This window comes from Bidens hawaiensis, unplaced genomic scaffold (genome assembly GCF_021521415.1).
Source record: "Bidens hawaiensis isolate Kalapana, Puna unplaced genomic scaffold, B.hawaiensis_p1.1 tig00009937_1, whole genome shotgun sequence".
In the NCBI taxonomy this organism is placed as follows: domain Eukaryota; kingdom Viridiplantae; phylum Streptophyta; class Magnoliopsida; order Asterales; family Asteraceae; genus Bidens; species Bidens hawaiensis.
In genome coordinates, this window is record NW_027491752.1 from 487,071 (window position 1) to 559,159 (window position 72,089).

The window sequence follows — 72,089 nt, forward strand, 5'->3', positions numbered from 1 at the left end:
CGGTGGATCATACCTTGAGGGGGTGATTGAAGACGCTTCGGCTTTGTCGGGTTGATTCGTGAAGATGCGAGACATGGCTTAACAAAGTTTTTGATATCATAAGTCAAGGGGGTGATTGTAAGGCCAATTTTAGTGACTTTCGATATCAAATTACGAAACCCGTTAAATATATTATGGTCAAGTTGATAATTGAAGTGGCGCGAAATCCAGATACGAGATGAGAGCTTCGACACGAGTTTAGCTTCAACGGGTGAAAGATTTTAGAATGTTAGTTATTTGGCTATAAATATGGCCTTATGAATTTCATTTTAGTGTGTGTTGTATGATGTAAATCACCACCCAATGGGAGCTCACCTTGGGTGGGTCGGTTCTTCGTTTATTATATAAATCTTTTAACCGATTACGGATTCGTTCACTATACTTATTATCTTTATATTTTTGTTCGATCGTTTGATTTACCGCACCCGTCTCGAAATACGTATCAAGTGCAAAATCCGTTCGGTGGTCGTTATGGGACCTACACATTAAACAAAGACCGACATGCAGAAACGTGTATCAACACTTTTTCCAAAAAGCTTTTACCATAACGAATCGAACCGATATCAGCCAACTTCTTGACGTGTACCCGTCGCAAAACGTGATAGCTTTCGAACATGTAACATATTTAACCCGCTACGCCACAACGCGCATGATAGAAATACTTGTTCAAGTTTATAGTATATTGTATCCTTTGATGTTAGATTTAACTTGAAACTAATAACATAACAAAATACATTTAAATATTCGTTTTCGTATTATAGCTTTATAAATAAATTGTTATCGTTCGAGCTACTTAGTGGTTCTCTTGGTGTTGACACTGCAATTTTAGAAAATAAACATTATTATATAACATTTGAATGGTAAATAGAGAATATTAAAATAACTAACCGTTTGAATTACTCTTTTTATTGGAATAGGTTGATTGAACAAAATTACGCTTCTTTGATTATGAAGACATGTGTAATATATTATAACAAGGTTACCATATTTAAATGAGGAACACCATAAATGTTGACAGAAAAAAAAGCCATATATAGCATGTTGTCTAATTTTGTTGATCTAACGAAAGATTTTAATACACAAAACATAACAATTAGAAAAACGCGACAACAAATAGTATTAACTTTAGTCCCAATTGTGGCTTTTCTATTGGATGTTCATAATGTAATTGTAAAAACATGAAAATTATAAACATTACCCGGAAAACATAAATAACATAGATTGGTCTACTGGATACGAAGAATAGCGGTTAACTTCTAACGACATCGAGGTTTATAAAATCGTTAATGTAAAGGTGCCTAACCCACCAACATTGTGCGTTGAATGTATATGAACAAAATGTGTAGAGTTAAATAGTATTCAACTTTTCATATGTAAATTAGGAGTTACTATGTTATTTAGTATCACAATCATTAACATTAATATATAATTGAGTTGTTTATTTTGAATAATTTTATTTACTTTTGTATTATTAATAACCAAGAAAATTTGAGAAGCTTAGTATGTATGGAAACTATAGTGATGGATCAACATGTAAATGTCATTTGTCCAAAAATCTATTGCTTTAATAGTATAGGTAGTTTGTTCTTGTATTGAAATTCAATTTTGAAGGTGTAATTGGTTGTTTGTTACAAGGATTAATGGTAATTGCATTTCTTTTAGAATATACGCGATTTGTCAATCTTAGTGGGGTAAGAGATCTTGCCAAAATGATAGTGGAAAGAAGAACACACTTTAATTATCCGTTGGTCTATTGATTAATAAAGCTATAACTATATTTGCTAATTGTATTGGCTATAAGTGTTAAAAGATGTTTTTCTTCAACGAATCTAGTGAAAATAGAATTGTGTGATAGGATGTGTGAAGATATTTTTGTTTAATTTGTAAATACCATTTTTTATATTATGTGTTTTTTAATGTATAATGACAATGTTTTTTTTAGTATTGCATCATATTTTTATACTGTGATGAACCTTACGCGACCTAAATCGTCGAACCTACCAGAAATTTTAAATGTCCGACTCTATGATCGAAATCAAAACATCGTATAATAGTGAGCCCGCTTGAAAATTTTCCTTAAACCATCACTATTTCTTGGTACAGCGCTCCAGTATAAGATATGTTAGGTCACTACAATGTGGGACCTCCAACTAGTTATTGAACAAAAATAATCAGCAAAAGTGTAGACATTGTCAAATGTCGGTATTAACAACTTTTCTTCATCTAATGATATAATTAAGTAGTTCTAGAACCAAACAGTTCGCGGTAGGTTTTGAATTTTCCATGGCTGTAGACTTGTGGCCATTGGTTTATTAATTTCTCGGTAGGTTCCTCCATTAATCTTAATCACACTCATCGTTATAATTATAAATATAAACACCCCTTACACTTCCTACAATACCATCTTTCTTCTTTACAAAATATGAAGTTATCTCAAGCTTTCCATCTTCTCGTTTTCGTTTCGTTAACAGCAACATCAATTGCAATTCCAAACTACGCCAAGATAGGGTGCAATGATACGTGTGGGAATGTGAGGATTCCATACCCTTTTGGAATCGGTGCGAATTGTTCTGTCAACCAATGGTACACCGTTGATTGCAACTCCTCAACACCATATCTACCTTCACTCAACCATCTAGAAGTCTTGGGTGTAAACTTGGAAGATCAAACTCTCACTGTTAATATGCCAAACAATATCTATGATTGCCAGAACCTAGCTCGGAATAGTAGTCAGACCATGAGCATCGATCTTGGTAACACCCCGTTCTTGTATTCCAGATCACAAAATAAATTTGTTTTTATTGGGTGTGGTAATGGTGTTATGACTGATAATTATGGGAGTGTGGTTACTGGGTGTTCGACTGCTTGTCTGAATGACAGTAGTGTTAGAGAAAGAAACAAGTGTTACGGCTTTAGTTGTTGTCAAGCAACAATTCCTCATCATCTAAAGTCGTACAGCATGAACGTCACGGGTTCGGGTGGAGGTGGAGTTTGTAGGGCTGCCTTCTTGGTGGATGAAGATTCATACGCGAAAGGAAACTTTATAGTTGCTGCTAACAACGCTTTTGTTCCTGTTTCCCTCATGTGGACCCTTACATACAGTGACATATCACGCTGCTGTGGAGGATATATGCTTAGGAATCTGGAACTGAATATGTATAACGGTACCTCTGTGGAGTCAAAGAAGTGTTCACTTGATTCGCAAGACGAAGGAAACCCTTATCTACTTTATGGATGCCAAAGTACGTATTTGAATTATTAAGTTAAGGAAAATCTCTAAAATGTCCGTTTGACTCTCTTTACAAGAGAATCCGCCTCTAATTACAAATTCTTTCAACGTCCTTTACTAACCTGGCGGACCCAAACATCTTTTAAATGTCAACAGACCATGTTTAAACACTTCATTTTACTTTCATTTATTATTATGAAAAAAACGGTCGGGACTCGGGACTCACAAAATATATCGTCAGTCCTAGCCAAATTCAATATGTAATAACAAGTTTTGGTGGGATTTTTATAAACGAATCGTTTCAACCAAATTAATTTTTACAACTCGTACCATGTAATTAGTCCAGATTTGCGTACACATGACGCATTGTTACAGGATTAGCGGGAAAGCCTTCGTCTGACATGAATAAATGTTGGGTCCGGCATGCTAATTTGTAATGGAAATTTAGATTCACATTTCTTCTCCAAACCTAGAATTACATTAAAAATCATTACATTTTTCTCTCATTTTTTAATTAAATAATATTTTTTAATACTTTTATCATTACCTTTTTTCTCTCATTTAATCACAAGTCACGACAACTTTCAAAAAATATTAAAAAGTTTATATGATTCTACATAAACTTTTCAAATATACCGAAAACTCACTACATTTTCTCTCTTCTCCACTCATAACATCATAAAACACTCTCTAAATTACAAAAATCATAAGTCAAAGAAAATAATGGATTAGGATGTAAATGCTCTTAAAGAGTTATAGATTATGATGGACATTCTCTTGACAGCAGCAGTCAAATGGACATTATAGGGATTTTCTCTTTTATATATTAATGTATTTATTTTGTACCTTTTTTTAATCTTTTTTTAATCTTGACATAAACGTTCGTATGACTGTTTAGCAAGGGAAGAATGTGCAAGGTGCCGTGGCTATAACACCTACTGTGACTATGATACAATATATATTGACGATGGCTCAATAAGATTAACCAATTTCACTTGTGGACCTTACTCTTCTTCACTTTATTTTGGAAGCAAATCATCCACGGGTGTTATTCTAGGTAATATATTCTTAGCAAGCTTTTCAAATTCAAGTGTGTTTCATACTGGCAAGCTGGAGCCGGAGCAGGTGACTAGATAGGTTGTCAATTTGTCATATAGGCATATAACTATTAAGACTGAACCACAACCCATATGTTTTCACAACTACCCGAGCTTTTTTTTTCGAACTGCGAACTTCTATAAACAAGGCTGAAGCCATGGCACCCTCCACAACAGCCAAGAAAATCTAGGAGAAACAAGTGCATCAAAATTTACACCAATCTGACCAACTAATCGATTTGCATCTAGATCTATGTATAAACCAAAGGTAACATAAAGACCTAATGTCGCAAATAATATTTTCAATCTTCGTCTCCTTCCCTTCAAAAATCATAACGTTATGAGCCTTCCAAAATTGCCGACAAACAGTGATAGTAATACCTTGGAAAACTTCATTTTCTATGTACGTAAGCCCCACATGGTTATAGCTTTCAAGCATGTCTCTAACCGAAAAAGCAAACAAGGACGTGGTCTTGCACCAATAAATCAAAGTGTCCCAAACCTTCAAGGTTACCGGGCAACCGGTGAAAATATGATAAGAAGATTCATCTGTTGCGTTGCTAAACACACTAATGTGCTAAAATTAGTCAAATAATTAATAACTAAATTACACTAAACTAGACACTAAGTAATACTCTAGACTCCTTAAGTTCGACTAAACTACTAACCAGCAAGTGAAGCGATCGATTCTAGTATAAGCTAAGTAAGTCCAGATATTGAACCCACGAGACTCTTTTAATTACGTATATTAACTAATTAGACTCGACTAGCTGACACGACTATTTAAATATTATTATTAAAGGGGGTTTTAAATTAATTAATACTAAGCTACTAAAAATAACTAATTAAGTAAAGACAAGAATTAAAACACAAGACAATTTAGTTCAACTGATTCTGGTGGTAATGAAAAACCACCTAAGCTGGAATCCTCAAAGTTTCAATTATCAAATAGTTGAAAAATAGCAGTTATGGAACTGAGATCGTAAAATAGACACTTAAAAGATAACCCGAACAGGAGCCCTGACTTTTCTCAAGAAGACACCTATGGGTTTCTAATAAGTTTTAATACACACCAGTTTATAAATTAAACTCCCTTACAGTAATCTTATTAATTTATGAAAGAGTACCTTTATAGTGAAATCCTACCTTAAAACCCAGAAATCAAAGGTAATTTGACAAACTTAATTGACTCGTTAGACAATATTAATTAATCAAACCTAGACGAACTCCTTACAAAGAACTAAATCTAGCAATCTTAATCAACAACTATCTAACAATAACTTACCAGCTTACAACTTTCTAGGTTAGCAGTACATTTTTATTCGTTTGACTAATAATATTATTTCTATGATCTTATTTGAATTCAATCATAAACTAGTCAAAAACGCATAATAGATGACCTAACAAACTCTTATCATATGAAACAATCACCAAGGATTACGTGGAATAATAAAACTAGAACAAACAAAACCAAGTGCACATACGCATCAATCAAATAAAATCAATTAATAGTTTATTGAAACATAAAACCATAACGAAAAGAAACAATCCAACTAAAACTGAAACATCAACAATGGTTCATCATAAGCCTAGACAGTCTATAAAGTTTATCCTAGCATCTTCATATCAAACAAAATAATAGTAATAGAAAACATGGTAAAATAATGAAAACAAAAGATCAAATATGATAAAACCCGTAATCCTCAATCTTGAATGTATAGCTCTTCCCCGAATGCTTCCTTGCCTTCAAAACCGCCAACAATCTCGAATAATAGCTCCAATCATCTCTAAATTCGTCTGGTGGCTGTAGGGTATTTTTCAAGTTAAGGTTAAGGGTGTATTTATAGTGAACCAGGCCTTAAACTGACCAAAATCGAAAACATTCTGGAATTTGTAGATCTAGGCGTCGCGTGACCAGGTTTGACCTAGCCGCGCGACACGGCGTGGTCTAGTAGGAGGGCTGACCGGCCGGTCCGACCGGTTCTCCTTCCGGTTCCTTTCCTGGCGTGTTCCGGCTTCTCGTCTATGCTTGTTTTGATTCGTTTTTCGCCCTTCTCAACTACGATCATCTTCCTGAACCTACAAAACACAATTATGTTAGTAATATACAAATATTAACTAAAAGCGAACAAAAACTAATAAAATATTATATAAAATATAGTATTTTCACTATATCACACACACAAGGGATTAGGAATGTCAATATTTCTCCTTCTTATGGCCATCTTGGTGGGGATTTTGTCCATCTCCGATCTCTAAGCGTGAATATTGAATTTAGAGGGCACCCATTTACTCCCATTCATGACATTATTAAGACTATAATTCCTGCATGAAAGAATTGTTTGTCTTGAGGGGTCTACCAACCAAGACCAAGAGTCGGAGTAGGCATTTCTTTTGATGGCCGAGATACATTTGATGCATTCTTCCCACTCGGCCAGCTCATTATGAAAGGTCGGGTTCCTTATCCAATCCCATTTCCAAAAAAGTTGGCTCCCACTCCAATAGAATCTATCGCTTACTTTGCAACTTTTGTTCTTCTTTAGTTGAACCGATTCTCTTCTTCTGGAGATTCCTCAGGAATGCTCTTCCTATGGATGACAGGATCAGATACATGGGCTTTCAAATGCCTTATCAATTTCATTTATGCATTAGAAGTCAACAGGATTCTTTACTTCATTTGTTTTGTCAAGGTGAAACTGCCTCTCAGGTTTGGTCTTATTTGAAAGGTGTTCAACATGCTAGTTTTGTTCAAGATAGTCTGTCTGCTATAGAAGCTCTACAAAAAGCAGTTCTTATGAATTTATGGCACAGTTCTTTAAGCTGGGTAAAGGTAAAGTAAACAGTAAACAACAAAGACTCCCTATATCGAACCCCGTTTTGAGTCTAGGAAGAACCAACTTGAGAGGGGATCTCCCAGACCAAGGGTCCGTCCAAAAGAAAAGATCTTTATTGTTGCCAAGTTTGAATTCTATATTTTTCTTTAAAACATCTATTTTCCAACAACACTATATCCATTTTCAAACGTCATTTTATATGTCAAGATAGGAGTGCATTATATGCATTTGAATTTCAAATGCATGATAACCGCCTTATCCGACCTTAACCCTAAAAGCGCATTCTTGATCATATGTAACATCGCCTGGTTCATTATGCTCTCTCAAAATTCATACTCAATTTCTTGCTCAATCAATCTGAGTTGTTTTATCCGATCAAAGAATTTAGGAACCACAAATAGTTTTGGTCTGAAGGTGCCAACCACGACTCTCAGATTTCTGAAGACATACGATTTGCAGAATCCCCCAACACCATCTGGATTTAAATTATGACATTTTACCTTTAAACACGTCCATTATTTCCTCTTTTTAGATCCATAAATTTTCCATTCGCTTGGTAAGTTTGTCGATGGGTTTGGGCTACATTTGCTCTTTTTTCCCCTTTGCCGTTGACTTCTTTTGGCCAACTGGAAAAAGGCAATTCTTCAAATTCGTCATCGAGATTGATCTTGATGTCCTTAATAAAGTTCAAAGCATTATCACAGTTGATGTCGATGTCAGTTTTATGCACCTCGAAAGCTGATGTGTTATAGTCGCCAGATGGTTATGTCTTAGTCATCTTTGTTGATTCGATTCAAACTTAAACTATTTTGTATTTATTTTTACAATATTTCGCATACCCTCGTACTTAAAAACTGCTTTGACATCTTCCATGTACTTTGTTTTACTAACGGTCGTGACTTGCATTGATTGCGGTTGAAAAACTCAGTAAACTTATGAACGGGAGTTGATATCATGTGCCAGTGTGACTTTAAATTCTCGATGGATCGATGTGAAGAACTAATTTCATTGCATAAATATTTATGGACACGACCCCCATAATCATTGTCATTTTTGTTATTGTCGCTTTTCGAGTCGTTAGAGATGTGAATAAATGCACGAGCCACAATTTCTTCTTGGACTACAATCCGTCTATTTATTTATGACTTTAGGCTTAGAATATTACTTGACCGTGTGATTCCTTTCGTCTTTATAGTCAATGGAGCAACAAGGGATGGGACGATGTCCCTGTCAATTAAATGTCCACATAAACTAGCGAGATAAAATCCAAACTTTAAGGTAGGCGTAAAGTTTTTCGGTTTCATTGTATTCGTTATAGCAAACGAAAGAGAAAACCTAAAATGTAGTTATAGTATAAGAAAAGGGTATCATAACATGTTCGTTTCATTGTTTTTTATCTTATGTAACATCCAAACTCATACAATGTGGTGGGGACCGAACTAAATCAAACTCAAATTATGTAATGTGTTCGGTTAATTGGTTAGTTAAATTTTTTTTTTATTATAAGAAGAATAAAAAAATAAACAACAGAATAAATAAAATCTAAAAATTAAAAAGAAAAAAAAATGTGAGTAAATTGTCTTTTTAACCCCCTGACATTTGAATTAGTTGGTGGTTTTGTCCCTTTGGCTAACTTTGTCTATACTAGGTCAAAACCGTAATTAAATTTAAACGTCAACGGTTTATTCATCCAAAAGTTTCATCTTGAGCTGAAAAGGCTATGGGGGCATTGGGGGCGTTAACGACATGGCTAAAAAATACAATTTACTCTAAATGAAAAGAGATAAAGATAAAACAGTAGATCATACAAATTTAAACTCTGGTTTATATGGTAAAAAATCATGGGTGTGTTATAGCTAGGGATGAGCTTCATATTGGTACCGGTACCGTCCCGGTACTGATTTGATACCGTCGGTACAGAATCGGTACCAAATTTTTAGTTTTCGATACTGGTATTTCCCGAATTTTACACAGTTGTACCGGTACCGAACCTAAAATATCAGTACCGGTACCAAATATTTCAAATTTTCGGGATCATCCCTAGTTATAACATCAATGCTTTCATATTGTAACTTCTATATGGACTTATGAAATAAATACTTTTATTTAGGTGTTAGCATAAGTGTCGGTGTACTTTTACTTTCCGTGACCTGCTATGCATTGTACAAATGGATCAAGAAAACTACAGATCAAAGACAAAGAAAGAGGTTCTTTAAACGAAATGGCGGTTTACTTTTAAAACAACAAGAAGAAGCTGACTCGTCTTTAGTTGGTAAAACTATACTTTTCACGTCACGGGAGCTAGAGAAGGCCACAGACAACTTTAATGAGAATAGAATTTTGGGTCGAGGTGGCCAGGGTACAGTTTATAAAGGGATGTTAGTTGATGGAAGAATTGTAGCAATCAAGAAATCAAAAGTTGTTGATGAAAGCCGGTTAGAACAATTTATCAATGAGGTGGTTATTCTTTCTCAAGTAAATCATAGGAATGTGGCCAAGCTACTTGGATGTTGTTTAGAGACGGATGTCCCTCTGCTTGTTTCTGAATTCATTCCAAATGGTACCTTGTATGATCGTCTTCATGGTCAAACCAGCGAGTTCCCAAATTCCTTAAACATGAGATTACAAATAGCTACAGAGGTTGCAGGAGCACTTGCTTACTTGCATTCAGCAACTTCCATTCCAATATACCATAGAGACATTAAAACAACTAACATACTTTTAGATGACAAATATAGAGCCAAAGTTTCTGACTTTGGAACTTCAAGGTTTGTCTCAATAGAGCAAACTCATTTGACTACTTTAGTCAAAGGCACATTTGGCTACCTTGATCCTGAGTATTTCCAGTCTAGTCAGTTCACAGAAAAGAGTGATGTTTATAGTTTTGGGGTTGTTTTGGTTGAACTGTTAACGAGAGAAAAACCAATTTCCCTAACTAGATTTGGTGAACATAGAAGTTTGGCTACACACTTTATGTTGGCTATGGAAGAAGATCGAGTTTTGTCTATTTTTGATGCAGTGGTGATTAAAGAGGGTACTAGGGATGAGCTTATGTCATTAGCTAGTCTTGCAATGCGATGCTTGAATTTGAATGGTAAGTATAGGCCAACGATGAAAGAAGTAGCCATCGAGTTGGAAACCGTACGAGCCACTCACATTCCCTCTACAGTTCAAACCAATATTGGGCCCGTCATGTATGGGGAGGAAGTGTTGACGCTAACATATGGCGAATCATCACTGAGTTTCAGTGATAGAATAAGTTAATGATACAATAATATCAGTCTTTGCTCATTGTTTAATAAATTGCTGTCATACAAACATATATTTGCAGCGTGTGTAATAGAACCTTCCATATTATAAATGACACAGGTGCTATTTATGAATTATGAATATATTTTCATGTTCTCAAATAGTGTAGATACGTGTGAACTATTCGAATATTTGATGACAGTTTGGTTACTTCCCGCCATTCTTTTTCTATATTTGTAGGAAAACGAAACTTGTTGAATATTCCATGTTTTGCTTAATCACCTCTCTAATATTTGATTACTTGTCTCTAATATTTGATTACTTTTTCAAGAAAGTTAAAAACATTAACCATGACTATGGGATTTTAATACACTTACTTTGACCAGATTGATATACGTGGGTCCTTGGTGGTGTAATTTGCTATTTTGCACTTTATGGTTTACGATATGATAATGTAAGAATATATATATTTTATATATTTATTTATATGATCATCATTATTATTTATATAATAATAGGTTAAAATAATTAATTATATCTTATTATATATTAGCTTAGTAATTGTTGATGGGCCATATTACTCTTAATAGCTAATAAAGGGTTTCCTCTTGGGTGTATATATAGAGAGAATAAATTAACATTAAAACCTAATCACATACACATAAAAATATTGTGTGCCTCCTCTCTCCTAAATTGGGTTCCTCTCAAGAACCCTAACACCATCCTTAACTATACATCCTAAAGGGGAACTCAACAAAGCTGACAACCATGTCGTCTATATCATTCTTTGTTGTGATTACTACTCTCCATGCTGTAACAGGTTTATAGGTTTTATATTTATCATGTTTTCTATTGCTTACATGAAGAACTGATTTACATGTGGTATCAGAGCGATGTTGATTAATCAGTTCTTCATGTTTTCCCTAAATCTGGAATTAAACCGGAAGAAGTTGACTAAAATCTAATAAACCCGAATTATTATGTTTTTCATTATTATTATTATTATTATTATTATTATTATTATTATTATTTTGAACTTTAATCAATTCGGATAAAGAGAATTGCAACCTCAATAAAAATAATGTTTTTTTGAAACACTTTATTCATATTAAAGTCCATATAAATTTTTGACAAACATAATGATTATTTTTTTTAATCAATATTCTTCGTACGACAAATTTATGCATAATAAGTCTCAATTTTGTGTGCTGAAGTCAAAACATAAATTTATGCATGTTATTTTGGTTTAAAAATTGGATTAAGATATGTTTTATTTTATTCTAATTTTGGCTAAACTTTATCTTCATGTTATTTCAAAATCTGATTAATTAATAAAAGATATAATTTGAAAATAACTAAATCTTGGAGTTAAAGTTAACTCCTTAGAATTTTGGACTAAAATCTTATAGTATATAATAGTTTTTGGGTTTTTTTAATGTTCACCGAGAACTCATTATTTTTGAGATTTCATAAAATCGTGAACTAACAATACCGAAAACACAAAAATTGCCGGGAACTAATATTTTCTGAAAACCAAGTTTTCCGAAAACTCTTAAATCTCGTAAACAATTTACTAATTATATGTTTTGTAAATACTTAAAATGTATAATATTTTTTTTTACAAAACTAAAAAGGCTTAACTTGAATGAACTTTTATTGCATCACTTCTGCCCAAAGGTGATGAGTTACATTTACCATATCATTCAAGTCTAACTGAAAGCTTTTGTTAGTTTTGTCTAACATGATATAAATGTCTAAGTTCTGCCCAAAGGTGATGTGTTATATTTTTATCAAGCAAAACTAGCATGGGCATAATTAAAATAATTGTCTCACTTCTGCCCAATGGTGATGTGTCACAATTGTTTTGCACACGTACTTAAATAAAATCTAATTATGCCCAAAGGTGATTTATTTTTTGTTTAAGTATAACTTTTAATTATAGTCTATTAGTTTGATGTTAATTAATAGACATATCACATCTTCAATAAAATATAATGATCCTCGCATTAATGATCCTTCATTAATCTAATGATCATAAATTTTAATCTGTATTATTTTAATATCACATAATGTTACTCACTATAACATTCTTCAATAATTAACGATCTCATCCAAATCATCCACTCTAATCTCAAAACGCAACTGAATTTGTCTCATAAAGAGTTTCAATAATATTTAGCTCTTCTCAGTTTTAATTATCCATTAAGACATGATATGAATATCCTACTGCTCTTTCTAATAACAATCGTTCTATTAAAAACTGGAGCATAACAAATAAAATGAGTCAATATAATGTCTCTTAAGATAATGATAATCAAGAACTTATATAAATAAATGCTATCACTAGAGTTATTCTAGATTTTGTTTTTCCTAAGACTAATCAAAATAACTCCTAAGACTAATCAAAATAACTCCTAAGATTCATGCACTCCTTAAAAGTTCTAACTATAAGGTTAAATGACATTACTGAATACATCATAATGTACAATACCATGACCCATAAAGTTAGGGGCTCACACATGGAAATAAGTACACTTTTCTAATGCATTACATACTAAAATTTTCTATTAGTACAATTTGTTGCCTTAAGTATCAACTATAACACTCATAAGTAAAAAAGGAAAATGAGTATGTTGATTAGCAACACATGTAAAAAAAAAGAATATGGCAGTGAAACATAAGATGTTATTCAACTCACCACCATTAAAACCTTAAAGAAGATAATTCTAAGGTTCATAGACAAAATACGAGTATTACTTCCAGCTTTAAGTTCTCTAAGGAGAAGTCTCAGTGTAAAAATATGTCATTAAATTAGGCATAAGTAACAAGGCTAACCATAATTCAAAAGAATATCTGGCTAAAACAGTTTTCGTATATTAATGATATTTTAGTCTACTAATCCTAATATTTCAATTAACACATGATAGGTTGAGTCTAGTTCCATAAGTGTCTTTACTGATATCAACAAATAAATAACATGAGTGTTGGCGAAAAAATTTAAATGTTAAGGCTATTATAACCATGAAAAACTGTCATCTAATTACGTTTTATGATACCTTAAATATTCTGGAGATTAGTATCAATACTTAAGCTACATTATGACAGTTGTGAGGTTTGCATAGCCAACATAAAGTCACTCTTACCTTAAACTCTCATATTAATTTGTTATCAATATCTTGACTGAAACATTTATAAAATAGAATTAGATGATACTACATACTTTCACAACTTTTGTTATCATGCAAATAAGAACTTAACAAAAGACAAATGAGACTTATAAAATCCATCCATTAAAACCAAATTTCATAAGAAATCATGACATGGTTTATGAGGGTGATTTTTCATCTAATCTCATTCTTAGTAATTCATGTGTTAGATGCCCTAAACATTACTTGGCTTAATGAATAAGTATGGGTCCACCATAAGTTATATTTTATTGACATTCGTGGAACTTATTCAAAACGGAATATTTAGACATAATTCTTTTATCATTTAAAAGGCTATTTACTTGTGTCTAATATGACTTCTATGGTCCATGGTTTTAAAGAGATCCATTCATATATACCTAATACGATTTCTTCTAAATATGTCCCTAAGTTTATTATGACATCTGGACGTTAATGAAATCAAATCAAGCCTAACATATGTATGAGAAATTACCACATCACGTATATCATTGAAACTCCTTATGTAGTTTTTCTAGAGATATTAAAGATCAATGGGGGCCTTAAGTGTCTCAATCATAACTTACAAGATTTGCAAGAGGTGGGGGAGTGAAAACTTGATATTATCTCAATTACACCTCTTGTGCAAGACACTGCTCCATCACAACACTATTTCATCAAAACTTATATCTTTAGAATTTACTACTACTACTACTACTACTACTACTACTACTACTACTACTACTCTTGCAAAAGTTTCATTGTTGCTTAAAAATGGGCAAATTCAGATTTCTTACTAAACTAATCCTCACCAAGAGAAACTGCAACAACTTATATTATTAACTTGCTTCTCTGTTAGAATCTATTGGTCTTTAAATATTGACCATAGACATGTAAATTTCTTAAAGGCTTCTAAGGTTAGTTGGAGTAGTCTAAGTCCTTATAATGACTTGTTAGAAGTACAAGAGACGGGGGAAAGAGAGTCATTAAATTTTACTCCAAATTTAACTCTAATTACACCTCTTGTACACCATACTGCACCAACTCTTACACACTTAGAATCCTAAAAATGATAGCAGCCTAACCAAGAGCTAATCCATAAAACCGAGACTTTTAAAATTACCCAATAATCAACTCAGGAGGCCATCTAGGTTTAAAACCTACTAACATTGATGATTATGTAACCTCCCTAACTAAAGTTAAAATGGATGTTGGAAAGCTTACTGATCAGACCTTTTCTAATTAAACCATTAATATCAATCAATGTTCTAAATGGAATAAAGCTATTATTAGCAATTCACTCCATAAGTAACATTTGAGATTTTGTTGAAACACCTAAGGGTGTTCATAACTAATTTAAATCCTAACACAAACGTTAAGACACAAAGAAGTATGATTGATTGTTAAAGGTTATATGCAAAATGGAATAAATCATCAAAGAATCTTATAACCTATATTACAAAAGTTTTCTTTGAGGATCATCATTGTTCAAGTAGCTTATAATAGTTAAAGTGCTATGTTAAAAGAACATTAAAACAATTTTCCCTAACAACTGACTTACATATTTACATGTTCATAAAATAACCTGAAAGTTCCAAAATTGAAGGTCAAAGAACACTTAATATGCAAGTCAATAAAATCCATGTATGGGTTAATGCAGACATCATAATGTGATGAAATCTTTATACAATTATTTTTATCAAAAACCAAGTGGATTAATGTACATACCTCAAGATGAGTGGGAGCAACTAAAAACAAACTTGTCATTATATAGATGACATTCTTCTGACAAGTATATGTTACATAAGTCAAAACTTAGTTCGTACATACTTTGATATAATAGACCTCAGAGATATCTCTTACATAATAGATATCATAACATTCTGAGATAGACCCAAAGGGACGTTAGTTTTGTTCTATAAGTTTTACCTTAAATGGGTCCTTACACATGTAACAAACAATATTGCTCTACTTAGAAGATAATAGGATCATTGAGATTATTACCTTATGCTTCATTAAATAGAAGCCGTATGTAGGTTCAAGTTTATACTTGTTCAGATATTACTCAAAATTGCAACACACTAGATATGTCTAGATTAATGTGAAGCGTCTAAAAGAGTATTAAAATATCTTTAAAAGAAACGAAAGACTATAATTTAGAAGATGAAGTGAGAATTCAAACCGCTAGATTACTCTAAACTTTTTAATATTCAAAGATAACATAATGTAATTTTCGGGATATATTCTCATGTCAGTTGATAAATCTATCTCATGGAGGAGTCATAAAGAACTGATAACAACAATCTAAGCTATAATGACATAATATGTTGATTAATCACAATGCAATTAGCAATAAATGCCGTTGAAAATTTATCAGGGGACTCATAAGTTTATTAACTCCATAATTATTATATATTGAAGACTTACTGTGATAAAGTCAGCTACCATGTTTTCTCAAACATTAACAGTTCGAGAGGTGCTGCATTAAATTTCGTTATGAAACTAATTATTCGTTTATGAACGAATTGAGGAATCTAAATTTTCGTATCGAATACATTCATGTTATGCTTAAGGATCCTATAACTAAAGGTCTACCCGTAAGTATTATGAAAGCGCTTATAATCATGAGGGGTTTATTAATGACCATGTACAACTGCATATCGTACTATAAATGACTAACTATTAATATTTCCTCACTAGTTTTGATTTTGTATGTCTCTTAATATGTTCTGCATGCATAATGACATATAGACAAATTATTATACAAAATCAAACGTTCTGAAGGGCTTACTTGAAAATTTTGATCATAACAACTTAGGTTTCAAATAAGGACTGCAATATGATTAATGGGGGTCTTGAGCTGATGTTCAATTCAATAACTGTATTTCTCTGCTCCAGTTTAAGTTTAAAAGTAAAATGAGTGTTAACTCCTGATCAGGCTTATCTAATACTCATAATAAATGATTACTCGGCCAAGTGGGAGAATGTAAGAATATATATATTTTATATATTTATTTATATGGCCATCATTATTATTTATATAATAATAGGTCAAAATAATTATTTATACCTTATTATATATTAGCTTAGTAATTGTTGATGGGCCCATATTACTCTTAATAGCTAATAAAGGGTTTCCCCTTGGTTGTATATATAGAGAGAATAAATTAACATCAAAACCTAATCACACACACATAAAAATATTGTGTGCCTCCTCTCTCCTAAACTGGGTTCCTCTCAAGAACCCTGACACCATCCTTAACTATACATCATAAAGGGGAACTCGACCAAGCTGACAACCATGTCGTCTACATCATTCTCTCTTGTGATTACTACTCTCCATGTTGTAACAGGTTTATAGGTTTTATATTTATCATGTTTTCTATTGCTTACATGAAGAACTGATCAACAGATCGATGTCGAAAGGTCAATCAAAAATACTTATAAAATACCTTTACTAGCTAAGGCAAGTAAGGTGTCGAATCCAAAGGGAATCAGTGGAATGTGCAAGTGGAACTCAAGTTTTATTATAAAGATACGTAAAATGGACAAAGGATATCGCGGTTTAAACGAGTAGTATGTAAACAATGATATGAAAATAACCAAACTCCAGGGTTCGGGTTTTGCAACAAGTTAAGGAATTGATAAACTTCTTTGGACGGTTTCTTATAAAATATGTAAATCAAAAGATTTAACGATTGACTGTGTTGATCGTCAGAACTGAATCCGAACAATTTTCAAAGTTAAATGAAAATCTATTTGATAATCGTTTTTACTTGTTGAAACACAAAATCAATAATATGGTTAACGGTAAACGGGTCAATGATGAAAGAACTTATTCCTAATTGTTGATTACCACAAATCAATTAACTGACAAAAGATTAAGTAATCAATTAATTATAACCTTTTATGCACAAAAGCAAACACAAAGAATTGATTAATCGAATGATTAATCAATTACAAATCCAAATTCAAGGTATAGAATAAACAAAACCTAACAAGCAACTCAACCCTACACCCAGAGATGGTTATGAAGCCTTTAGCCTTGCATCTTGATCTTCATGTTCTTGATTATGATGTTGGAGAAGATGTTCATGGATCAATCTTGTGATTAGGATGTGTTATGGTGGTATAAGATAGCCTCCAAGTAGTCCCAAAACTGATTATGATTGAATAATATCGACCTTAGGGTTTTATGGCTTTATATATGGAAGAAAAATACCAAAAACCCATTTTTCGTACGGTCTGACCGTAAGCTATGGTCTGGCCACCGTAGCTTACGGTCAGACTGGCCAGACCGTAGCTTACGGTTCTTGAACTCTGCTTTAAGGTGCTACCATACTAAATATTGTTTTCTTCATAGAATCTTCATTTCAACTTCGTTTTCCTCCCCGTTTGCGGCCACGTCTTCATATTTCAATTCTCTATCATCTCATAGATCATTACTTTCATTTCCACTCCATCATGAATGCTCCAAATTAGCTTTTTTAAGCCCCGTTAAGCTCCGCACACCTGTAACCACAAACGCACTCAAAGTAATCGTGTTCACAATATATAACTAATCAAAACACACGAATTAACACACTTAATACACATATTTTTACCCACACATCACAATATCAAGTAAAAAAAAAAGATCCTGCCATTGATGACGTTGGCCAGTATGAGAATGTTGATTATAAATATTCTATGAAATCAGGAGCTCTAATAAAACCGTTACCCCTCTGACGCGAACACCCCCCCCCCCCAATGTTTTTGCAGTCCCAACAAGTAAAACTAACTATTAGCCGGATCCTATTTCCAAACACATTAATTAGCCAAAAGCCCAAATATCCATAGCTTCCATGTTCTGCCATATCCACCAACATGCTGATTAAGAGAAAAAATCGGTGCAAAACATACAACTAATTATGGGGGAAGGGGGAGGGGTCAAAAAAGATGGGTGTGGTATCAAAGATCTTGTATCTTATGCTACCCCACACGTCAGTACTCTCATCAATGTTATAAGAGGTTAAGCAGCATTTCACTCATGGGGGATTCCTTGGCTTTTTATCTGTTTCTTCAACTCCAAGCAACGCGGCACACATTTTTACCATTTTATCAATGGGGAATTGCCACTAAAAAACTTCACCTTATAAAGAATAGAAACAAAAAAGAGTTGGTTAGGCCACGCTATAAATTGTTAGAATTGCAATAATTTATTAGAAAAAAAAAATACATACCCCGTCTTCTGCAAACAAATATGCATGAATTCTGGCAGTAGATCTTCAAGGGTGAGTCTAAGCCTGTAAGTACCACAAGGAGCTTTGAAGTCTTTGGGGTGGCCTGGCGCTATTGCCACTACCCGAACCACGCATCTAAATTTGGCTATTACCTGAAACGTAAGTTACTCAATCTCATCAGAACATTAAATTCTTGTATATTAACAGTTGAGAGAAAACACCCCCCCCCCCCACCCCCACCACCAATACCTCCCCAGCTCTCGATAACCAAATAGCATTATGTTATATTCAACCAACAACGATGTAAATATAATAGTTATGGTAACTAATTAACTTTATGCAAATGTTTTCAAGCTTCATTCATATAGATCAGCATTGGGCAGAAGTAACAAGGGGTTTGACAGTGACCAAAGAACGTTTACCTCTGGATGGGTGAGTATGTCCAATAACGTAAAAAATGGCACGTCTTGGCAGTCCGTATCTGTAAACAAATTAAGCTAATTAAGAACAATGGAGCAAAGTGTATACATATACATGAAACATATATCCTTCAGTGGCGGATGCAGAAAGTTTTCTCATATGGGTCATGAATTTTTATTGTCGGTACTAACACAACTGTCGGGTTGAATCGGGTCGGGTTGAATCGGGTTTAGTCGGTCATATATATAAAAAAGATTACCAAACAAAATATTAGATAGCAAATATATGAAAGTTGTTCTCTACGAGTTTTCATTTTTTGAAATCTAACCGTTACATCATCTACTTTAACATTGACAATCAAGTCTTTCTCAATGTAACAAATACAACTGTCGCTTAAATTTTCATCACCCATTAAATTACGCAAATCGGACTTCACATACTTCATCGCCGAAAAGGATCTTTCAACGGTTGCGGTTGCGACGGGTAATACGAGAGCTAACTTTAATAAACGAGACACTAATGCAAAGGAATGGTGTTTCTTTGTTTGAACCATCAATTGAACAAGACTTGCTAAACCATTCAAGTTTTTAAATCGTTTATCTCCTTTCAAATTATCGATGTATGTCGCGAGTTCAACCGGGAGTCTTCTTTTATCACTTTCATCAAAATCATATGGGTACAACTCAACTAATCGTAATATTTTTGGAATAGAAAATGCACGAAAATTATCACAAGGAGTCAAACAACTCAACAAAACAAGTAAGTCGGATGTTACCTCGTTAAAACGGTCCCCAAACTCTTGGATTTGCAAATCTAGAACCGCATTCAAGCAATCATAATCATAATAGTGGCGATTTTTCATGTTTGTTTTTTTCTTGGCGTTAGTATGTTAATGTAGTCATCATCGATCGAAAGGACGAAGTGAGGCAGTAGAGGCGATCAAAAAAATAAATTTTAGAAGTTAGAATGGGATTTTGGGTTTTGGGCTAAAAATTGAGTAGGATTTGAATTGGGTTTTGGGCTTAAAAGTTGGATTAGATATTGGACTAATGGACTTGTTAATATTAAAGTCAAATTTAATAGGAAAAATTGTTTATATAACGTTTATATAATTATATTTATAAAATTGTCATTGTATTTTTTGTTAGGGTTAGTCTCAAAATCTCATGGGGGTCGTCTCGAAATTATACCGGGTACGGATTCAAAGTTTTACAAGGGTCGGTGCCAAAATTTTACAGGGGTCGGTCGGGAATTTTTCGGTATATTAACACTAAAAAAAATTCACAGGGGACGGCTACGCCCCTGATATCCTTATGAAATAAGCAAGCATCTGGGAAAGCTAAACATGTTATTTTAGAAGGCCAAGGGAAACACGTATATGGTTTTCGATCCCATTTGCATTTCGCTCGTTCCTTATTTATCCCGAATCACATAAAAATAAATGTGCGATAAATTTTCCACAATTGCAGTAGTCAAAACTATTTACATGACATCTCCTATGGTGTCTTAACCGAGCCTTAAAAGTTATAGCGCGTAGTCGTCATCATCGGGCAACAAACTGAACTTGGATTTTGAGAGCAGAATGCCCACCATAAACCAGAACGAACTTCAAAAGTAATATTCCTAAAGTGAACCCATTTACCAGCCTTGAGTAAGTGAAGACCAAGTTTCTCATTGCATTTTCCATTAGTCATTCTTAAAACAGTTCCAACAGTCGGGAATTTACATAGAATGTTTCTTGATAATGGTGTTTCTTCTATCTGCAGAGGAAGAGGGTTTTCAAATTCATCATCAAGCCTGCAGATGTAAATAACAACAAGATTTAGGTCTTAAAATCAACAAAGAATTACAGAGACTCCAAAGATATGTATAACTGGTTATATATCTCAAAGGAACTTTCTTGTCAGACGGTCAGAAAAGCAGGCAGCCCACCGAAAACTTTTTTGTTAGGTATCGCACATGTGTCAGCTTCTTGTTGGTGTACAATAACCAGACGGACCGGTTGGTTTATGGATCAACTAGTTGAACTCGCGGGTGATTTTTTTATGGTCATTTTGAATATTGTGTTTATCAAAATGAACATTTTAATTACTTCCTCCGTCCCAAAAAGTGTCTTATTTTGAAAAACACAAAGTTTAAGGTAAATTAAATTATTGTTTTCTTTGCTTACCAAAAGACAACAATGTCCTTGAAAATTGGGTCCGTTAATATTGTTTAGGGGGTGTTTGTTTTTTCTTCAAACATCTTCAAGGGAGCTAATGTCTGCAGGCGCGCAGACATTACCCTTGAAGACTGTTTGTTTTTTTTCTTAAAACAGATCTGAAGTTATCTTCTTTCATCTTAAAAGAAAAGCAAGGAAATCTTGCTTAAAACATCTTCACAAAAAAACCCTACTCTTCTCCCTTTGCAGCCACCCTCTCATCCACTGCTCCTACCACCGTCCGCCAACACCACCACCCACCGTACGCCGCCACCACCACCCCCGTACCCCGCCGCCACCGTCCACCACCATCCACCGCCACCACCACCGTCCACCACCCACCATCCATCACCACCACCGTCCACCACCCACCATCCATCACCACCACCGTCCGCCACCACCACCACCATCCATCACCGCCACCACCACCATCCATCACCCACCACCACCACCATCCATCACCGCCACCACCACCACCATCCATCACCGCCACCACCACCGTCCACCACCCACCATCCATCACCACCACCGTCCACCACCCACCATCCATCACCACCACCGTCCGCCACCACCACCACCATCCATCACCACCACCGTCCACCACCCACCATCCATCACCACCACCATCCATCACCGCCACCACCACCACCATCCATCACCGCCACCACCACCATCCATCACCCACCACCACCACCATCCATCACCACCACAGTCCACCACCAACCAAAACCATCCATCACCACCACCCATTGTCCACCACCACCATCCACCGCCACTACCCACCGTCCGCCGCCACTACCACCATCCACCACCACCACCTTCCACCACCCACCAAAACCAAATCGGCATGGAAAGCAAAGACTAAAAACTAGATGTAACTTGAATAAATGACTTCTATCTTGTGAGATAAGTTTGACAGTTATGCAGACAGTATCAGCTTATAAAAACAAACAGTCTTATATTTTCAGCTTGCAGATCTTCAGACCACATCTTCAGTTGCAGACATGAAAACAGATGAAATCAGCTTGCAGACAGTTTATGTCTGCAAAAACAAACAGCACCTTATTAATGTTAGTTGTATGTGTTATAGGGTAAACTTGAAAACTGGATAATAAATTTTGATAGTGGACATTTGTAACGAGACAAATAAAAAAGATAATATGGAAACTTTTAATGGGACGGTGGGAATATATGTCAAAGAAGTTGTATAGAAAGCAAGTTAGTTTTAATTATAGAACAAAAAATGAATAGTACGTATATGGTCAGTGCAACTTCCAAGGGGTCAGTTCTCTACTGCCAGCAAACAATTGCTGACCATCATAATCTTGAATGTAGAACATTCCTCAGTATGGTCATTGCATGCGTAGACTCGTCGGCATTTGTTTAGTTCTCAGGACGTTCCTCCACTAAATATATATCATGCCCATCATTATATATATATATATATGCATAAAGGATTGATTTCCTTTGAGAACCACTTTGAGTTTTAAGAACTCAACGTATTTTTCGAATCTTTTTTACACACATATAATACGTAAGTGCAAGTAACATAAAAAAAGTTATGGTATTTTTTTACACACCGAATCGACTTATTACACATGTGTAACTAACATTTAAACTTGTGTAATTATCAAAAATAATTATTCTCTCTCCTGATTTATGTTTTAATCAGATTTATTTTCAACCACATATTCCATACTCATTTAATTAAATGTGTGGTCCATTTTGAATTTAGTAAAGTTCTTATAACTCATCAAGGTTCTCAAAATAACTCTTCCATATATATATATATATATAAACAGTTATATACGTACCCCCATACATTTTCAGGCATAATTAATTGTTTTACTTTACAAATATGAATCTATTTGAAGCTTACATGCATCTCCTCATTTTCCTTTCATTAACAACATCACTTGCAACTCCAATCTACACCAAGACAGGGTGCAATTATACGTGTGGGAACAACGTGACGATTCCATACCCTTTTGGAATCGGTGCGGATTGTTCTCTCAATGAATGGTACACCGTTGATTGTAACTCATCGAGGCCATATCTATCTAAACTCAACCTGGAAGTCTTGAAGTCTTGGAGGTAAAGTTGGGAGATCATCAAACAGTCACTGTTAATACAACAACTATCTCGTATTGCCCAGACCCAGCTCAGAGGAGCAGTCATGTTACGAGTGTCGATCTTGGTAGGAGCCCTTTCTTGTTTTCGAGATCAAAAAATAAATTTGTATTTGAGGGGTCATGTGGTAAATTAGCTGTTATGGCGGATGATGGAAGTGAGGTCACCAGGTGTTCAAAATCTTGTCAGAATGAGACGCTTAGGGAAAGAACCCACGGCTGTTTCGGCTCTAGTCATTGCCAAATGAGAAATCCTAGTTATCTCAAGCAGGGGCGGACCCACGTAGTGTAGATCGTGGTCCCGGGACACCAATGTTTTTTAGAAATTTTCTAGAGGTGGTATATAATTTGTTTATGGACCCCATAAAAATTAAGAGTTGGAACCTATACTATTAATACTAATGTGGTGTGGTGGTAAATTCTTGATTTTGAATCCCAAAGGTCGCTAGTTCAACTCTTCCAACACTCCATTTTCAGTGATTTTTTCATCCTTTTTGTAAATCCTACTCAATATTAGTTACTAGTTAGGGTGTTAAAATAACCAACATTCATACAAAAAGATAGAAGCCCATAAGTAGAACAGGCGCAGTTAACCTTTTGTTGGATCCAGACATCCAGCCGCACAGGAGCTTTGGAGTTTACCCTTTTTTTCCATTTAGAGCTCATTTTTTGTCATTGTATTATGAACTTGCTAAAGGAGTTTTGGATTTTAAAAGATTAGAAGTGTCAGATATTGAAGGTTGGTCATAAGCAGTCTTCCATATAGCATTTATCAATTGAAATGTCTGCGTATATATGGGTCTATGAAGCAGCTAGAGTTGTATGGTTTTACACAGGTTTAGACAAAACAAATCTCAAAGTGGTTGCGCGAACACAACGTAAAGCTATGAATAAAATAGGTACTAACATCCATATCCTGGATGATTTTGATTCAAAAAGAAGTATATCAAAGTCCATTCTTTGACTATTTATGTTTGTGATTTGTAGAATGTAACATGGACTTTTTGTTAATAATTTTACATTGATTTTGAAGTTATCTACAGTTGATAATTTTGTGTGTTTTCTAATGAGGATTGATCGGATTTCATTATATTGTTTTTATTATGTTCATCCCTTGACCCGACCCAAACGACGGCCGACCCGAACAACCGACCCGAAAAATCTAAACACCGAAAAAATGGGACCCCATTGGCCAAAAATCTTGGGTCCGCCACCGATCTCAAGTCATGCAGCATAAATCTGACGGGTTCGGGCGGAGATGGAGGTTGCGGGTATGGGATGTTGGTGGATGAGGTTTCATACCTTCAAGGAAGGTTTTCTATTGACTATGTTCCCATATCCCTTCAGTGGACCATTACATCCAGTGACAGACTACATTGCTGTAGGGGTTTAATACAAACTTACGGTGTCAATAATCTGAAACTCAGTAATGGTACTTTGGTGGAGTCACTGAAATGTCGTAATCATGCTCCCTACATAGGAAACCCTTATTTGGAATATGGATGTGAACGTACGTACATAGTTCTGTTAATTTATCTTATTTGTCACAGAAATAAAAAATTCTTGATCTTAATTAATTACTTGCTTGTGTTTAATTAGTTAGGGAATAATGTGCAAGGTGCGACAGGAATGCCTACTGTGACGCTTATACAAGATATGATGACGATGGCTCAAGAATATATACCAACTTCACTTGTAAATACAACCTTTCTGTTAATTCTGGAAGCAAATCATCCACGGGTGTAATTCTAGGTAATTAGTATATCAAGTCCCAGATCGATAATCAAACACGATATTAAACAAATAACTCTTGTTTATTAATCAGAAAATCTTACTCAAAAAACTGATTACAACTCTCAAACCCTAACTCGGTTTGACTCTTGATAACCTAACTCGGTTACATCAACTCCACCTTAGATGAACCCTAACTCGGTTACATCTCGTGTGTGTCTCTGGATGAACCCTTAACTCCGTTACGCCTCACACCACACATCTCTAATGCCTAACTATAACTCGGTTTATATATGACTAACCTAACTTGTTAGCCAAGACATTACCAAATATAATAAACCTTAATGGTAACCCTATACACCCATTACATATTAATGAATCTCACTGGCCCAATAGGTCCAACCCGGTCACCTACACGTGACGGGCCTATTAAGTTGGAAATTACTTCCAACCGTCTATGTCTATTCAATCGATTCCTTAATTGACATCACACACATATACGTTCTTGGTAACCTAGCTTTTCATATTCATGTGGTTTCCTACTGGCCGAGGACTTGGCGTAAAATATTTAGTACTAACATACGTGAAATACAATATAGAAAGCTGATTAAATGTTTTGAGTTTGATTCTTGAATGTTAGGCTGAATTTGATATATGATAATTTTGAAGTACAAGAGAGTTTGATACTGGTTTAAGGAGTACAAAAAATGTTGCAGACGGTGAATCGATGAGTTATAAAATCAGTAATTTAAGTTTAATATTTTGTATATCTTAAGCATAATAGTGGACTGTTTTCATATTTAATAACTTTTCATTTGTGTTCGCTTGATTTAGGTGTTAGCATAAGTATGGGTGTACTTTTTCTTGTGGCAACCAGTTATGCCTTGTACAAATGGATCAACAAAACCAAAGAAAGGAGACAAAGAAAGAGGTTCTTTAGAAGAAATGGTGGTATACTTTTAAAACAACAAGAAGAAGCCGACCCGTCTTAAGTTGGCATGACTAAACTTTTCACATCACGTGAGCTAGGTAAGGCCACCGATAACTTCAATGAGAACAGAATTTTGGGACAAGGAGGCCAAGGTACCGTCTATAAAGGGATGTTAGTGTATGGTAGGATTGTAGCGATAAAAAAATCGAAAGTTGTTGATGAAAGCCAATTAGAAGAGTTCTTCAATGAAGTGGTCATTCTTTCCCAAGTCAATCCAGGAATGTAGTCAAACTATTGGGATGTTGTTTAGAACAGATGTCCCTTTACTTGTTTCTGAATTCATTCCAAATGGTACCTTGTATGATCATCTTCATAGTAAAAATGTTGAGTTCCCAATTTCCTTGAACATTAGACTACAAATTGCTACGGAGGCTGCAGGAGCACTTACGTACTTGCATTCGGAAACGTCAATTCCAATATACCACAGAGACATCAAAACCACTAAATGACAAATACAGAGCCAAAATTTCTGACTTTGGAACTTCAAGGTTTGTTTTAGTAGAGCAAACTCATTTGACCACTTTAGTCAAAGGTACATTTGGCTACCTTGATCCTGAGTATTCCCAATCTAGTCAATTTACATAAAAGAGCGATGTTTACAGTTTTGGAGTTGTTTTGGTTGAAATGCTAACCGGAGAAAGAGCAATTCCCCTAACTAAATTTGGTGAAACTAGAAGTTTACACATTATGTTGGCTATGGAAGAAGAGCGTGCTATGTCTATTTTTGATGCAGTGGTGATTAAAGAGGGTACTAGGGACGAGCTTCTCTCATTAGCTAATCTTGCAATGCGATGCTTGAATCTGAATGGTAAGTATAGACTAACGATAAAAGAAGTAGCTATAGAGTTGGAAAACATACGAACCACACACATTCCCTCTACGGTTCAAACTAATACCGGGCCTGCCATGTGTGTAGAGGAAGACTTGATGCTAGCATACGGTGAATCCTCATCAACATTCTTGAGCTTCAATGATAGCTCAGCCTGATGTAAGAAGATGTCAATCTTTGTTTATTGTTGTCATATAGATATATATTTGCAGAATCTGCAATAAAACTTTATGTAATAATATATGGTTAGATGTGAGAAATACCAAGTTAATTTCAGTTTCCTAAGAACAACAATACACTTCCAGTTACTGAAGTGTGGATGTGTGAACTATCTGTTGCGTGAAGGGTTGTTCACCAATGAAATTAATGGTCATAAATTGTAAACCATGACATAATTGCCACTTTCATAACAGCCGGTAACAAAAGCTGTAACCATTATTCAATCCAAATGCTTGTCTTTATCTATAAGTTTGTCAATAAAAGAATCTGAAATTTCAACTTTCTTTTTACTACATAGCTTTCTTATCAAAGTGTTTACAACACGAACCCATAGCTTGTTTCTAATCTATTTAAAACCATCATCGATGTGCACGGGTCATTTGCTTTACAATCAGAGGTGGATGCAACTCACACTCATGGGTAGCACCCGCTACCCCTCAACTTTTCGTCGGTGGTGTAATATTTTTTTTGGGTCGGTTTCGTATTTTGTTAACACTGAAAAAATATTACGTTACCCATATTTATTTAAAGCCCAACCAATTTAAAAGTTCAAATCAAATAAAGTCAAAACAAAGTTTATAACCTTATGCAAATAAAAACCATTAATTCTTTTTCTATTGTTTGAACGAGAAATATCAAACTAAACATGCTCAAACATAAATAGGCTCAACATAATCAACATTTTTTAAAAGTTCAAATAAAATAAAGCCTAAACAAAGTTTATATACTAAAACAAAAGAAAACATTAACATTTTTTCATTTTTTTGAATGAGAAATATCAAACAGAAATAGGCTTAACAAAATCATCATTTTGAGGTTGAAGTTTTTAATACGGTTTGGATATGCGAATTCAAGAACTTGAAAATAGATTCAGTGAGGTCTCAACTAGTTTGTCCGAATATATGTCTGGTTTAAATCTATGAGATTCGTTTTCCAAGTTTGACATATATAAGATAGTGACATTTTCGGAGATGTATCTAAAGGATTTTAGTGATGAAGAAAGATAATGTATTTTAGGTGATCGTACAACCTTTTATCACACTTTAAAGGAAGATGATAAATTTGCAAAATTTGGTGGAATATGTGACATTGCTCGCGTAATGGTGGAAACCGGAAAGCATGACACTTTTTCTTTAGTTTATCGAATATTAAAGCTAGCATTGGTTTTACCGATTGCAACTGCAATCGTTGTAAAATATGTTTTTTTAAATGAAGCTTATCAATACAGGTTTGCGCAAGAGAATGAGTTATGGATATTTGAACAATGTTTTAATTTATGTGGTCGAAAGAGAAACGTTTGATAAAGTAAAAGAATAACGTATAATGGCTCGATTACAAGTTTTCAAATGCTGAAGAGGAGAAATTTGCACCGATGCGTTTATTTCATTTATTATCGTGTTTTTACTTTTGTTTCGTTTACATTGTATATGAATTACGGTAAAAAACAAATTTCGAACGTTACCCCTAAGATTTATGTCTAGATACGCCACTGTTTACAATACTCGTAAGCTATTGTCAAACAGGTCACCTCACACGGGTTAAGTCCCTTATCCATCATGGCATCATTATAACATCGTGTCTCATCTAACTTTGACGTTTTGCGAGGTTCACTTATTAGAGCACCATAACTAATTTCTATTAGGAGCAAAACCATGTTCACTCATTCTCTCAAAACTCTTTGTAGCAGAATTCATTTTTCTATCCCCCACAATATACACGTATCATAGAAGTGTATGTTTCTTTAGTTAGGGTCAAACCATATTTGACTACATTGTCAAAACCTGCTCACATTCACCAACCTTTTTTGTTACTAAATAACTTAGAATCTGATACAAACCTTAATCATCTTGCTTAATATGATTAGAGCATGTTTTAAATAACCACCTCATCAGCTTGCCATTTGTGTTTCAAGGCTAAGTTTAACTGTTTATATGCTTCTTGAACTCTTCCTTTTTTAATGACTCCATCAATAACCGCATTTTAGGTGTGCATATTTGGAGGCCATGTGAGCCTCGTTTCTTCATCTCGTTTATTAACTCATACATGCAGGTTAGTTTTCACTTTCGCAGTGCACGCTCACGAGTAGTGTAAAGTATATCCACATTAGAAACTAACCCCTGCTCATGCATTCAGGTCAACATCTCTGTACGAATAACTTTACTCTCCTTTCAGTTCCCATTTATCATGGCAGTGTAAGCGTAGACATTGGGTTTATAAGACTCACTTCTAACAAGCTTTAGAAAGAGCCTAACAAGCTTTAGAAAGAGCCTAAACGCTTTATCTGTCCACCCTTTCTCACAGTATCCGCTTTTTCACTTGTAACAAGCTTTTGCGATTCCCGCTTATCTTAACAAAACATCTATGAAGACGTTGTATGGTTTTGAAAAAACAGACACGAGACAACACGATGATACCATCAGTGGCGAAGCTTGGACGAAGATGCCGGGGGTGCCGTACTCAAAATGTATTACAAAAAATCACAAATTAGGGGGGCCGAGCTAAAATTTTCGATCGAAAACGGCTAAATTTATACGTATAACTACGTATAAAAATTTTCGGACGAAAACGAGTAAATTTACACTACCGCGTAAAAAAACAGGGGGGGCGGGGCCACCCGGCCCCTAAGTAAGCTTCGCCCTTGATACCATGGACCACGGTGACCCAACAATTGTATAACGTTAATGACGTATATAGGTCGGTCCAACATTGTACTACTTTACTTGATAGTGGTCCAGTACCTATTTTTTTCAAAAGCCCAACCAACACGATCATTTTTTAAAATGGCCCCTCCCGACTCAAACTCATTTCCCCTGCTAACCTAAATTGGCCTGTCTGTTTTGCCAAGTATAGTCACGAGTTAATAAATCAAAATCAAAATCAAATAGTAACCTGATCTTAACCAAACATATTAGCAAAAACATTCATCGGTTATAATAGCTTTCATTGTTTGCCGTATTGTAACACCCCGGCTTTAAGCGGAATATGCCCAGGTGTAACGTACAGATCACTCATAGCTCGTAACACTATTAAAATGGTAATAATTATATCATTTCATTTCATAACATAACAAGTACACAATTATTCATAATTAAAAATAAAAAGAAACGCTTCATCAAAACAATTAATAAGTTCTTTATTCAAATATCCTAAGGTATACTAATGATCTTCATCCTTAGCATGACATCAATTCAACTTGTAGCACGTTGAAAATAATATATTTGTCAACAATTAAGTTGGTGAGTTTTCATAAGTTTTTGAGTATACATATATATGAAAGGCACGATTCAACATTCGTAATGTAATAAATATTCAAGCGTAAAGTAAATGAAATCAATTAATGTCGTCCTCCCGTTCCTTTAGCCGAGGCCGTAGTAATAGGGGAAATGAGAACCGCCTTACGAACAACCGAAGTCGTAACGTTAGACGGCGTAGGTATGTCCCGTCGACTATGCGTATGTGTATGCGTTTGCGTAACTTCCGTCATAAGAATAGTAAACACGTTGCAAGCAAGTTATAATCATAAACAATATGCAAGAATAATATTAACATGTACGCTAATTGTGAATCGGTTTATAAATAAGCAAGTAACTAACAAGATAAAACTTGTGACATGCTACACCCCAAAAATATTAAAAGCGCTAAAACGGGGTTATGAAGAACTTGGAATAGGGAATACGGTAACGAGAATATGGTAACGATTAAAGCAACTAGATGGTTTCGCGAGAAGTCCCGATAATTTGTCCTAGTTATAAGGTATAAACAACATAAATATCTAAAGCGAAAATAACGAACTAAATATGAATATAAAACAAAAATAGGTTTATAATAGATTTGGGAATCGTTAAAGTGTTCAGATGTATAAGAAAATTTTATTAGTTTAAATATTCTTTAAAGTGGCCATTATTATTATTATTATTTTATTATCATTATAATAATAATAATAAAAGATTTATAATTGATTATATATATATATATATATATATATATCCGAAAACATTTTAACGAGAGTTTCTTTTAAGAGTTTCAACGGTGTTCGGATTGTTAAACAAGTGTAAACAATATTAGTTTTATTATAGTAAAGTACTTAATAATTAAAAAGGTTTAAACCAATTAATTCAAAAAAAAATCAACACAAACCGGGCCTGGGGGAATCGAACCCGCGCCCTAAGCCGGTTCAACATTTTAACAGACGTGCACCAACCAACTGGCCTGGTGACTAATCTGGTTAGAATACAAGAATTAATATAAATATCTTGTAGTTTTGATTTCCCCCAATTCATTTATAAACCCTAAATCATATCGATCCCAATTGAAGATTATATACCCTCTGTCGATTAAAATTTTATAAAACGCCCAAATCCAATCCCAACCCATATATTAATTATCTAATATGATGAAGGATTGAAGGAGGACCAAAAGCTAGGGTTTTGACCAAAACACGATATCAAACGAGACTTAGAACGGCTTCTTAGATGCAATTGTCATAGGGGTTTGCTTCGCGATAGTGAGGTGATGTTGTGGAGCAATTTAATTGAGTTTTGGACTCGTATTTGTAGGCTAACAAGGTCAAGAACAGCCGCGTTCAAATTTTACGAAAAGGGCTCGTAATTGATTCGTTATAGCTGTCAATTACGCGTCATACTATAATAGGAAGGAGTGTGTATGATAACTGATAAGGCTCCAACTAATTGATCTAATTCCGCGATTTATGGGTTAATTGAATCAAAAACTGGAAAGGGGTGGGGGGGGGGGGGGCTGTTGGCGACGGTGAGAAGGGAAAGAAGAGGGAAAAATATATTTTTTGTTAAATTGCTACAAGGTCCCTCAAGATTGATTTGGTGATCAAATGTGGTAAACAATAAACTGTAAGGGTTATAAGTGCACATAATACATACTTTAAACGATTAAAAAGTATTTTAATACGAGTCACGCGTAAATAAAGATAAAACCGAATAACATAACTAATAACTCAACGTTTCATTAAATGCGACGATTCGATTACAAACGGGTAATAAAACGAGTACAAAAACTAAATAGAATTTGACGAATGTCACACATATCCCACCATAGGTGATTTGAGAGCAAAAATCATGGCAAGACATACAAAACATTAGCAGGCAGGGAGGGTCATAAAAAGGTTGTTATGTACAAGATACAGAACATATGTAGGCCATAAGTTAAGCGCTCACCCGAGGAGTGTGGTATCAAAGATCCTATACCTTATGCTACCCCACAAATCAATCTCATCAATGTTATAAGAGGTTAAGCAGCATTCCACCCATGGGGGATTTCTTGGCTTTTTATCTGTTTCTTCAACTCCAAGCAACGCGTTACGCATTTTTATCATTGTAGCAATGGAGGGATTGCCACCAAAAAACTTCACCTAATAAAGATTAGAAACAAAATAGACTTGGTTAGGCCACGCTATGAATTGTAAAAATTGCAACATATTAATATAAAACAAAAAAATACATACCCCGTCTTCTGCATACAAATATGCATGAATTCTGGCAGTAGGATCTTCAAGGGTGAGTCTAAGCCTGTAAGTACCACAAGGAGCTTTGAAGTCTTTGGGGTGGCCTGGCGCTATTGCCACTACCCGAACCACGCATCTAAATTTGGCTATTACCTGAAACGTAAGCTGCTCGATCTCATCAGAACATTAAATTCTTATATATTAACAGTTGAGAGAAAACACACGGCCCCCACCAATACCTCCCCAACTCTCGATAACCAGATAGCATTATGTTATATTCAACCAACAACGATGTGAATATAATAGTTATGGTAACTAATTAACTTTATGCAAATGTTTTCAAGCTTCATTCATATAGATAAGCATTGGGCAAAAGTAACAAGGGATTTGACAGTGACCAAAGAACATTTACCTCTGGATGGGTGAGTATGTCCATTAATGTAACAAATGGCACGTCTTGGCGGTCCGTATCTGTAAACAAATGAAGCTTTTTAAGAACAACGGAGCAAAGTGTATACATATACATGAAACATATATCCTTATGAAATAAGCAAGCATCTGGGAAAGCTAAACCTGTTATTTTAGAAGGCCAAGGGAAACACGTATATGGTTTTCTATCCCACTTGCATTTCGCCCGTTCCTTATTTATCCTGAATCACATAATAATAAACGTGTGATAAATTTTCCACAATTGTAGTAGTCAAAACAATTTACATGACATCTCCTGTGGTGTTTTAACCGAACCTTAAACGTTCTAGCGTGTAATCGTCATCATCGGGCAACAAACTGAACTTGGATTTTGAGAGCAGAACGCCACACCATAAACCAGAACGAACTTCAAAAGTAATATTCCTAAAGTGAACCCATTTACCAGCCTTGAGTAAGTGAAGACCCAGTTTCTCATTGCATTTGCCATTAGTCATTCTTAAAACAGTTCCAACAGTCGGGAATTTACATAGAATGTTTCTTGATAATGGTGTTGCTTCTAATTGCAGAGGAAGAGGTTTTTCAAATTCATCATCAAGCCTGCAGATGTAAATAACAAGATTTAAGTCTTAAAATCAACAAAGAACTACAGAGACTCCAAACATATGTATAACTGCTTATATATCTCAAAGGCACAACGTGAGTTTGACTACCAAAGATTAAACAGCACTCACTTTGTGTGAATATTCACTGGTGGAACATCAGTTCCATCCCATACAAAAAGCATCAACTCACCATCCTTGACTTCACATACATGAAGAACCTACAGTTGACAAGGATTCTCAAAAACAGATATCAAGTAAAGCAGTGCAGATGAGAAAACAATAGTGTCTTGAATTACCTTACAAATCAAGTTGGTTTGCTGTCCTTGCTTGATTTCTTTCAGTGACAAGGAATCGCTTGATGCTGTTGATTATATGACTTATGATAAGTTACAAAATTGAAATGCTCATGATAAAATGAGAAACCAGCTATAAACTATTTAACAAAAGATGATGATATTAAAGTACATCACACCATCATAGTGGTACTAAGTCATGTCTTTACCATAGGTTATTTAATAGCTAATATAAAAGCATACGTAAATCAACAAGACTATATACGTGAGAGGGTCTTTAAACTTAAATTTTTCTTTAGTAAATGTAAAAGGTTGATACTTATTTCAGACCAAAAACGGACATGATGAGATTCTAATGAAAATCTTCCAATCTAAGGTAAAATTGTTAAAATGGTATTTATAAATAAATGCGTTGGGAGGCAAATAAAAACCACCAGGAATTGCAGGGTTCATTTTCTTTTATTGATTTAGCACATGCTTGCTAACATGTACAACTTCCAAAACATATTCCAAAATTACTTTGATTTTCAAAAAACAAAACAGGAAAATACAAAAAAGCACTCATCAATCCAGTAAATTTTTTTATTAGTGAGAATCTAAATGCCATCTACACCACCAATTCCTCCTCACTTTACAGATATGTAGTGCTGAAATTATTCTACTTAGAAACTTAAAATGTAAGGATACTTTCTTAATTCCTACAATTACATTTTTACCATGTACCTGTCTCAGGTCGATTACTAAGTGTCCACTTTCTCAAGCCTGCTATGAACTTGTTGTCTCGATCACTGGCCTGAAACTTAGCTGAAACTTGATATGGTACAAATTTTGAACCTTCGCTCCCTTCATATAACGCAAATGACGAAAACTTTTTATCAAAAACAACATTAACCCCTGACCCATGACATTTCATCTGCAATAGCAACAAACAAAATCACCATATTTATACAAAAACAAAACTAAATTGGACGATAAGGCAACAGATGAATATTATATACCACAACCCGCACAAGCTGAATGATGTCCCCAGCCGACTCAACATGAGGAAGCTTTTCAAAGCTTGCAGCAAAAAAGTTAACAGATATCCCAGAGCTTGCATTTGATTCATCAACAATCTTTATTGTACAACAACAATCTACAGAGAACCAATAATAATAAAACAAAAAAGCTGTTAGCTGAAATTTGAAAGGTTCACATTATGAGGAATTTAAAAGCTATATACAACACTTAGACTAGGCCTACATCGAACACGAACGAACAAGTTCGTGTTCGTTTATTTAGATTTAAACGAACAAATATTTGTGTTCATGTTCATACCTTTGAAAAAAGAACATGTCCGTGTTCATTTATGTTCGTTCATTTAAAATCCAAACAAACAATTTACGAACATAAATGAACAAAAATAAACGAACATAGAACACATTTAATGATCACAATTCACAAACAAACAAATATAACACATTAAGTAAACGATTCATCCAAAAATGAACACAAACGAACATACCTAAACGAGCATAAATGAACGAACTTTCACAAACACAAATGAACGAACTTTCACAAACATAAATGAACATAAACTAGCATAAATATTCAACATTAGTAGATGATTCATCCAAAAACAAACATAAAACGAACTACACATGCGTCCATACGAATGAACATAAACAAACTTCCCGCCAAGCGGATCACAAACAGTTCTTTCAATTCGTTTACAAGGCTACCAGGAGCACTAAAAAACAACCTTATAGAAGTTATCATCAATCTACTACCAACCAATAGCTAAAATGATGCAAAAAAGTAGATAATTTTGGGAATGCGTATACGAACCGGTGCCTCTGCTCTGCTTGGGTATGCCGATCTCAGTAATGACACCGATGAGGTTAACCTTCTGATTGATTGAAGCCATGGCGTCTACGATACGAAGAAACTTGTAATCGTCACCATCGTCACTCTTCCGATTCGACATTGCACTCGAAACCCTAGTTTTATTTTGGGAATTGGGAATGGAGGGAACGCTGCCAAGCGTGTATATAAAGAGTTGACAAACGGCTACTGGTTTTTTTTAACAAACACGACTAGTGTTGGAAGTTGAAGAGAACCTAGGCATCAAACCTGTACCGATCCCGAATTTTTTATCTCAATTTTTTTAAAAATTTGGTATAGGAATTAGAAATGTTCTGTCTAGTACTGGCATCGCAAACAAAAATTTGATAAATACCAGTATCGATACCGATCCCAAAATTCTTAAACATTTGGTAGCGGTACTGAAATGCTCATTTATGTACGGGGTTCAAACTAGTGTATAAGCCTACCATGGTACTAAGAACACTTGTTTCATACATTATATTTCATTTTTGTAATGCAACCTCATTTTTACCATAATATAATTTTAGCAGTTTAAGGGGTAATTAGAGTTTTAACTATTTTTTTGTTCACTTAGTTTGGATGAGTATAAATATATGTTTACCAAATTAGGGTTATTTATATGAAAACGTTAATTGTAATTGAGATTTGAGTTATTTTTTTCTCAATTATAATAATACTTAAAATTATATGGTAGATTGTGTGTTTTTCGTTTTGAGTTCCGTTTTTTTTTCTCAAGTCTTATGGGTGTGTATGGTCGGTCTTTGAGCTTATACTAGACCAAAATCGAAACTTGAGTTTTTGTATTTTTCAAAGTTGTTTTGTTTCGAATTTTGATTTGGATTCTGTGCGGATTCTGTCTGTGTAGATTTGCCATTTTAGTTTTAAAAGTTAAAAGTGTTTTTGTTAGTTAATAGCTAGTTAATTGATTATTATATATTTTAGCTAAATATTTGGATTACATTATATGTTAAATAACCATGCGCATGATAGAAGAAATTTATAATTTACTCCAAAAATCTATTTTATAAGAATATATCACTACATATGACTATAAGAGAACCTATTTTATTTATCAAATTAAATATAGCAGAAAAGGCACTAAATAATAATGAAAATTCTAACAACAATACAACGAATAATGTATGAAAAGGATGAGGTATTTAACAATGCTTTGATGCCTTTGTCCCCAAACTGAGTTTATCCTACCCACGTAAAGTTATTAGATATAGACAATAAGGATAATTACAATATACCAGTTACTAGAGAGAACAAAATAAGAATAATGTTGTCTAAAGAAAAACAAATTTGTTGACATGAACATAAAAAATCCACGATATTCCAAGTTTCGATATTTCCTAGGTGCAAACCACCATTATAAACATAAACATTCCTTACATTTTATGCAATAGTCCTATCATTTTTCTAGCTATACGATTACAAATATGAATCTATTTCTAGCTTACTTGCATATAATCATTTTTCTTTCATTAGCAACAACATCAGTTGCAACTATAAAGTACGCCAAGACAGGATGCCGTGCTATGTGTGGGAACGTGACGATTCCATACCCTTTTGGAATCGGTGTGGGTTGCTCTGTCAACAAATGGTACACTGTAGATTGTAACTCCTCGACGCCATATCTATCTGCACTTAACCACCTGGAAGTCCTGGGTGTAAACTTAATGGATCAAACAGTACTTGTTAGTATGCCAAGGATCTCTGATTGCCAAAACCATGTTCAGAATAGCAGTCAGACGATGAGCATTGATCTTGGTATGAGCCCATTCCTGTTTTCCAGGTCACGCAATCGATTTGTGTTTGAGGGGTGTGGTAATGCTATTATGATGGCTACTAGAACTGGATTCACAATCACGGGGTGTTCAACTTCTTGTCCAAATGACGTCGTTGGTGAAATAAACGATTGTTTTGGCATCAGTTGTTGCCAAGCGACGATTCCTTATCATCTAAAGTCGTACACAATGAATGTCAAGGGTTCGGTTGGAGATGGAGCTTGTGAATCTGCCGTCTTGATGGACTTTTCGGTACAAACTATTGTTGGTGGCAAAGCTTTTGATCCCGTATCCCTTGTGTGGACTCTAACACACCAAGACATGATAGAATGTTGTTCAACAGCACACCGTATAAATCTGGAACTGAATACGGGTGATGATATTTCAAAGGAAACACAAACATTAAAATGCTCCCTTGATACAAGCTTCAATGGGAACCCTTATTTACTTGATGGATGTGAAGGTATATATTTATCATATCTTATCTAGTATATCTTACTTAGATTCATATATTTTGTTTGTTCTATAACATACATTTCCAATTTCTGACACAATACTTTCTCTTCTTATATGACATGTACGAGTTTAATAGTAAGGGAAGAATGTGCAAAGTGCCTTTCTTCCTCCTGTAACTATGATATCATATATGATGAGGATGGCTCAAGTAGATTAACAAACTTCATTTGTGAACCTTTCAATGGAACTCCCACAAGTTTTGTAAGAAGATCATCTATTTATGTTATTATAGGTACGTAATATTGGATTGTTCATCATCCCTATTTTCTTTGCAAGCTCTACGAATGCGTAATAATTTCATTTTTTTTTGTTATTGTGTTGAACGTTATGTGCGAAAAAATCATTACAAAAACGCTAAATTATTACCAAAAAAACAAATTTAAATCATTTGATCTTTTTTTGTTTATATGTTTTTAATTTTTATACTTCTTACATACATTAAAATTAATACGTGGTTAATATTTTTGTATTTTTGTGTTTCATATACTTACACTAATGCACGTTATTTACGTAAAAGTCATTCAAACTAATTTGTTCAAGTATGTTTTAGTCTATCAAACTAATTTGTTGTTTCTTACTTACACTAATGCACGTTATTTACACATGAACTATACTATTTTAGGTTAAATACAAAAATAACAATTATTTTACCATTCATACCATTTTATTTTGTTTATAATCGAACCAATTCCGACCGAATAGCATTGGTATTTGTATCGGTATTTTCGGAACCGATACATGCATTTGATTTTGTGGTTTTCGATCAATTCAAGACACAAATTGATATCATCCTTCTTTTAAGTGTTAAAGCATGAATAGTTGACTTCATTAATAAAGAAAACTTACTAACAAGTAATTTTCTATTGGGCTTGATAAAGGTGTTAGTATATGCATGGGTGCGGTGTTTCTTGTGGCAACCACATATGCATTATGCAAATTGATTAAGAAAACAAAAGAAATAAGACAAAGAAAGAGATTTTTTAAACGAAATGGTGGTTTATTATTAAAACAACAAGAAGAAGCTGACCCGTCTTTAATTAGTAAAACGATACTTTTCACATCACTTGAGCTCAAGAATGCCACAAACAACTTCAATGAGAACAGAATTCTGGGTAGAGGAGGCCAAGGTACTATGTATAAAGGGATGTTAGTGGATGGAAGAATTGTAGCAATTAAGAAATCAAAAGTTGTTGATGAAAGTCAATTAGAACAGTTCATCAACAAAGTAGTCATTCTTTCTCAAATAAGTCATAGGAATGTGGTTAAACTATTCAGATGTTACCTAGAGACAGAAGTCCCACTGCTCGTTTCCGAATTCATTCCAAATGGTACCTTGTATGACCATCTACATAGAGAAACTGTCGAGTTCACAATTTCATTCAAAATAAGATTACAAATAGCTACAGAGGTTGCAGGAGCTCTTGCTTACTTGCATTCAGCAACTTCCATTCCAATATACCATAGAGACATCAAGACCACTAATATACTTCTGGATAACAAGTATAGGGCCAAAGTTTCTGACTTTGGAACTTCAAGGTTTGTCTCAATAGATAAAACTCATTTGACTACCTTAGTAAAAGGTACGATTGGCTACCTTGATCCAGAGTATTTCCAATCTAGCCAGTTCACGGAAAAAAGTGATGTAAATAGTTTTGGAGTTGTTTTGGTGGAACTATTAACCGGAGAAAAACCAATTTCCGAAACTAGATTTGGTGAAAATAGAAGTTTAGCTACCCACTTTATGTTGGCTATGGAAGAAGGGCATGTTATGTCGATTTTTGATGTTGTGGTGACAGAAAAGGGTTCTAGTGATGAGCTTATGTTATTAGCTAACCTTGCAGCACGGTGCTTAAATTTGAATGGGAAGTATAGACCAACAATGAAAGAAGTAGCTATAGAGTTAGAAACTATACGAACATCGCATATTCCAGCTATGATTCAAACAAATACCGAACACGTCATATATGGGGAGGAAGTCTTGATGCTAACATATAGCAAACGTATTGTTGACTTTCAATGACAGCGTAAGTCAATTATGCAAAATGGTTTACCAGTGTTCATTGTGTAACAAATTGATGTCGTCATATGTATATGTAGGGGTGTTCAAAACTATCCGAATCCGTATCCGAACTATCCGAAAATTCGGATATCCATTTGTTTCTGATTGGCCTATTGATTGTTTGGGTTTTGGCCTAACACACTTTTCTACTATGCCAGTTAGCAAGGTTTTATCACATTTTGGGCTATTGGCCTATTTATCAGTTGTCAGCAATTCTCAGGAGTTGTATGATTTTATACATTCACATTCATGTAAGATGTAGAACCGCGTATTGGGTCTTGAATACGGGTGCCACAATATTCATTTTGCTAGTCTTATTTTTAGGTATTTGTACGAATGTTTTCTTTCTTTTTATGTCTACGAACCTATGTGATTTTCGTTTCTTGCCATTTTAGTACTAGACTTGCAAAATGTGAAGGAATATAGGTACTATATAGCTTGCATAACTGCTACGATCTCATGCTCTAGTTCTTCATACTACATAGCTTACTAAAATATCATAAAGTGTTGACGTTTGAAAGCAAAAAAAGCATGTTTCTTTGTACATCAAGTCATGTAAACAATGATTTTCCTAGAATACCAAAATCCCTAGGGCCACTTTTTATAGTTGATACATGGATCCCTAACTTTGGAGCCACAACGCATATGACATCCAATATTGGTATGTTTCACAATATAACACCGTATCTAGGCTCAAAATGGTTTGTGATCGATAATGGTGAATTTTATATCATCTCACGTATTTGTCACCCTGTGCTAAAGTTTCTTACCGATATTATTTTCTCATACGATGCTTAATCTATTCAGAATCTAGCAATTAGGTCCTCAAAAATCTACTCGGTAATTGTTTTTATCGTAATTTATTATCCATTGTGTCATTGTGGCATATGAGGCCCAACACCCATCGGATCTCATTTTGACCATCTTTAGTTTAAGACATCATTGAAAAATTTAGTCGCTTTACATATCCATTAACTGATTGCTCTTACGCCATTTACTTGTTTCGTCATTTTATAAAAAAATGTGTTGAGTATCTTTTTCTCAACTACCATCAAATTGTGATTGCGCCCTGAAGAGGTAGGTCCCAGCAGAGCCCAGTTGGACCCGCAAGACTCACCTTGAAGAGGGACGTCTGCGCAAAGACCAACTGGTTCCGCAGGACCCACCATGCTCAGAGAGATGAAGACCTTACGCGTAGTACGCCAGCTGTTCCCGCAGGAAAAACCTCCCAGTGGTAAAGTACCCCGCCTGTTCCCGCAGCTGCGGATACAAGCCATGAGGGAAGGCTACCCGCACTAATAGTAAGGCTACACGCACAATGCACTAACTCTTAATAATTCAGTAATGTCACTTGAAGAAGGAATGAGCAAGGCGGGAATACTCCCGCCCAAATGAGCCAGTCCGTACGCTTCTGGAAGATCTTTTGTACTATACCTGCCAAGGTATGGACAAAATAGACAAGATCTGACCAAAGCAGCCCATGAACCAATCACAGGGTGACAGCTCACCGACAACAGTACGAGGAGGACCACGCTCTAGTACAAAATGTCACTATCAGCCGCTGCCTACCCACCAACCCTCATCGTGGCACGTACATAGCCTGTAGTTGGTGGAAAAGGAATAGTACACAGCCGGCCATCTCACTATCAGCCGCTGCCTACCCACCAACCACCAGCATGGCACGTACGTAGCCCACAGTTGGTGGAAAAGGAATATTATACAGCTGGCTGTACCTGCTTGGAAACCTACCTTCGGCTATAAATACTCCAACACCTTGGAACGGTATCATTATCTTATATGATCTTATATCATCTGATATTATCTTATCTTCTCTAGCTATTTCTCTTAATATACACTTATATTCAGAGCAATCTAGTCTGATTCTCACGCCGGAGGGTGGTCACAAGGAGGTGCCCCCCTTCTCAGTGACGAGCTCACGGTGTCTGTTTTGCAGGTCATCAGAAGAATAACCATCTTTGCTGGACCTGACCCTCGTGGGAAACATCTACTTTACCCTAAGATTATCCGTAATCTGCCGGGGTCATCTAGTGTTTCTTCATTGGCACCATCCGTGCATAAAAGCTAGAACTAATTCTTTTTCAGTTTTTTCAAAACCTCTGGAAAGATGGTTAAGGTTACTCCGATGCCAAGGCCAACGAGTGACCAAGAAACTCCGGTAACCACAACCCCAGCTACTGGGGGAACACCGGCGAGTACACAATTTTTACGAACACTACCCCGGTTACCCAAGCCGGGGCAAGTGCAGTAAACAATCATTCACTGGGATTCACCGATACCCAGTTGGAGAGACAACAGACGAGGCTCCCCCGCCAAACACTTGATCAAGTTAAAGCGTGGGCGGAAGCACGTCAGAAGGAATTCCAAGCTGAGTTGGATGAACACTTACGTTCACTCCAACAGGCTGACGAATTCGGAAGCACTCGACAACAGCTCAACATGAGCAATGAGTGCGAGTACTTGGACGATGATTGGGAGGAGTCCGACAGTGACGCAAACCCTCGTCATAGGGCGAAAGGGAAGCGCAAGGAAACGGACTTCCAACCGAGAAGGAATTTTGGAGAAACCTTCAAACCAAGGAACGCGGGGGGAAACCCACGTGACTTCTCCAAAACCTTTAGACCAACTGTTGCAAATGCGGGAACGTCCAAATTTGCAAGGGACATTGCGGAAGCAATTGCCCCGAAAAGTGCCAAACAAATGTCCAATAGGCACATATGATGGTATATCTGACCCAGACGATCATCTGAACAGATTCATAGCGGGGGCAACCGTCAGCAATTGGACGGAACCCACGTGGTGTTACATGTTCCAAATGACGCTTGTTGGGGCAGCCAGAGCGTGGTTTGACCGTCTACCGGTCCACCAGATCTACGATTGGGCAGACTTCCAGCAGAAGTTCAGCCAACACTTCAGTCAACAAAGAAAGTATACCGAAGAGCAATGGACGATCCTCAACTGCATCCGAGAGGAAGATGAGTCTTTACTAGACTTCATCACGCGCTTCAATTCAAAGAAGCTAAGTCTGGGCACTATTAGCGAAGATCTTGTTCGCGCTGCTTTCATCCAGGGCGCGGAAGACCCAGAGCTCATCCGCACCTTGACGGGTAAAGATGGCATGCCATCCACGTGGGATGCCATCATGACAGCAGCTAAACGCTTCGCGGAAACGGAAAAGCAACTGGGTAGAGATCTTCCCCAGAGCACAAACCTCTACCTTTAAAAAACAAGAGAAAACAACGTCCTTACCGCCCGACAAAACAAAAAGAGGAAGCTTGGTATTTGGCAGTCAAGGGTAAACTTTGACACCTCATCCGGCTCACACCCTCGGTTAGGCGGAAAGGATAACATGCAGTTGTCGAACCGGAACTCCAGATGGACGCCACTCACCAAAAGCGTCACCTAGATATTTGCCACCGAGAGGCTCCCATGGCCAGAGGCTCCAATAATCCGACAGCGTCTAAACGCTGATCAAAGCAAATCCTGTGACTTCCACAGGACAAAAGGCCACACCACGGAGGAATGCGTATCCTTGAAGGACGTCGTCGAAGCATTTGCCAGAAATGGGAAACTCACTCACCTCGTGGCGTAATGGACGCTAAGCAGGCTAATGCGTGTAGAACCCCAGTTGGGGAAAACACGGATGAAACTGCAGCTTCAATGTTGGAGACTACATACTGCGTAAACAACGAGATTCCGAACCAGGTGCATATCGGCTCGAAAGGCTCGATGACACCCCCATCCCAAGAACATGGAATGGAGCTCAATTACGCAAATGTTATATGTAGATCAATTCCAAACTTAAAGAAAAGGCCTAGAGCCACTTCTAATGGAAATGATTCTCCTTATCACATTGACGCTGATGGTCTTACATTTATACATATGATCTGACCACACTAATATGCCGGTATTCACCGCATAAATAAGTGGGGAAGTAAGTCTTTGCGTGTGGAAGGCGGCAAAACCCGCATAAACACAAAAAACGGTATAAATTTCTAAGGAAAAGATGAGGAAAACCTTCACGCAGGTCAGTTATAGGTGAAGTTTGGTCATCTCACTAAATGAAAGTGACGGTCCTACCCGCACAATCATGATAGAGGAAACTGAACACTAACCTATTGACAACCACGCGTCGAAAGGTTAACTTATTCAAAACACTTAGAAAATTTCTAAAAAGATGAGGAAAACCTTAACGCAGGTCAGTTATAGGTGAAGTTTGGTCATCCCACTAAATGAAAGTGACGGTCCTACCCGCACAATCATGATAGAGGAAACTGAACACTAACCTATTGACAACCACGCGTCGAAAGGTTAACTTATTCAAAACACTTGGAAAATTGCTAAGTTAAACTAAAGTATGCATGAGCGAATCATATATTGTTTATGAGGCAAAACAAGTGCCAAATTAAACTATAATATGCATGAGCAAGTCATATAACGTTTACAAAGCAAGTCATTAAGTGAAAGTGACGGTCCTACCCGCACAAACATTTATATTTCATAAAAAAATCAAACATTACAAGAATGGCCAGGTATCTACCCGCCTACAGAAATGTAAATCTATCCTAACGGTGGGAAGGGATCTCAAGGTTCAAACTTCAGGACCACTCCCTCTAAACCCACTTGAACCCGTACCATCAGTTGGCTGTGGCGGTTCAAGGAAAGCCTTGAGAATAGTTAGCCCATCATCAGCAGCAGCAATTTCGTTCACCTTCTCCACCACCGGATGCGGAAAGGCAGCATACTGGTTCACTGCTTGGTCGTAAGCAGCTTCAGTGTCCACGTCATAAAGAGGGAAGTTAGAAGGCGGGATGCCCTTCTCAACAAACCCCAGACCAAGTAGGAAACCAGCCTTTTCCCCATCCTCATGGGAAGCGTTGAGGGCTGCGCTCATGGCATCGTCATAAGATGTGTTCGTGAAGATCCGATACACAACCTACAAAAAAAAAGATAATAGGCCAAAATAACCCTACGCACCTGTAGGGTCGACAACAGGCCGGTAGCCGCCAAACCCATCACCCGAACCTAAGGGATATCCATCCAAGAAGTCAGGGAGATGGGAAGGAGGCAGAGATTGGCTAGAAGCCCCAACCCTGAACATATCTGATGAACCGGCCGGGGACGAGGTAGTCGCCGGTGCCGGAGGCACGGTTGAAGCCGCCGCGGTAGAGACCAACGGAGGTGAACTCACTGGAGGTGAACTCACAACCGTGGCCGCCGCTGCGGAGGAGAGAGAGCGCAGGTGCAATGAAACTATGACACGTGAAAAGCAAGCAGGCAACAGCTGTCGACAGGACGCGTGTCGTAAAATTCGCACCCACGCGCCCGAAAACTCGCGCCCACGCGCCTGAACAAGCGTCTAGAATGACCATATACCGTCACGTCGCCATAACTTCCTGCACGTCCTGAAACTGTCGGAAGAAACCGTCGGACGACGCTAACGTCCCTTCAACAGTTTGGACTGTTCTTATCCTTTCACCAACTCTTCGAATTTCAAAAAGATTCAAAAAGATTCAAAGATTCAAAAATAAGAGGGAATATGCCCCCTTACCTTGGAAAGCGAGAAACCATAAGACGAGTGCGGGTACAATGTCAAGGCGAAACCCGTCACATACTTAGCACTTGCAGGGAATCAAAGCTAACAAGATACCTTGGGAAACAAGAAACCGTAAGACAAGTGCGGGTACAGTGTCAAGGCGAAACCCTTCACATACTTAGCACTTGCAGAGAATTGAAGCCAAGAAGGATCTTATGGATCGTGCTTGCGGAAAGGGAAATAACACCTCCGCATAGCGGTAACGTTGAGAACTAGCTTGTTTGAAACTTCAAGGCGGAATTGGTGGTTTAACATAGCTGATCACTATGTCCAAAACTACCAAAACCTCGTGAAGAATCTATGCAAGTGAAACTCAACGCTCCCGACGTGCGAAGGGGTTAAACACCTACCCGCATCATAACCGAAGATCAGGCAGAAAAGTTGGGAATTTCTGCGAGTGACATTAGGAAAACCGCGGGAAGAATCCCCACGGAAAACCTTAAAACTAAAAACCCTTTTCAAAACCCCTTGCTTAAGTCCAAAAGTTCACCTCACTTATTAACAATTCATGAGAAGAACAATGGATTGGGGGGACTTGAAGAGGTAGGTCCCAGCAGAGCCCAGTTGGACCCACAAGACTCACCTTGAAGAGGGACGTCTGCGCAAAGACCAACTGGTTCCGCAGGACCCACCATGCTCAGAGAGATGAAGACCTTACGCGTAGTACGCCAGCTGTTCCCGCAGGAAAAGCCTCCCAGTGGTAAAGTACCCCGCCTGTTCTCGCAGCTGCGGATACAAGTCATGAGGGAAGGCTACCCGCACTAATAGTAAGGCTACACGCACAAGGCACTAACTCTTAATAATTCAGTAATGTCACCTGAAGAAGGAATGAGCAAGGCGGGAATACTCCCGCCCAAATGAGCCAGTCCGTACGCTTCTGGAAGATCTTTTGTACTATACCTGCCAAGGTATGGACAAAATAGACAAGATCTGACCAAAGCAGCCCATGAACCAATTACAGGGTGACAGCTCACCGACAACAGCATGAGGAGGACCACGCTCTAGTACAAAATGTCACAATCAGCCGCTGCCTACCCACCAACCCTCATCGTGGCACGTACATAGCCTCGTGGCACGTACATAGCCTGTAGTTGGTGGAAAAGGAATAGTACACAGCCGGCCATCTCACTATCAGCCGCTGCCTACCCACCAACCACCAACATGGCACGTACGTAGCCCACAGTTGGTGGAAAAGGAATATTATACAGCTGGCTGTACCTGCTTGGAAACCTACCTTCGGCTATAAATACTCCAACACCTTGGAACGGTATCATTATCTTATATGATCTTATATCATATGATATTATCTTATCTTCTCTAGCTATTTCTCTTAATATACACTTATATTCAGAGCAATCTAGTCTGATTCTCACGCAGGAGGGTGGTCACACGGTGTCTGTTTTGCAGGTCATCAGAAGAATAACCATCTTTGCTGGACCTAACCCTAGTGGGAAACATCTACTTAACCCTAAGATTATCCGTAATCTGCCGGGGTCACTTAGTGTTTCTTCACACCCTTCAACGGATCCACAGAGTAATGAGTGAACTTCTTTCTGATTTAGCATCATTAATTGTATTTTGTGCACGTACATACCCCAACAAAACGGGGTAGCCGAAAGGAAACGAAACGAAAGAATCGTAACCTCTTTGATTATTTGAAACTTATCATGCCTTGCTCATTCATGCAACCTATTTAGAAAAATAAGGGGTATGATGCTTGCGCCACAAATTTATAGTTTTTATATCGTAAGCTATAGTGAATGTCAGTACCATACACGTACCATGACGGACGAACTAACAATTCCAACAATATTAACCAAACTTTATCGGTACCGATATCGATAAATGTGGATATTTTTGGGCGTATCATATCGTAAGTTACGCAAATATAATCAGTATTTTTCTTTTCACTATTTTCTGTATTTTTTATTAATGATGCGGAAGAGTGTCGGTCTTTGTTCATTGATATTTAATAAATTGATGTGATAATATAGACTTATATTCGCAGAGAACTTTAGGTAAATCATAAATGGTTAAACACGACCAAAAGTAAAAAGAACAATTTACGTCTATTTTTTCTTAAAACAGTACACTGCCTGATTGGTCCTCACCATTTAAAATAGGAATGAGGTCAAACTTATTTCAATTTCAATTTGAAAAAGTGCCAACTTTCAGTTTGCTGGTCTTCTTTTTCCATTTGTAGGAAAATGAAACTTGTTTTGTTATTTCTCACGTCTTTATAAGGTTACTATGAGTCTTTGACCAATATCTATGGGTTTTGATATGTCTATCTATTATTGTTAATCGAATTGAAGGCCATTTAGCATATTTTGAAAAACTATTTCCATGAGTAAATTAATGTTTGGTTAGTTGCGTAACTTTAGTATATTTTTTTTTGCTGGTAGAGCCTCAAGGTTTTTGAATCTTGTCATTTTCGTTTATTTCATGAACCCTGTTAATTTAACATTAAGTCATGAGTATTTATATCATTTTACCTATTTGAATGAATGTGACAATTGTAATCAACTATGGGGATGATTTTAAAAGATAATATATCATATTTAACAATTTCAATATAATTTATAAATAATAACTTATAGAATGTCTATTTTACTCATTTTTTTTTACTAAAAATATAAGTATAAAGTTGTTTATTTAGCTATTTTCAACTAGTTTTTTTTAATAAACTTTCGGGTTTTTATGATTTGTTTAAGTTTTCATTTAACGCATTTACTTATTTTTAAAAATAACATTTTATATATTTTTATTTTATTTATATAATAATTGTAAAGAAATATATAATAATATTTGTAATTTATAAGATCTTTCAAAATTCTCTCAAAGGCTTAAAATCTATTAAATTTGACCTTCTAGTGCAAATTTTTAAAATCTTCCGATATAAAAATTTGTGGATTTTTTTTATTAGAGGGGTAAAATCCGTAAAAAAATGTTTTTACTAAGAAGCATTGTTTGCATCCTTGTGGTAAAAGGGCGTATACAGGGTGCGACCCTATTTTGAAAATTTGGCTCCGAACCTTAATGTCTACACTTCCTTAAATTTGAGTTTAACATTGATTTAGGTGCTGTTTGTTTTTCCTCAGAAGGACTTCTCCACCTCTTTTGTCTGCACTGAGAAGAGGGCGCGCAGACGTTGGGCTCTGCAGTGTGTTTGTTTTTTCGAAGACGTTTCATTAAAAAACGTCTGCGCGCCCTCTTCTCCCAGAAGTGTTGGTATTATTACTTCTTTAACCTCTTCTCCCAGAAGTGATGAGCCAAGTTGCTACTGATGACTCCACCAGCAATTCTTCACTCTTCATTTTATTCTTTTCATTTGTTGTCACCATAATCTTTGTTTATGGCTGTGTTTTTCTATCGATTGCCGCCATCATCGCCGATTGTTACCGGGTTTGATTTACGAACCCTAGGCAGCGATCGTGTGGTGGTGGCAGCTCTCCGATGTTGGGAAATTACGGTTGTTAAATCTAGGGTTTATGACCACTGATTGTTACCGGATTCGATGTGGTGGCTGTACTCCGGTGTGGGGAAGTGATGGCTTTTAAATCCACGGTTTCTGACGCCGGTTGCCGCCTCTGTCGATGTCGATTGACATTTGATTTGGGTTGGATGGTTGTTTGAAATATGAAATCAGGTTTGTGGCTGTGATGATCTAATGTTGTTCGAGTTAACATCAGCTCAGGATATGTGCCTGGCGTGGCAAAAATGCAGGATGGCAGGTACCCTTGCAGCCATGGCACTTTGAACCTTTTGCACCAATGTTTCGATAGGTCTGAGCCTCTTTATAGTGATTATTAAATCATTGATGAATTTCAAGTTTTAGTTTCTTTTGATATTTATAGATGATGGTATTTGAAGATTTTTGAGTCATATATTTCACCCGAACCATCATCGTTTATACTACTTATTTTTCTTTAATTATTTAAATTTCAGCTTATTTTAGCAGTCTGCAGATGTTAAAAAACAAGCAGTCTTCTTGTTGCAGACTGCAGAGTTTTGGTCCACCTCTTCTGCTACAGATGTTGGCAGATGTGGTTTCGCAGTCTTCTGACATTTTACCTCTGAAAAACAAACAGCACCTTAGATATTGCTATTCTGTTAGCAAGATGTTGAAAAGACTTTTATGCCCTTTTATGATTTCCCAATTGTGTCCTTGTGCTTTGCGTTCATACAGTTGCGTCCCACCTTTTTCTTCCCCGTAGAGAGCTTTATTCGGCAACCATAAACCATGTTTTATGGTTCTTTCATGCAACTATATTTCTGTTTGTCGGAGGTGGGTGTGATGTAATGTGTGGATCGACGACGGTAAATTGCATCAAATGCTTAATTCTAAAATCCAAAAAAAAATGTTTTTAAATTCCTGCAAACTTGAACACATCTTCTAAAAGTCAAAAATCTTGCAAACATAAAATATAAATGAGACACTATTCAAGTTATTAAATCATTCTACACCAATATATCGTATAAGAAGTGAAAGAACACATCATCTAGATCTAGTGGCTAGAGCTCAATAATGCTGGCCCAGAATCCATCAAAATAATGAACATGTGTATTTGGGGTGACAATTCGCGACTCTTTTTTAGATAATCAAACGAACTTAACAAACGATCTTAACAAACTTACATGGAGAAAAGACTCCTTGACATAAAAGACAATAATCTAGACCCCTATTTATAGATATACTAAACTTGTCATCCAAGACAACTACTAAACTTTTTTCTCAAAGACAAAACATTTCATAAACCTATTATAATTCAGTTAACTAAAATAAAACTATCAAAATAAATCCGTAAATTTATTAATAATTCAAGATTAACCTTCAGATAAAACCCCATTAATAAACTTTATAAAACATTAATTCAAATAATAAATAAAACCCATTTAAAGATTTGGGGGGGGGGTTTGGAAGGTGAATTTCGGTTTGAATGAACGGTTTTATAACCCTATAAATACCGATGACTCGTTAATGTTTAATCACACCTCGCATCGTCTTCCTATGTTAATGGATTTAACCCCATTGTTATTTTTTGGCAACCTCAAGGGTTTAGCTGAAAAAAAAAGTTTTAGTACTAAATTTAAGTAACTGACCAAATCTCATAGACGACAATGGCATTTAACTAATATCGTGTAATGATGCTAGATTGTCGCTATCTAGTAAAAAACAATTAAAATAAGTTCCTAATCACCTAATCAAGCTAGGGTAAGTAGGGTGTCGAACACAAGGAGTATGTGATGAATGTAATCGTGTAACCAATTTATGATATTATGAAGTAATGAGTTTAAGTGCTGATCACACAAGCAATTAAGTTGGTTTTAATACTGATTAAACAAATTCATAAATTCAAGCAATTATAAAGATGAATCATCCCCGGGGTTCAAGAATGTAATTTAATAATTTCTCATGTAACCTAACCGATTAATTATCACAGACTGACTAAAGACTGGTTAACGAGTTAAACCTTAGGCACCAACAATCGCTAACACATGGCACTGGTTATCAAACGACCCCTGCCAGTGTGACTCAACTAAGGGCAATTGTGTGCTTTGTTGTATTCAATCTAGTCAAATAAACCATATGAGCAATTACTATAGCAACCGACAAACTAATTGTTCTGATCAACGTAAACCTAAACCGATTGAATGCACAAAAATACTAAATATCAATACTCATAGATCAATCAACCATAATTACAAAATGTATGTTCTTGGTTACATTAAAAACCGAATAAAATACAAACTTTGCATCCTGGGAATGAATCGGAGAGATTACCCGAGCCTCGACATCATGGAATCTTCAATTATGATGATATGGAGCATGAATATAGTCTCGGTATGATCTGGAATGATGGAATCACCCTCTTGTAGCTCTGGAAACTGCCTAGAAGTCGTTATTCTCCAAACCCTAATTTTACCTTATATAGGTTTTAAAATTAGCGACTCCCGTAATTTAATTTGGTCCAACATATGGTACTCCAGTTTCAGAGAATGGTACTCTGTCTCAACAAATGGTACTCTAACTTTAGAGTATGATACTCTAACAACAAACCATACTTTAAAACTTCCTGATGTGCGTTACTTCTCTACATAGCATAAGAAACTTTGATTGCAACAAATGATATGCTAAACCAACTTTTACCCAGATCTTCTGGTTTTGATCATACACTATCACACATCATCCTGGGTCTTCATCTCATGCTCGTACAGTCCAAATTAGGTACTTTAACATCTATGACCTGAAATACAATAAGCACGTATGAAGTATCGAAGTTCCCACAATAAACAGTTAAAACTAATAAATAAACGAACTTACATACAAATTAACCAACCATCACATCCCCACACTTATCTTTTGCTTGCCCTCAAGCAAACTCTAAAGTAAACATTAACCTTCATAATAGGTATGTGAATTATCGCCATTAATACTAGTAAGGTTTAAGGTCATTGTAACATCCGGCCCCTCGCTCCACCAATATTGTCCGCTCTGCCCACACAGAGCTCACGGATTTGTTTTTGGTTGCCCAGATGGAGACTTCCTAGGAGGTCACCCATCCTAGTACTACTTCCACCTAAGCACGCTTAACCGTGGAGTTTTCATGTGCTCCACAGCCAACTAAGCCCAAAACGTGTTGGTGATTGAAGATGCAGGACATTTACTTATGAACCAAGGATCTCTCTTGTCCACGACCGACGTGGGATTTGCCTAAGAGTGAGACGATGTTGTGTTTGCCAAGGGTGTTACAAACAACCCCCCTTTGGACTCATTGTCCTCGATGAGGCATGTCCCATCATCCCGAACGACACAACAGTGGCTCTGATATCACCTGTAACATCCAGCTCCTCGCACCACCAATATTGTCCGCTCTGCCCACGAAGAGCTCACGGATTTGTTTTTGGTTGACCATATGGAAACTTCCCAGGAGGTCACCTATCCTAGTACTATTCCACCTAAGCATGCTTAACCGTGGAGTTTTCATGTGCTCCACATCCAACTAATCCCAAAACGCGTTGGTGATTGAAGAGGCATGACATTTACTTATGAACCAAGGATCTCTCTTGTCCACGGCCGATGTGGGATTTGCCTAAGAGAGGGACAATGTTGTGTTTGCCAAGGGTGTTACAGTCATACCCAGTTTCCCAAACTGACACTTTCTAGATTGACATCCCACAAATAAGGTTAAATGGTACTATAAAAACAATAGAGCCGCCCAGACGAGTGTACTTTGTTTCCGGTTAAGGCATACATGTTCATACCCCTCATAATATCAACTCTCCTCTCGGTTTAATATCTGGAGTAGCAAAAGATGTGACAGTATATGTCTCTGCCCTCAAATACCAAATATGAGTCACAACTTAATAAGGTTGCAGGCTAGTCTTATCTCCACCCATTACCCATTGGTTTCATAAAGACTCAGACTAAGGTTTTGCTGAGGCACAGGTTTGGGTGCGGATTAGGCATATTTAGTGACTAAGGTGGATGAAACCCAGTTTAACAAATACATACACAACTAATCAAAAATAGCCAAACTGCTAATTACATAACTGAATATAAACATATTTCTTTTTGGCTTTTTGTTGGATTTTTTTTGCACAGCTGATAAACAATACACTGAAATATAAAATACAACTCTGACGATCACATATTTACAACTCTTTTAACTATATACAACTCAATAACGAACTGGATTTCATAACACAAGTTAAAAGATTGACGGCCAAGGCTGAAATGGTGTGTAATGTTCGGTTTAGCAAATAAAAAGGAATAAGGTCCAAACGGGCTCCTAGGGGGATAATGTTGGGCAAGGAATTTTATTTAGTTGGGGAAAATGTATGTACGGGTTTTCTAAAGTCCTAATTTCCATGCAGGTGGTGGTATTAAGATCTCGATAAGCATATGACAAGCAAATTCTAATTCTGTAAAACATATCGGTTTCCCTCAATAAATGATAAAACATGTTTTATATTTATTATATAATATGTGTATCAAGTATATGGGCTATCTCACAATATGTCTGAAATTATGGGCTGCCGATATGAAACATGAATACTCGTACCCTTGACTCGTTTTCCATGCCTAAACAACCCCATTTTCAACTTTTATTTTTGAAAACATTTGTGAGTAAAACTATCGAGAAGCTGAAAAACCAACCATGACCAGAAACCTATAACTTGGCATTAATGACAATAATTAACAGTTAAAAATTTGGTTCCCGAACACTCTTCAAGGTACTATCAGGCTAAAATTTTCAAATTTCCCCCATCCCCACACTTGAGGCTTACATTGTCCTCAATGTTAAAATATTTAAGCAATTAATGAACATTTGAGGGACGGGGTTAAAACTGACCGTATAACAATTTTTAAAACTCGGGGCTCTAATGTGATGATTTAAGTAAACAATTATACAATTACACTTCTAACACTTAAAACAAAAATAACAAAATAGATAATGAAACTGAAATCACCTAAAATGAATGACAATGCAATGCAAAAATGTGGCTCTTGAACTCTCGTAAACACTCGTGCACACTCGTCTCATCCAAGTACCAACCGAACAACCAAATCTGCAAAGTCTCGAGATGTGTAGAAGCAAGCTTCTCACAAGTGTAAGACATAAGTCTTTTAAAAGTTATGTAAAAATGATTTTTCTATTAACTTTTATTAAAAGAATTACCGAACCGAATTAATTAATTCATAATAAATTTTGTTAAACAAGTTAAAAAATGTTAAAAGACCTAACTCACTTTCGTAGGAATCACGATTTCATTTAGCGTATAAAGAAGCCCTTTAAACCCCCTGGTATCCCGGCTGGACGAGCGAGTTCTCGTGAGGGTTTATAGTGAACTATACCCACATATTTCCAAATACAACAAAATTTACACGTACCTGGATTTACCACAACAAAAAGAACATGAAAGCACCCTGGGTAGCTTAACTGAAACTTCGTTTTTTGAAGAAAAAAAAATTACCGAACGTATCAGAATCCCAACTTTTCCCGTGCGGTATCCCCACACTTAGCTTTGCTACGATGGTACGCTTGAAATACAATTAGTAATATATTAAAATAATGCAAACTAAAAATATACAAAATGTACAATTACCACCCCTTTGAATATTTTATGACATTCAAGGTGGCCGCCTGACCTGCTCCCGCGCAGCCTTCTTGTTACATGCACGCTCCTCAAGAGATTCCTCCCAACCTTTTGGCACGCCATGTTCCTGCCATTTATCATTTAATTCTGGCGGTTTCTTTACTTCTTTCTTTTTCGTCTTCTTTCCTTTTCTTATTGTTGGTTTCTCACCATCTCTAACTTCATGCAACATCTCATTCCATCCTTTCACCTCCATGCTACCCATTAGCTCATTCCTGTCAGTCATAAAACATTTCTCTTTTGTGTGATCCTTGCTCATGGATTCACACTTGCCAACAAAAGGGTTAGTAGCATTTTCAAAAAATGGTAACCGTTTATCACAGTCTCCACACTTAATTCGCCAATATTGTAAGGCCCCGTTCCCGAAAGCCCTACTTTATCGTCGGATTTACTCATAAACACAGTTCTACAAATCAGAGTTTATTAAAACTTTCGCAGAATCGTTAACTTGAATCATTTGATACAAAACATTTGATCTTTTCGTTAAAACATAATATTCAACATCTTATTTGAATCATCATTTATCTTCCATCTTCAGATGCCAGCCATTCAATCCATGCCATGTGCCATCCGTGTGCCATAACAATAAACATATTCACCTGCGTGCATACTAAAAGTCAGCTACGCTGAGTGAGTTCTAGTTAATCATACATCATACAATACATACATTTATTTTCATATACATATGCCTCCGAAGTTACATACTATATTCTTAATCCGCGTATCTTTCTTTCATACATACTCACGTATTTTTATATTAAATCATACATTACATACTTCTATGTTTTAAAGAGCATTACGCCCTACTGCCTCGAGTATTATTAGGGCTCGGTCCCTTTTCTGCCTCGAATATTATTAGGGTTCGGTCCCTTTCTGCCTTGAGTATTATTAGGGCTCAGTCCCTTTCTGCCTTGAGTATTATTAGGGTTCAGTCCCTTTCTTCCTTGAGTATTATTAAGGCTCAGTCCCTTTCAGCCTGAGTTTAGCTATCCCTTATACTTACTCATATTATACACATATCATCCATACATTATACCATACATATCTTTAATCAGAACTCAAAAGTAAATGCAATATCCAAAGATCGTTCATGTACATATCATACATACATCATTCCTATAGCAATCATATCTTTAACTATCACCTGGCGGTACATGCAATATCCGAAGATCGTTCACGCACCGTCAAACAGTCATCATACATAAATCATACTAAGCATACACTTACCACTTAAGGTAAGTGTATTAACTATCACATCGAGTATGCACACAGCCTCGAAAACATAACAAGAAAGTGGGGCTAGAAACTCACCTGAACTCTGCTTCTTCTGCTAAAGGTTATTCCTTCTTAAGCTGTGTACGGCTAATTGTATAATGATTACATGTATCAATTAACTATCACTACTCATCGTATTTCTAGTTTAATTATAACCCTCAACGGACGGGGGTCCGGGGGCAGCGCCCCTGGCAGCGGGGTCTAGGGGCGGCAGCCCCTAGCAGGGTCCAAGGGGCAGAGCCCCTGGCTGGGGTTAAGCTGCCAGGTCAGCTTGGAAAAATTTTATTTTCATTAACTGTCTTAACACATTTTCCACTAGGGTTTCAAGTTATTATTTTATTCACTTACTCTCTCGTTACAGTGAATTAAGCCTAATTCGTGGTCTAGTACTGGATTCCTTTTACTTAGCATTTTAAGCGAACTTAACATTTAGCGAACTTATAACAACGAAGTTAACAGCAAGCGAACTTGCGTCCAGCGAAGTTAACCATAGGCGAACTTGTGTCCTGCGAAGTTAACCATAGGCGAACTTGTATCCAGCGAAGTTAACCATAGGCGAACTTGTGTCCAACGAAGTTAACCATAGGCGAACTTGTTCCTTAGCAAACTTATAGGGCAGCGAACTTGTTCATTAGTGATCTTATAGAGCAGCGAACTTGTTCAGCAAGCTTGCAGCTGTCTGGGTTTGGTTTCTCAACCAAAACACGCGTTTTACATCCCTTAACCCGCTCGTTTATGGTTCGGATTTAATCCCAGCCATAGCCTAGTCCGATTTCGGCTTAAACTTGACCCGTTTGTAATATAAAGCACGAACCTTTACGGCTAAACGTTTAATAATAGATCTAGGGTTCATTCTAAACGAGCTGCACCTGTTTTGCAGGTCCATTAAGTTCGTTTTAGCATCAAGTTCTCAACTTTACATTTCATTTATACCCGATCTATTCAGGTTCTAAGTTTCAAGACTAGAAGTTTATAAAAACATAACCTTTAACAATAAAGAATGTACCTTTATCCGTTTTTAGGTCACGGTTTAGATTGGTTATGAACTACGATCTTGTATCTTGATTGTATATCAAAGATTTAGGCTAGAATCGATCTCGGATCTCCTCCTTCTCACGGACGCAATAGTGATGTTTATGTGTGTGTTTTATGTTGTGTAGAGATTATGAAATGATGGAGTGAGGAGTTAGGGTTTTAGGGTGGCTTAAGGAGTATTTATATCCCTTAAAGCCCATGGACCTAAGGCCCATCCCACCATCTTAATCCATATTAATTACCCAAGTTCATACTTCTTTCTATATTAATGCTCGTTTTAAATCATGGACTTCTTTTATTTAGTAATATAAAATTCGGGATGTTACAAATATCCCCTTAGCACAATCAATCACCGCATGTGTTGTGGCAAGGAATGGCCTACCTAATATGACTGTAGGTTGTGTATTATTCAAATGTTTGACATAATCAAGTATAAGAAAGTCAACTGGGTAGCGAAATTCCTACACATGGACCATTACATTAGATACCATGCCCCGGGGAAGTGTATGAGTTTGGTTTGCTAACACCACGATGGTGTTTGCTTTTTCTAACAAGCCAAATTCATACTGATCATACAAACTACCGGGCATGATACTAACACATGCTCCAAGATCTAGAAGTGCCCGATCAGTTTTAAATCCCCTAATTTGGATTGATAAAAGTGGCACTTCCGGGTCTTGGAGTTTACTTGGGGTGGTATTATTCTCCACCCGTCCATCCCTTATGTTGATCAATTTTTCATTTAAACATTCATCACAAGAACAATTTTCATAGAAAGATTTTTCATCTGTCTTTAATTCTGATTTATTTTGAAAAATTGATTTATTTTGACCGACAGAATCACTCTCATCACTATCATCTTCCACCACCCCCTCAACAAACTGTGGTGGGGAATCAACTTCAACACAAGAAATTTCAAAATGGGGTAAAAGACTTAGCGCATCAATGTGCACATTGTTTCCCTTCTTGGAGCTTGAGCAGTAATGTTGCGGGTTGGTTGTGGTGTCATTAGGAAGCTGACCCGCCTTTTTCTGCAATTTAACCATATCAGAAGCTAGTTGACCAATCTGTTTTGCCATCGCTTCTGAAGATTTATCTCTTAACTCGAACTGCCTCTGAGTATCTTTCTGATTCTCTGCCACTAGCTTCAGCAAAGTGTCCAATTTCGAGTGCACCGACTCGTCTGAATTTCCCGAAGATCCTTTCTGATGGTCCCGATTCTGGCCACTCGATGAACTGTTATCCCGATTACCATCTTTGTTACAGCCCCGACCACTTTGTTGATTATATGAACCCTGCTGATAACCACCCTGTCGGTAAGTACCCTGCTGTCGGTTTTGGCTCGAACCCTGAAAATTCGGGTTTGACTGAGTAGCTGTATTCCCGTATTTAAAGTTCGGGTGGTTCCTCAGGCCCGGGTGATAGGTGTTTGAGTCAAACCCCTGGCCTCTGGACTCCCCGTAAGCATAATTTACTTCCTCATCGGGGTCGTCCTCATCATCATCAAACTCGGGGCAATTTTCTACCTTATGCCCAAGTGGACCACAATCTTCAAAGTACGGAAATTTTACCCCGACTTTACCAACCTTTTTCTTCTTCTCTTTTCTGTACACAGCCAGCTCACGTTTCAATTCGGCTAACTGTTCAAATTCACTCGTGACTGACTTTACTGATATGGAAGAAGACTGGTGTCTTCGTTTTTCAACTGCTACCTCTACTTTAGAGTTCTTACACATAAATTCCAAAAACTCCCAGTCATCTTCCTCGGGTTGGTTCAACAGTTGACCGTTACACGAGGCTTTCAAGTGTTTTCTATCCTCATATGTCAACTCGTCAACAAAACACTTCACCAATTCCCACAATTCAATCTGGTGGTGTGGGAATTTTCTGATCATCTCTTTAAATCTGGTGAATGCCTCGTGAAATAGTTCGCCCGATAATTGTGAAAAGTGGCAAATTTCCATTCGGGCCTCGTTTTTTTTCGACCGTGAGTAATATTCATTGAGGAAAATCTGCTACATCTTGGACCAATTAGCAATACTGTGCATCGGTATGGAGTTAAACCAGTCTTTTTCTTTGTCTTTTAGTGAAAGCTGTAATAACCACAACCGAACCTCGTCTTGGTCGAATGTACCATCACCAATCGACCCGCAAATAGCCGAAAAATCGGAAAAATGAGAATACGAGTCCTCGAAGACCATCCTGTTGAAATGTGGCACGGTATTAATTTAAGATGGCCGGGACTTAAAAGTCTGCTGTCCCGGCAGTCGCACCTGTGGAACAATCGGGGATGCTCCAACTGAAATAGTCGGTATGAATCGACTGTTAACACCCTGAACCGGGGCTACAAAATTCCTCCTTTGACCCGCGGGTTCACCAAACCACCTTTTTTAACCTAAATACCCCGAACTCAGTCGATCCTTTCTGACCTGTTAAATCTGTTTCACCCATTACCGTTTCCTCCCACATTTCTGTTAACTGCATCACCCTGTCTCTGATTCACTGGTTCTTCCACCACTTCATCCCAATTTTGATCACCCTCATTTTCTGGCTCAAATGCATCATTCCTTCTAACTCGCCAGTTTACCTCGTTATCAGCTTCAAAACATTGGCCCGCATCATTCTCTTCCCCCTCTTCTTCATATCCTGTATGAATACTGGGACGATCGTCATCATGATCAATCCGAAATCTACGTATTGGGGTGTTATGTGGGGCTGATGGTCCAGCCTGATCAAAGTCTCGGTTACGGTTTTGGTTTCTAGAAAAAACGAGCTGAGCCATTAGGGTTGTTTGGCTGGTTGGAATTTAATGGTAGAGGTGGGTTATTTTCAGGTTGGAAATCTGGGTTAAAAACGTTATTTTCTGGGAGTGGGTTCGGGTCTAGTTTCTGGTTTTCATTCTGATTTTGGTTTTGGTTTTGGTTTAGGTTTGGGGTTTGATCTTCCATATATGAGGTTCTATTCTGGGCTCGGTTCTGCCAAGCTAGTCTCTCAATTTTGGGCTCGAAGATAAGTGGTGACTGTCTGCCCGAGTGGCTGGTGTGCATAAACCTGTTACCTGCACAAATAACACACCCCGCGTAAAATGGAAAAATAAAATTTAAACTAAAAACTAAAAACTAAAAATTTAAACTAAAATAAGCACAAATAACAAATAACACGAAAACCATTAAGAGCACTAACTCCCTGGCAACGGCGCTATTATGATTCTAGACTGTCGCTATCTAGTAAAAAACAATTAAGACAAGTAGGGTGTCGAACACAAGAAGTATGTGGTCAATGTAACCGTGTAACTAATTTATGATATTATGAAGTAACGAGTTTTAGTGCTGATCACACAAGCAATTAAGTTGGTTTTAATACTGATAAAAAATTCACAAATTCAAACAATTAACAAAGATGAATCATCCCTGGGGTTCAAGAATGTAATTTAACTATTTCTCATGCAACCTAACCGATTAATTATCACAGGCTGACTAAAGACTGATTAACGAGTTAAACCTTAGGCACCACAATCTCTAACACACGGCACTGGTTATCAGACGGTCCCTATTAGTGTGACTCAACTAAGGGCAATTGTGTGCTTTGTTGCGTAACATCATGAAATTTTCGAATTAAAATGCCAAGTTTTCAAAGTCTAGGGACCAAGATAAAAATTCTGATTTTCTGGCCGATCGCGATACGCGATCACCTTAGACCCAACATCATCGCATATCGCAATACACGATGACGTGGTCTGACAACAGTCACGTGTCCCGCCACGTGGCACTACGTCAGCCACGTGGCAAAGCTACTGGGTGATTCATCAAGCCTAGTCGCGATACGTGACGACCTTCCTTTGAGCCCAACGCGTAGCGTGATCAATTAAAATATTGATTAGGGATCCGTTAACCCATCGATATACGCTATGGATCCTTAACTAGACCCATCGCGTATCACGATGGGTCAACTGATCAGCTCCTATAAATAAGGCTAACAACCCTCATTCACAACTGACAACTTTCATTCACTCTCTCTCTCTCTCACTAGAATATTCTCTCTTCCTCGTGAAGCGTGCCCCGATCCTACCTCGTAATCCATGCCGAAAACCAACGTTATCTCAAAACCCGTACCATAAACCAACAATGATGCCTTGAAGAACGTGCCACACCAAGACAAGACGACGCCCCGCCTTGAAGTCCGTGCCGGCAAGTTTTGAAGACCGACGTGCATTGGTTTGTGTGCCAAGGAGGTGTTAATCAAGATTCTCAAGAAAACTTAAAGGCTTCAAAGTGCTGCTTGAGTGTCTAGGGAATAATAAGCTGAACAAGTTATGGATAATGCCCGAATAAAATATTATATAGTATTAAAAGGCTTAAACCTTAGTCGAGGATATACTCGATACCTCGAAAATAAACAAAACGAAAGTATAACAAAGAAAAATATAAATAAGAAATATGTGATGTAAAATATATCTTTGTATTGATATTATTATTATTTGAGTTTCTTAAATAATAAGTAAAGAAATAAAGTATACGTTTCCTTGTGAAGAAGAAACGTAGTGTTTAAGAAAAGTAAACGAGTAAAACTAAAGGTTTAACTTGTAAAAGAAAGAAAACTATTTTGAACTAAAGGTTCATAAAGAAAATATAATCGAGGTAAAGATTATACAAAAGAGACTAGAGGTCTTAAGCTAGATTAAAGATCTGGTAATAACAAAAAGTTATACTCGTACTATAGGTCCAAGATAGCAAAAGAAAGATAATCGGTTAGTGAAGTGAAGCTGACCGTAGAAAGGTGAATACGCCCAATGTTTATAACTTGTATTATCGAGTCAAATTAAATTGATTACATGAGATTAGGTATCTCTAAAACATTATGAACAAAAGTAATCGCTGACCCTCAGGTTGTCGTGTACACTTGTTTGGATAGTTACATATGTGGTTAGACGGTGGGCACACCGCGCCACACCTGGTTATATGACTCCGTCATGATTGGCCGGACCTAAGTTACGTCCGAGAGAGGGTAATCATGTGTAAACTGATGATAGCTAAGTAATCTCAAACGTTGCGGTGTTTGCAGAGCGGTTTCGAGTAGAGCTTAAGTTTATAATTGTGTTTTAAGTTTTAACTTGATTGTTCCTAATCCACGATGGGCCGAGACCTAATTTATGTCTCGAGGGGTAATTAAGTAAATAAAATATTTTATGTGTCAGCTTATTCACCAGCATGTGTTGCTTACGTATTTTCAAAATGTTTTACAGGTAATGAAGGTTAGCCCCTTGAAGAATCGAAGTTGACATCTAGGCGATCCGATGGCTCAGATCATTTTGTTTAAATGATAAACTAAAATGGTGGCTTTGTATAAACAAGTAATATTTGTAAATACAAAACGGGTATTTTATAATCCCGTATTTTGTTACGTAAATGTATTAATATTTTAATTCACGCTAATATATTTTCCGCACTTAACCCGCAACTCTGATTTAATTACAAAAAAGGGTACCAATTGTTGGTTGCACGCCCAGGCCCAAGAATGGGATGTGACAAGAGTTGGTATTAGAGCCATAGATCTTAGCGAATTAGGTATTGTTGGTGCATTTTTCTTTTTTTTACGGACAAACAAAACAGTAAAAACAAGGTTACTCAGGATTGATCATCCCATTAAGCTCAATCAGGTTTTAAAAACGAGACCGGTCAAAAGCTTTTGTAAAATGATCGACAACATTATCCAGAGAATCAACCTTTTCAAGCAAGATTAATTTCTTCTCAGCACTATCCCGTATAAAATGATGATGAATGTCAATATGTTTTGTTTTACTGTGTTTAACGGGATTGTTAGTTACTGTGATTGCGGCAGTGTTATCAATGCAAATAGGAGTTTGAGTGAAATTCAGACCATAATCTCGCATTTGTTGTTGAATCCACAAAACCTGGGAGCAGCAATTTGATGCTGCCATGTACTCAACCTCACAGGTGGATATGGCCACAGAGGTCTGCTTCTTGCACTGCCAAGACACCAATCTTCCTCTGAGAAACTGACAGCCACCGGTTGTCGATTTCCTATTCTGATTGCATCCTCCATAATCATAGTCCGTATATGCTACCAGATCCAATTCTCCTACTTTGGGATACCAGAGACCCAACTTAGGCTTTCCTTTAAGATACCGCAAAATTATCTTCACTCCCTTCATGTGCGACTCCTTTGGGTTAGCCTGAAAACGAGCACAAAGACAAATTGTGTTGTGCGAATATATATATATAAATAAAACACAAGTCGCAACTAAGCTTTAAAAACCAAACAATCTATCCTAGTTCACACAAACGGCAAGTGTACCGGTCGCGTATAGCAAAGATGAGGAAAGTCCGAATATCGAACTCGAAGACACGTGAAAACGTTTATAATTACTAAACTCTAACCAAGACTCACCAAAATATTTAATTGATTTATTTTAGAATTTAATTTAACTACAACTTAACTGAATGAAAACTTTTGACAAAACTTTAAAAACTTTGGTTTAAATTCAATATATAAAGACGTCTACCTAGGAATGAATCATGTTGACAGAAATAACAAGACAACGGATTGAAAATATTCATGACGCCGGTTATAAAAGACGACACAACTAAAACTTGTTTAAGAAAGTCAAATTACCTCTCAGTCTCTCTAACAATCTCTAACTTATATTAGTTAATTTTAAAGAATAAACCGGAAAAACAATTATTAACGTGTTCAAATGTCGACTCTCCTCTCGGTCTTATCGACACACTATCCTAATGGAGACAAATACTATGTCACCAAGGATAGAGGAACAATTTAACTTAACCCAAATTAAACCAATTAATTGCACATAAACACTCAAATTTGACAAGACAAAAACCCGCTCTCGCGCGGTCTTAATTCTAACAAGTAAAAGCAACGAGACAATATTACTTCTTATCACCTCTCGGTCTCAAAGAAGGTGTATTTTAACTGATTTTAGATGATTTATATTACCCACTTATCCCCATGGTTGTACACCCCGCAAATAAACCCTAAACACCAAGTCAAGAGTCTAACAAGCAATCAATTAATCAAAACTAATTCAATTAACTAATGCAAGAGGATTATAAGTAATATCATGTAAAACACAGCCATCATACACAATCTAATTTATGGTTTAGTTAAAATTTACATCAATAATTCAAGTCTTGAACATTAACAATCCATTATACAAGTCTAAACTACTCAACAATAATCTATCCTAGGCAGAACAAGCAAGTTTAGCTACTCATAGATTTTGGACAGCCATGCATACTTAAGAAAAACATCACAAACATCAACTTAAACTTGATCAAATTCATTCAAGATTCAAACACAATCAATCACAAGTCAAACTATCAATCACTTGCAAAACAATCCAAAGCAAAAGACTAATTCAACAAAGTTAGGGTTCTTGAACAATAACCAAAGTTTAAGGACAATTACTTAGGGTTTATGGCTAAGATTTATGATGTATAAGATACCTAGCAGCTGCACAAGATCCCCCTTGATGTTCTTCTTCCTCTCCAGCCGCCACAACACCTCAGCCGCTTCCTTCTTCTCTTTTTTCTTTCTTCTTTTGGCTGCTGAAGTTCCGATCGGAACTATGAAGTAGGTTAGGGTTTTTATTATTTTCGGGTTCTTGGCTTAGATAATGGCTGAATTCTCTATTAATTATCTTCATATAATATTATAAAAGGCTTCTAACTTGTAGGCTTGGGTTGGGCCTTGAGTTATATCTTCAAAACTTGACCAACAAGTCCTCTAGAATCTTCCAAATTGACTCTTTTTTCACAATCTTTCATAAACCTACAATTAACATTTAAACTTTGTAAATTATTGCACTTAGCCCCCAATACTTTCATAAATTAAACAAATAAGCATAAAAACCATGATAAATTCATAAGAAAAGTAAGTGTGTTTCACTACACATCAAATTGCAAACATAATGTCAAGTCTAGAAACAGTTAAATACATCAAAGAACCTATAATAGCCCGATACTGAGTGGGATCCACATCTTCATGCTGTAGGTGTCAGCACCTAGTTTGTGGTTGATACAGATCGGGGTGTCAAACGGGGTGCTTTCTTGCATCTTAAAACGTTTGAGCACATCGTGAACATATTTAGTTTGATATTAGAACATGCCATCCTTCTTCTGATCAACCTGTAGACCCAAAAAGAAAGTTAATTCACCCATGGCGCTCATCTCAAACCTTTTCTTCATGACCGCTTCAAATTCCTGACACATGGAAATCTTTGAAGGCCCGAAGATGATATCGTCCACATAGACTTGAACAAGAAGGAAGTCCTTGACTACCAATCTTGCTTTGTTCCGGATGAAGCATTTATATTTTATTATGAGTTCAACAGGTATTAATTAATAATACCTAAGCTTCGATCCAAGTGAATAAGAATTTATATTTTATTATGCATTTATATTAGTTAGGGATAAGATAGGCTGGTAACCCTTTCTATCCCCCCTCAATCTAAACCACCCATAGATGTCATTCCAGAAAATAATTGACGTCTCATGCGCGACGCAAGGAGAGCTGGATGCCCCGAACCAATTCCCAAGGATAATATGAGTGAAGATTATTATGAAAACTTCTTCAACCTAGATCACCCAGTTAAACGATCCACACCGGTGTATTTCTCTATAACACAACAACTCCCAGTCAGCCTACCAAGCGATCCACCAATGCAAGAGTACAATACCCCAAGAACCTCAAGTTACCATCCGTCAAGCATCCCAGAGTATCATCCGTCCAACATTCCGATGTATCACCTGTCAGACATCCCGATGTATCACCCATCCAACATTCATCCGTCTAATGAATTTCTAGCCAAAAAACAAATCAAGGTGGAGCCCGAGTCCGACTCTTCCGACTGGATGCAATTCCATTCTGATCAAAGACGATGGCACACTGGAACCTCAGCTTATAATTCTGTCGATTCTCACCCCAATGCCTACAATGGACCTTCTCAAAGGCCAAAAATGAGAGTCACTTAACCATACGAAAGGTACCACGTGGACCCTATGGTAACGAAAACAACAATGGAGGAAGATGATCCAGAAGAGGAAGAAGACACAGTAGAGGACGAAGAAATTTCGGAAGAAGTAACCACACCATGTGAGACACCATCAAGAAACCCTAGATGTGACTTCCCACCGGATAAAGGATGTATGCATCCATTCTTCCACATGAGTCCGTGCTATGACCTCGAAGATCCTTATGTACAAAGCATTCAAGGAGTCCAGATCAGATTTCCACCAGATTTCCCACCATTTCAAGGGAAGATCCCTTCATTACGGAACAAGCGGATGAAATCCGTCAGTAAGAGGAAGCAGCCGAGGCCTTTTACAACTATCCTTCTGATGTTACCTCATCACCATATCCCAAAAACCACTATGACATTGTTATGATGGGATACCGTAACCCACCGCCTCAGTACGGTTATCCGAATGTGATCCCGCAATCTCAAGAAGAACATCTCGATCGAGCACTGCACGAAACTGACGAGTTAAGGAAGAAAGTGGCTAAAGATGGAATAAAAAAGAAGAAGATAGGAGACAAGCCTCTTCACAAGTGCAATAAAATGACAAAGATGGTTAAGAAGTTCATGAAAGACTATGAACTAAAATAGTGTAGTCAACTGTTGTTGTTTGTATGTGTGTTTAAAATAAAGAACGTTAAGTCATTCCAGTAAGGATAGAAATATATATATCGAGAAACGATATATATATGTTTGTTTATAATGTAATGATATATATATATGTATGTGTGTAAATAAATAAATATATGAATAAAGATATGTTTTAAGAAAAGAATGTCAATATTTCAGAATGTCAAACCAAGAACAAAGCAATGCGGAAGCTCCTCGAAAAGAGGAAGAAAACCGCACTCAGAACGAACTAAAACAAAAGATACCCGAACAATACATGAAACAAATTCAAGAAATGATAACGAAAGGTGTGAGAGCCGAGTCGCATATTAGAACCCAAACTAGGCAAACTCACTCTATCGAACATTCCCGAAAATCTGATATATCAAAATCCCGTCCTAACCCATGTCACCCCCCAATAGAGTGTTCATGAATCCAACGTTGGTGGCAATTTTGATCGCAAATTTAAGAAGTTAAAAATCGAAAGTTGTTCGTTTAAATATTTCAAAAACTTTGGTCCAAAGGAATTTTATGGCGACAAGGGCGCCATTGCAACCTTAAGATGTCTAGAAGAGATGGATTCAATAGTAATAATCAGTAAGTGCGCCGAGCAAGAAAAGATCCAATACATGACGCAAATGTTCAAAGGTGAAGCTTTAGAGTGGCGGAACACTCCTATCATGAGCAAGGGAAGACAAACGTTGTACAACCTGACGTGGAAAGAGTTCAAGGAGATGGTGCTGGCGAAATTTTGCCCGATGCACGAAACTGATCAAGTCCAAACCAAATTCCTCATTCACAAGGTCATTGGGACAAACCTTCATGAGTACAACACGAAATTCCATGAGTACTGTTGACTCGTGCCTCGGCTGGTAACTCCTGAATCCAGAAAAGTCACTCGATACATTTGGGGACTTCCGCGAGAAATTCGCGATATGGTAAGGTCTCACTTGCCTCAAACCGCTGATTACGCAATGGAATTGGTTGGATACTTGATGAACGGTTTAATCCATAAAAAGGAAGAGGACAAAAAGCTGGTGCCATCAAGCGACCACAAGAAAGGAGGAAGTGCCCGGTTCAAGGGCAATGGTGTAGATCAACGAAAACCAGGATCCAATTCCAATTACACCCAATGCAAGATTTGCAAGAAATATCATAAGGGTCGTTGCCACTTTGCTCTATCTACAACTGTTTGTGATTCGTGTTACAAACCCATCCACGCATCAGTCGATTGTTGGAAAAAGACGATGACTTGCTACAATCGCAAGGAAATGGGAAACCTTAGCTTTGAGTGCCCCAAGAACAAGCCCGCTGGTGGTGGTGCGGGTAGAAGCGGTTAAAAGATGAAACGAAGAAGGGTAATGCAAGAGTCTTCGTTCTTGATACTAAGAAAGCGGCCGACATGCCAGAAACCATCACCGGTACGTTCTTAGTTAATGGCACGTATGCTAGAATTCTATTCGATTCAGGTGCCAACTTAAGTTTCATAGATTATATCTTTTGTAGTCTATTAAATGAACCTCTAACGAAATTAAATAAAACTCTAAGCGTCAAGACTGTTAGTGGCGAAATAGTTAAAATCTCCGAAGCCTTAGAAAATGGAAAAATTTTGTTAGCTGGTTACATCCGACCCATCCAATTGTTGCCCAAGACTCTTGCTGGTTTTGATATAGTACTTGGTATGGACTGGTTATCCAACAATCATGCCCGTATCATTCGCAATAGTAAAACCATTGACCTTCGAGCCCCTGATAAACGAACCATTCAAACTGAAGGGGCCAAGTTAGCATAATCTCTATGATTAGGGCTAATAAATTTTTAAATCAAGGATGCTTAGCATTAATGACCTACATCACCGAAGAATCCAAACCAAAGGATATAAAGGACGTACATATTGTCTCCGAATTTTCCAACGTCTTTCCCGGCGAACTTCCTGGTATTCCTTCCGATCGAGAAGTCGAATTTAGGATAGATCTTATGCCTGGAACTGCACCAATCGCCAAAGCCCGTATCGTTTGGCTCCAACTGAAATGAAAGAACTGAAGAAACAACTAGACGAGCTACTCGAGAAAGGTTTCATCCGTCCAAGTTCATCACCGTGGGGAGCACCGATTCTCTTTGTCAAGAAGAAGGATGGATCAATGCGAATGTGTATCGACTACCGAGCCTTAAACAAAGTAACCATCAAGAACCGATAACCATTACCTCGAATTGATAATCTATTCGACCAACTGTAAGGCGCAAGCTACTTCTCTAAGATAGATCTGTGTTCTGGTTATCATCAACTCAAAGTCCAATCCGAAGATATCCAAAAAACCACATTCTAAACAAGGTATCGACATTATGAGTTCATGATCATGCCATTTGGTCTCACTAATGCCCCAGCCACGTTCCTAGACATGATGAATCGTATTTGTAAACCTTACTTAGTTAAATTTGTTATTGTATTCATCGATGACATACTTATTTATTCTAAGTCAAAGGAAGATCATGTTTCGAATCTTAGAATCTTGCTTGAATTGCTTAGGAACGAGAAATTGTACGCCAAGTTCTCGAAATGCAAATTTTGGCTTCACGAAGTACAATTTCTTGGTCACATCATAAACGTGAATGTAATTCAAGTCGATCCCGCATATATTGAAGCTCTCTCTAAATGTGAGATTCGTAGGTCGCCAACCGAGATTCGAAGTTTCCTAGATTTGGCCGGCTATTAACATAGGTTAATTGAAAATTTCTCCCGAATAGCCGTTCCTCTAACTTTGTTAACTCGTAAGAATATCAAGTATGCGTTCGATATATTCAAACAAAAACTCACCAATGCACCTATATTGGCCTTGCTAGAAGGTACCGAGGACTTTGTTGTCTTTAGAGACGTGACTCATTCCAGTTTGGGATGCGTACTAATGCAATGAAAGAAAGTAATCGCTTACGCCTCTCGAAAACTCAAGGTACACGAAAAGAACTACACAACTCACGATCTAGAGTTAGGCGCCATAATCTTTGCCTTAAAGATATGGAGGCACTATCTCTATGGAGTCAAATTCATTGTGTATACTGATCATAAAAGTCTAAAACACATCTTCGAGCAAAAAGAGCTCAACATGAGATAACAAAGATGGATGGAAACCTTGAACGACTACGACTGTGAAATCGTCTATCACGAAGGTAAAGCCAACGTTGTGGCCGACGCATTGAGTCATAAAGAACATGAGAAACCAAAGAGTTCAAGCTCTACGACTAGAACTCCAAGTAGATCTAGTCGAGCAAATCAAATCCGCCCAACTCCAAGCAATAAATGAAAACAAGATCTCCGACTAAAAACATAACTGCACCATTGACTCGTTAGTCAAAGGTGACAATGGTATACTTAGACTTGGAAACAGGATTTGAGTTCCAATAGTTGGAGACTTGCGTGAAAAGATCATGAGCGAAGCTCACAAGTCCAAGTACATGTTGCACCCCGGTAGTAACAAAATGTACCAAAACCTTAAGCTAAACTACTGGTGGAACGGAATGAAAAAGGACATCGCTTTGCATGTTGCAAAATGTTTGACGTGTTTGAAAGTCAAGGATGAACATCAAAAGCCTTCGGGATTGATTCAGGAACCCGAACTCCCCGTTTGGAAGTTGGAAATAATAACTATGGATTTCATCACGAAACTCCCGAAAACCACACGACAACATAATGCAATATGGGTTATAGTTGATAGGTTAACAAAGACCGCACATTTTATACCTATCAATGACACATATTCGATGGACAGATTAGCACGAATCTATGTGAACAACATCATTGCTTTGCATGGAGTGCCTTTGCCTATCATCTCTGATCGAGATAGTCTCTTTACGTCTCACTACTAGAAAGGTTTCCAACAAGCTTTAGGAACCCAACTGAATCTTAGCACTGCTTATCATCCTCAAACCGATGGGCAAAGCGAAAGAACAATTATAACGCTTGAAGATATGCTCCGCGCTTGTGTGATTGACTTAGGTGGAAGTTAGGATGACCATCTTCCCCTAATGGAATTCTCATATAATAATAGCTATCACACAAGTATTCAAGCCGCACCGTTCGAAGTGTTATACGGCCGAAAATGTAGAATGCTGGTATGAAACCGGAGATAATCAATTATCTGGACCCGAGATAGTCCAAGAAACCACCGACAAGGTGTTACAAATCCGTGAACGACTTAAGACGGCGCGAGACCTACAAAGGAGTTACGCCGATATCCGTCGTAAGCCGTTAGAGTTCAATGTAGGCGATAGAGTCTTATTGAGAGTTTCACCTTGGAAGGGTGTCGTTCGTTCCGGCTAGAAAGGAAAGTTAAGTCCACGTTTCGTTGGACCTTTTGAAGTACTCGAGCCAATTGGTACTGTCGCATACCGTTTGCGACTACCCGAAGAAATGGAAGGGATTCACGTTGTATTCCACGTCTCTAATCTGCGAAGATGTTTAGCTGATGAATCTTTGTCTACGCCTTTAAAATATGTCGAAATAAATGAAAACCTTACATTCGTAGAACGACCTTTACAAATCGAAGATTCTAAAACAAAGAAACTTAAGAGACGATCTCTAAAATTCGTCAAAGTAAAGTGGGACTCATGAAGAGGCCCCGGGTGTACGTGGGAACTTGAATCGGAAATGAGGAAAAAGTACCCCCACTTGTTCTAAGAAGCGAATCTCGTGGAAGAGATTCATTCCAAGGTGGGCAGGATGTAACATCATGAAAGTTTTTGATTTAAATGCCAAGTTTTCTAAGTCCGTGGAGAAAAATAAAAATTTTTATTTTCTGGCCAATCGCGATACACGATCACCTTAGACCCAACGCCATCGCGTATCGCGATGACGTTGTCTGACAATAGGCACGTGTCCCGCCACGTGTCCCCACGTGGCACTGCGTCAACCACGTGGCAAATCTACTGGGTGATTCATCAAGCCTAGTCGTGATACGCGA

At 36.9% G+C, this 72,089-nt stretch overlaps 2 protein-coding genes and 1 pseudogene across 3 annotated transcripts; 2 read left to right on the top strand and 1 right to left on the bottom strand.

Moving 5' to 3' along the window:
• Window positions 1-2,183: 2,183 nt before the first annotated feature.
• On the top strand, window positions 2,184-10,563 carry LOC143533869 (wall-associated receptor kinase-like 22). The gene is made up of 3 exons (XM_077028509.1): window positions 2,184-3,281; window positions 4,167-4,325; window positions 9,310-10,563. The coding sequence occupies exons 1-3, from the start codon at window positions 2,462-2,464 to the stop codon at window positions 10,461-10,463; spliced, it is 2,133 nt and encodes a 710-aa protein (XP_076884624.1). The 5' UTR covers window positions 2,184-2,461; the 3' UTR covers window positions 10,464-10,563.
• Window positions 10,564-32,414: 21,851 nt separating this feature from the next.
• On the bottom strand, window positions 32,415-36,183 carry LOC143533870 (protection of telomeres protein 1b-like). The gene is made up of 10 exons (XM_077028510.1): window positions 35,981-36,183; window positions 35,152-35,288; window positions 34,877-35,066; window positions 34,157-34,221; window positions 33,990-34,078; window positions 33,574-33,855; window positions 33,403-33,479; window positions 33,242-33,300; window positions 32,830-32,982; window positions 32,415-32,736 (listed from the first exon to the last, which is right to left on the bottom strand). Exons 1-10 carry the CDS (start codon window positions 36,117-36,119, stop codon window positions 32,539-32,541), a joined length of 1,389 nt encoding a protein of 462 aa, XP_076884625.1. The 5' UTR covers window positions 36,120-36,183; the 3' UTR covers window positions 32,415-32,538.
• A 1,278-nt stretch (window positions 36,184-37,461) lies between these two features.
• LOC143533862 (wall-associated receptor kinase-like 8) lies at window positions 37,462-49,758 on the top strand (annotated as a pseudogene). The gene is made up of 4 exons (XR_013135435.1): window positions 37,462-38,272; window positions 38,402-38,557; window positions 39,204-40,370; window positions 49,648-49,758. The product of XR_013135435.1 is annotated as a wall-associated receptor kinase-like 8 (transcript).
• The last annotated feature ends 22,331 nt before the right edge of the window (window positions 49,759-72,089 follow it).

Bases quoted from the DNA above. Each gene is read 5' to 3' on its own strand.
- LOC143533870 (XM_077028510.1), bottom strand. From the start codon at position 36,119: ATGTCGAATCGGAAGAGTGACGATGGTGACGATTACAAGTTTCTTCGT. The intron at 33,301-33,402 runs GTTTAGCTTTCC...ATTTGTTTACAG, and splicing joins TTGGCCTTCTAAAATAACAG to ATACGGACCGCCAAGACGTG. The intron at 32,737-32,829 runs GTATGTATTTTT...AATCTTTATTAG, and splicing joins ATTTGTATGCAGAAGACGGG to GTGAAGTTTTTTGGTGGCAA.
- LOC143533869 (XM_077028509.1), top strand. From the start codon at position 2,462: ATGAAGTTATCTCAAGCTTTCCATCTTCTCGTTTTCGTTTCGTTAACA. The intron at 3,282-4,166 runs GTACGTATTTGA...ATGACTGTTTAG, and splicing joins TCTACTTTATGGATGCCAAA to CAAGGGAAGAATGTGCAAGG. The intron at 4,326-9,309 runs GTAATATATTCT...ACTTTTATTTAG, and splicing joins ATCCACGGGTGTTATTCTAG to GTGTTAGCATAAGTGTCGGT.